Consider the following 72,089-nt stretch of genomic DNA (forward strand, 5'->3'; position numbering starts at 1 on the left):
TAATTTTGTGTTTTTGTTTTTAAAGATGTTATTGTAAGGGATCTTTAGTTTCACATTGTATCTTTGAGAACTGTCTATGTTACTAGTGCAGATCTCTTTATCCATTTTCATTGCTGTACCCTTTTCTTGGCAAAGATATACAATATTTTCCCCCATATGACTCTTCATTTGAAATTTGGGTTAACTATACCTTGGATTTTATAAATAATCTTAAGACCATTTTTTTACATGTCTTAGTAGATGGGAGGAGCACATTTAAGCATTGAGCAATCTAATGACTGAACTTTGCTATGTTACAGAAGGAAATATTTTTTCATCCAAAATATATTGTTGTTTTTCAGCCATTTTTGCCTTTCCTAAATCCCACATCTGTTAAATTTTCCCATTCAATTACTCCCCTGTAAGGATAATATTTAGTTTGTTTAGTTTCCTTTGAATATATCTTGTAGAATTATTGCAGTCATTGGTAATATAGTCGATAATTTATATCAAAATGATATTTACATTGTGAGGAAAATGAAGTCGTTTTTATTTTCTTTAGATTCAAGTAGATACTCTTAATTCCCAGCTCTGAGAAAGAGCCACATAGCATCCCATAATGCATGAGTGACACCAGGGAATGTCAGAGGAGGGAACATTACTTTCTGACCTTCAAACAAATTCTCCCGCGCCCCACTGCTAGAGGGCTGGGAGCCCTTTAAACTTTGTGACCTACTTAGCATGGCTGGAAATGTCATTCTTATTCATAGCAACATTTAATGCTTTCCTGGATTTTGCTAAACTATTTACCACAATGATATATTGCAGAATTGAATTCCACAGCTCGGTTGTGTTCTGCATACAGAGTTGCCCTGTTCATCAGTCTAAAGTGGACCGCGATTCATTCTCCTGGAGAGGCAGCTAGTTTCCATGGGATGCGAACGGGAGGAGAAAACACCTTATGTTTCCAGTCAAACATTCATTACTTTCATAGCTGTTTCTCCTTATCAGAGTTTACTTCTCTCCATTACTAAGTAAATCATACTAGAATGCCTCTCAGACATAATTCTTATATTTATTTTGGCCTTTTTACCTGGCATTAACATTTGGCCGGATTTTAACCTGTCGCATTTTACATAATCTTCATTATAAATTGACTACTGAGTGAAAGTGATGCTCAAAAGAAATCTACAAACACTGCAAGCAAAAGACATCAGCACTATACAGTTAGGAATAAATCAGAATTGAAAATACGGAATTATTAAGTTCAGTTCGTATGAATGCTTCATTGGCTTTTCTTCTGTCTGCTAGAAAAGTAGACAATGCTTTCTTATACCAGTTTAATTACATTCAAAAATGTATCTCATTAAAAATATTTATATGTAATCAACACTGAAAAATATTCTTAGATAATTATTTTTTACATATGTGAAAATCGATGCAGATTTGTCCATGTTAAATCTGTCTAAATGGCCTCATAGTGAGTGTTCTTTGCAAAGGTGTTTAGAGTTAGCATTTCTGCCCATGAAAGTGTTTCAAGAGTGCTTTTACAATACCAACAGGAAAGGAATATAATTATTTTAGCTACTCAGAAAAATTGTTGGCAACAGTATTATTCTTTGAATACTGATTGTCAAACCATTGGTTTATGCACATCCTAAAATACTTTCTACATATAATGCCAACAGAAAACAATTTTCCAAAAGGGTTGAAAATAAGAGACAAAATATAATTGATGAACAGTATCCATAATCATATTGATACTCAAAGGAACAAAATGACTATAAGATTTTTATGAAAATTAACTTGAATAATCAATTTTTGCACAGAAGTTTAAATGATATTGAGAGTTTATTACTTTGTATATAATTGTTTCTTGTGAGAGTCTTTTCATATATTAGTTCAGACATGCTTGCCTTAATCTTTCTTCTTATAGACAATTCTATGGCTGTTAAATCTAGAAGGCTGCTAGGTGAACTTTTCATAGCAAATATATTGCTTTTCATCCATTAAACAATGTAATTGCTTAAACAAATCAAATGTGAGTATATTAATAATCATATCAAGATCTCTAACCCCTCCAGACTACAGTGATATAGTAATTTAACATGAATTGCTTTGTTCCTCTACAAGCCTGTCAGATCTAGGTTTTAATTATCTTCCTAGCACCTCTAGGCCTTTTCATATTCAGACGGTATGTAAATTAATGTAGTCTCTCATTTTGAAAGAGTTAAGGGATAAGAATATTTCTAGAATATTTCTCCCTTACCTCTATTAACCACATCTCTGCCGAATGTACTTCAAAGAGAAAATATAGAATTTTAATTATGGAAAGTAAGAAAAGTAGGAAAAGACCCTGGCTGTCAACAAAATAAACACTAACAATCCTTAGGGTCATCAAAGTATAATTGAAAGAAAATTGGTTTAAAATTTTATTTTACAAATTTCCAAAACAAATCAAATTTCTGTCCTTATGAAAATATATTTCTGTCTTCAACATACATTTTTAAAGCACCATATATGTTAGGTACTGTTCTAAACGGGGCTCTAACACTGAACTAAAAATACAAAGTTCCTGTTTTTGCCTGATTACATTTTACATGCTAAGGAGGACAGAAAATAAATATTTAACAATATGATGTGTAATATATCAGATAGTTGGAAGTGCTATGAAGAAAAAGAAGTGGGGTAATGGGAAGAAGTGCATGAGGAAGAAAATCTAGGGAAATCAGGAAATGCTTCTCTTTTTACATGAAAGTTGAGCAGTGATCCATAGTAATGAAACTGGACGCAATGGGTCCTGGTGGCCTGTCGCTACTTCCGCCAATTAAGTAGAGACAAGGTTGAATCATATTTGAGCATTTATTCCATTATTGCCTGCAAAATGGGAGAGCAGAGGGTTCTGTCTACATAAAATCTTCTCTAACCTGCCCCCCATAGGCCAGTTCCTTATATTGGGTAGAAAGACAAAGATTACATGGGGAAGTGGGCAAAAGGAATAAGAAAAGGTACAATGGTTTACAGATTATAGGAAATGCAAATACGGGCTGAGGGTTGCAGAAGGGTAGGGTGCCTTCAGGTGGAGGGAATGCTGGGCTGGGGTTTGCAAGTCAGTGGAGCGCCTAGGGGACTCCTTTGTTTCCACAGCAAGTTTGTTAATCTTTCCATGATGACAGGCAGTTAAGGAGAATGGGACCCATTCCAAGGTCAACTCCCATGTCCCAGGTCATACAACCCCCAGCCAGGTTAGAAAGTGCTATGGTTACTGATGCTATCCAAGGCTCACCCTTGCATTTGTGAACTGGCTCCTATGCTCTCTGGCCTACTCAGGTTTTCCTCTCTTGTGGATAGATCAAGATGAAAGTAGATTGGTAGATGTGATGGTAAGGGTGGACTTTTTATCAGTTATATTTTATTTCATTAGGAAATAAGAAAGGTCATGAACTGAAAATAAATAAGGAGAAGGAAATATTCATACTTTGTGAAGAGAAATGAAGGCATGAAATAGTTATCTGGTAGAGTAGGAAAACAAATGCATTAGGGAAATATGGTATAAATCCATTAGGACTCATGCATTTACAATGAGATCCTGTGTTTTTCCATTCAGCTTTAGCTGCTTAGATGCAGATATGAAATAGGCAGAGAATTATATTTAGCTATGGTTGGGGTTTTGTCAGGCAAGTAAAATGAAGAGAGAGGGGACAAGGAAATTGAAAGTGTATGTGAGGGTAGCTGGGCTGGATTAGGTTTAAAAGTAATTGAGGGGTTGAGAGAGGGAAAGCATGAAGAGCAACTGATTGGTGGTCCTATGCAGTTGAATAATATTAAAGGCCAGTTTACAAAGCAGAAGACATTGGAAAGAAAAGAGGCAGTGATCAGAGTGGATGCATGGGAATGAGATTATGGAGTGAGTACAGATATCAGTTATATCAGATAACAGAGAACAGGGGACATGTTAACATTTCAGTCAGATGCAGTCGAAAGGTCACTAATCTAAATGTTATAATCAAGACACCAGTTTCAACTTCACTACAGTATGATATTTAGAGAGCATGATACTTCTCTGTGCCTTAGTGGGTTTTGCTTTTTTAACGTATCAAAAGAGAAATATATGCTCTGCTTTCCTAATATAGATAATGCAATGATTGCATAAGATAATACATATAAAAGAACTTTTCTAGCTCTAAAATATCATGAAAAAAATGTTGTTTGGTTATTATGTTTCCAGTAGCAGTTTCTATAAAGAAAGGAAGATAGATGGAGATGGGGATGGGAATGGGGGTGGGGATGGAGATGATGGAGATGGAGATGGAGATGGAGATGGAGATGGAGATGGAGATGATGGAGATGGAGGTGATGGAGATGGAGGTGATGGAGATGGAGATGGAGATGATAGAGATTGGGAGAGGGAGGGAGATTGAGATAGAGAGAGATAGATAAAGGTGATAGAGATAGAGATAGAGACAGAGACAGAGATAGAGACAGAGATGATAGGGATAGAGATAGAGATAGAGATGGAGATAGAAGAAAAAGGGAAAGAGGAAGAGAAACAACTTATTCCTTTATTTTTATAATATTAGAGAGCATCATAATCCTCTAAATCACTACTCTATACCAGTCTCTTAAATGGAGAAAAGGTGGGTTAGGAGGAGGTTGAAAGATACAGTTTTTGATGGTCATAATATCTGGAAATTGCTACTGTGTTTATGAAGGTGGGTAGCTAGGAGCCTAAACTTTTTGCAGCCTGCAGGATAGCACCACACAGAGAATTTTCCTACTCAGAATACCAATAGCTATACCAAGAAAATATTTTTGAAAAATATTTTTTATATGTGAGATAAATAAGTTGAATTATATTCCAGTACCTATATTTTTAAATTCTGGATCCCAAATCAACATTTATAATAAACCAAGTATATTGCTACTCATATGCTTATGTGTTAAAATATTTTATGAAATCTAACATAACCTATTAGATTATATATGTATATAATGTAAAAGCTTTTATAAACATTTCTTGATTATTGATGGTTTTATATAGGCCTATTTTATCATTTGAATTATTTCTATTCCATGTTAATCTCTGGTATACTGTTGAAATATTTTAGCATCAGTACAATTGATACTTCTGGAACAAAATATACTTTATTAGAAATAAAGTTTGGTGCCTAAAAAGAGAAAAATAATTAAGATTTCTGATACTACTTTACCCTAAGCAATTGTAAAATTTTCTCTAAAACTAATAGACAAGACTATTTCTCCCCCAGTATTATTTGAGGCAACTTTAAAACATAGTGGAATGAATCCAGTGACTTATCTTCATAGTGGAAGGATGTCTTTGCATGCAGAAACTAATCCCTCCTTTCCCCAAATTAAAAAGTGCCTTCCCCTCTTTCCCGCCGGCACCAAGCCATGGGCATCTCTGGACAACTGGCACAAGCACCACAAGACCAGGGCAAGAGAGCGCCCTACCCCAAGAAGTGAAAAAATGAGCTGAGGCGCCCTCCTGCCGGCACTGGCTGGCCCCATGGCACGCAGCCCGGGCAGGGAGCGCCATGCCTTCGGGCTGGACGGAGGCAACCGCTCGGCGGGGCTCAGAGTACTGTGCGTGAGGAGCAGCGATCACTGATGCTGTCGCACCGCCTCCAACGACGAGCTGGTCCGCCCGAGAGCCTAGGAGGGGACCGCGCCGTGCTCACCGACAGTCACTGTGTGGGCAGCGGTACCCGCCCCACTAGGCACTGCCCGTGGGCCACAAGAAGGAGGCCAAGCTCACCCTTGAGGAGGAAGAGATTTAAACAAAAAGCGATCAAACGAGCCTGGCCGTCATGGCTCAGCGGCTGAGCGTCCACCTGTGATCCTCGAGGAGGTCCCAGTTTGATTCCCGGTCGGGGCACAGGCCCGGGCTGCGGGCTCCATCCCCAGAGCGGGGCGTGCGGGAGGCAGCCGGTCAATGACCCTCATCATTGATGTTTCTCTCCCTCTCCCTTCCTTTCTCTGAAATCAATAAAGACATTAAATAAATAAATACATAAATACATACATAAATAAATATAAAATTAAAAAATCAGAAGAAATTCAGAAGAAATAGATGAAAGGATTAAGAATGCCAAAACCAGCCGTCTTCTAGGGGAGCGGCTCCAGGGGGCAAGCTTCCTGCATGCGTCACTTCAAGACCAGGCCACTGTGGCCGTGCAGATGGTTATGTGCTAGAGGGCAAGGAGCTGGCACTCCATCTGAGGAAAATCAAGGCCCGGAATGGCAAATCAATCTTCCTCCCTCCTATCTTAGCCCATGTAGAAAATGTGTTTATTGTACTATAAATAAAAGAAGTGCCTTCCATAGCTAAGTGTTGAGATCAATGCATTTATTGTATATCATCAAATCATTCATCCTTCCTCTGGACAGTATAAGATGTCTTCCAACTAACTTTATGGAGATGGTTTTTTATCATTCTTCAGGTATAAATTATGTTTATCCCTCCTTCTTACCATTAATCTGAGTCCTCCCCATGCCATAAGCCAGTAAAAATCCATACACACCATTTTATTAAGCTTCCTATGCTCCGGAGACAATATATTTTGAAAATTTGTGACTGAAGTTGTAGCTTTCTAGTTTCATCCTAATAAAATTTCAATAACAGGGCCTTACAGTTTCCACTACTTTTAGGAGGGGAAAAAATTCACTAGATTAATTCATTTTCTTCTTGGATTTTAGTAATGCTTTAGGATTTGTTCTACCAGTTGCCTTAGAGACAGATATGATTTTTTATTTGTTTGCCTGATATTTAGAAATCTAAATCATTATCAGTTTGTGTAAATGAGAATCACTGGTTCCAGTTCTCCAGTAGCTGGTGGTAGGGTAGGATGGGGAGTGTATTCAATGAACTCCTCTTGCCCACTCTCACTCCCTCAGATCAATTTACATCGTTTCATATGTGAGTTGCTCCTTCAAGTGGTTTAAATAGTATTTCTCCTAATGTCTCTACAGGTAGTAAGCACTACTGAAGTCACTTTGGTAATGAGATAGTGTCTCTCAGGTTGTCCCAGCGCACATAAAGCCCTGATGGCTAGTTACGTAAAGAAGGGCACTGAGGCCATGCTGGATGAATGGGGAAAGGGAGAGACCCCGTATTGTCCAGATTCATTCACTGTCCTTAGCAGCATTTCGGGAAGGCAGGGGTTTCAAACTACTTCTTACTTTCATCTGTGGTTTTGACCACAGTGAAAAAGCAATACACTTCCGTCCCTTTGGGGCAGTTGCTTTGTCAGCCTATTAACTAGCCTCTTGTTATATATTCTGCATACTTCTGTTAGGGTTCGGCTGGGAAAGAATTCGCAACTAAAAGAAGAGATGCAGAGAGGAGGTTTCTTTTACTTTCCAAGGGAGGAAAGGGCCAAGGATTGCAAGTCGATACAGGGCAGGGTAGAAAGAGTGGCTTTCACTTTGAAAGAGCAATCGGTTGCTGTTGCTAGGTGACAAGGAAGGGGGGGGGTGTCCAAGTTGAGCAGATATTGGGGGGTTGTCTTGAAGTTATAGTTTGTTTGCTTTCCAGGAGACAGGCAGATGTCCTAGGGAGGTGTCTTATCAGTATTTTTCCAAAGCCTGTAAAACATGCTTAGAGCAAAAGTTATGGAGAGTTCAAAAGAGGCTTGTTTGAAGGGGAGGGGAGGAAAGGAACTTTCCATTAACTAGAGACTCCTTGGTGTGAATTATCCCTGAGCTGTGAAAACAGCAGGGGGGAGGGGGGTGCAAGAATGTAGCCTTGAAAGTAGCTTATCTTGTCCCAAAGTTTGAACAGGGGAACCAACAATCGTGGGGTTTAATTACCAGGTGCTTTTCATAAATTGTGGAAGGCCACGGCAAAGACAAAAAGAGGCCTTTTCTGTCGTTGTCAACTTCAGTTTTGGATTCCTGAGTGGAAGTTTTCCAACAATATTGTACACTCGAATAAAATGAAAATATTCTAAATCATTTATGTCTACGTTTTAAAAACTACAACATTTCACTTTATATTTGGTAGTGTACAGATAAACTGAATTGAACGTATAGAAGAGAAATACACCACCGAAAGTGGTATTAAATGTTTAGGATGGAGAGGGTATTGGAAACCACCCTACAGGCTTCCTAATTCTTTCCTTCAAAAGCTAACTCAAACAATCTCTTTATGATTTTATCTTTACTGTTGCTACACTACAAACCACAGCACCTTGCATTTCACCTCTTACATTTGCTCCAAAATAAAATCAATAAACTCAGTAAAACAGAACTTCTTGTGTGGTTCTTTTATTGACAGTTTTCCAAGAATTTTATTAAGTGCATATTGTCTATTTCTTTAAATATGACTATATATCTCAATATAAGAAAGACGTGGAAAATAGATTATTATTAAAAGTCTTTCATAAATATTTTGGTAACAGTATATTAAAAATGTTTTTGTTTTTTCTGTTGGAAAAAAACATTTTTAGAGGCATAATTCAGGATTTTATGGTGTGAAGATAAGTACATGCCGGTATCTATGTAATATAATTATGTTTTGGAAAATATAAATTAAAAAAAGTTAAATTCTTGAAAAGTAGGATTTTAAAAACATTGGGATAAAAATAACCTTTTTATAAGCTCTGAGAATATACAATGGCACTTTGAATGTTAAGGCCAGGAAAGAGCAATTAAAGGCCATCACTGTGTTAAGGTTTTTAATTATCTAAAAACAAACTCCCCACGATCTACAGAAATGTATTTGTTTCTGGTTATTAAATAACCAGATGTCTAAAACTTCATTTTTTTTTCAGTCTTCTCTCTTTAGAAGCAACAGAAGGGCTAGAGACTAAGAATGAAACCGCAAATAATACTAATACCCCACCCACCTTATGGGACAGACAATATGTGGAGACATACAGTCTAACAGTCACTTGGGCGGAGCATGGTCATGTGCAAGGAGGCAGCAGAGACCGAAGCTCGTCAGGGTGGGAGGGCGGGGTGTAGGGTCAGAGGAGCTAACCCTGGAGGAAGCACTGGGTAGGTCCTGGAGCCATGAGCAGGGTGGGAGGGCGGGGTGTAGGGTCAGAGGAGCTAACCCTGGAGGAGGCACTGGGTAGGTCCTGGAGCCATGAGCAGGGTGGGAGGGCGGGGTGTGAGGTCAGAGGAGCTAACCCTGGAGGAGGCACTGGGTGGGTAGGTGTTGGAGCCATGAGCAGGGTGGGAGGGCGGGGTGTAAGGTCAGAGGAGCTAACCCTGGAGGAGGCACTGGGTAGGTGTTGGAGCCATGAGCAGGGTGGCAGGGCGGGGTGTAGGGTCAGAGGAGCTAACCCTGGAGGAGGCACTGGGTGGGTAGGTCCTGGAGCCATGAGCAGGGTGGGAGGGCGGGGTGTAGGGTCAGAGGAGCTAACCCTGGAGGAGGCACTGGGTGGGTAGGTGTTGGAGCCATGAGCAGAGTGGGAGGGCGGGGTGTAGGGTCAGAGGAGCTAACCCTGGAGGAGGCACTGGGTAGGTGTTGGAGCCATGAGCAGGGTGGGAGGGCGGGGTGTAGGGTCAGAGGAGCTAACCCTGGAGGAGGCACTGGGTAGGTGTTGGAGCCATGAGCAGGGTGGGAGGGCGGGGTGTAGGGTCAGAGGAGCTAACCCTGGAGGAGGCACTGGGTAGGTCCTGGAGCCATGAGCAGGGTGGCAGGGCGGGGTGTAAGGTCAGAGGAGCTAACCCTGGAGGAGGCACTGGGTAGGTGTTGGAGCCATGAGCAGAGTGGCAGGGCGGGGTGTAGGGTCAGAGGAGCTAACCCTGGAGGAGGCACTGGGTAGGTGTTGGAGCCATGAGCAGGGTGGGAGGGCGGGGTGTAGGGTCAGAGGAGCTAACCCTGGAGGAGGCACTGGGTGGGTAGGTGTTGGAGCCATGAGCAGGGTGGGAGGGCGGGGTGTAAGGTCAGAGGAGCTAACCCTGGAGGAGGCACTGGGTGGGTAGGTCCTGGAGCCATGAGCAGGGTGGGAGGGCGGGGTGTAAGGTCAGAGGAGCTAACCCTGGAGGAGGCACTGGGTGGGTAGGTGTTGGAGCCATGAGCAGGGTGGGAGGGCGGGGTGTAGGGTCAGAGGAGCTAACCCTGGAGGAGGCACTGGGTGGGTAGGTGTTGGAGCCATGAGCAGACTGTACTGCTGTGAACCTTCTTCTTCCCTCTGACTGATTGATGCTGGGTTTATATATATATAGGAGCAGAGCAGCCGGGTCACAGGTATGCATGTGTTCAGCCTTAGGTGAGACTGCCTAACAGGTTCCGACGTTTGTCCCACTTTCCACTTGCATCGGCAGTATATGAGAATGTCACTTGTTCTACAAATTTGTCACCGCTTGGAAGGTAAAAGGAAAGTAGGGGCTGTTGGAGGTGGCATTTGGAGGAAAACAGAGTGTTCCAGGCCGAGGGATGGCATATACAGAGGCAAAGGAGAAGGGGAAACATGGCTTACTTGGGCAGTTGAAGATACCATGATGGTGTCTGTCTGTGGATGAGGACTGACAGAAAATGAGCCCAGTGCCCTGGCTGGTGTGGCTCAGTTGGCTGAGTGTTATCCAGTGTACCCGAAGGTTACTGGTTCAGTTCCCGGTCAGGGCACATGCCTATTGGGGCTCAGTTCCTAGTAGGGGGTGTGCAGGAAGCAGCCAATAGATGCCGATCGATGTTCCTCTCTCTCCCTCCCTCTCTTTTCCTCTCTCTAAAAATCAATGGAAAGTCTTTTGAAAAAAAGAACAGAAAGACAGTGAGGCTAGTGGCAAGCAAGCATGAGATCATGAGGCTTCACATGCCAAATAAAGAAGTTTAAAATTTATCTTTAAGGTAACAGGAAACCAATAAATATGTACAGCTTCTTTGTGTTAACTAAACTTAACAAAATGGTGTAAAGTAGAAAAAGAAACAGTAGATTATTGAAAGAACACAGTAGTCAACCTTAAGGAACCTGGGTATGTGCCCTGACCAGGAGACCCACAAACATCATCCTTTTGTTCTTGGCCGTCTGGCGATGTCTGGATAAGATGACACCGTGACTCCTGGTTGGGTGGCCTGACCACGCCTGTTCACAGATACATTGTCACAGCTGCGCCACCTCAACTGCTTTGTCCTGGATCAAGGAGAGTGTAGGGGCGCAAAGGCCTAGGAGAAAGAAACTAAAGGAAAAAGACACTTAAACCCCTCCTCACACAAGTGTGCATTCTATAATTTACAAGTAATATGATTATATTTCAGATTAATTCAGGTGCTCAATCTATGGAAATTATTAGTGCCCCTATCACTATCAGTAAAATTCTAACGTTTCTTTTTAATATTTATTCTTACATTAAATTTCCACTGGCACCACCTTTTCACTTCAGAACTGAAATATTCATCAACTATTTAGTAAGCCCTTAATTCCAAGACATGGTGCTCCGAAGGAACATGATGGAGCCGTTGCTGAAGTGTCTGATTCTGCAGCCTGGCACTCCTTCAGGACATGGGGGACCTGGCTTCTAGAGATGGACCTCATGAGAAATTTTGTTGAGGTTTAGAGAAATTTTTCTTTATCAAAATGTATATAGCTAGTCCATGGGCGAACCATTTCTAACCCACAATTTCATATACAAACTTAGCAAAGACATCGTCTTTATTTGACCGCCCCTCTCCATTTACATCAGGCTTGTTCTAAATTGCTGCCCAGTTTTCTCCATTTACAATAAGGTAGAGATTCGCCTATAGAATTTATTTCAACCTATCGCTAAACTCAAAAGTAGTTGGCCCAACGTAAGCTAATCACAGCCAACAAGTGTACACTCTCTTATTCCTCAAGACCAGGGAGGGGTTAGAAGGTTCAAACACACTGGACGCATTTCATATTCAGCTGGATAAAAGTGGTCTTCTACATGGACTCCTCCGTGTATTTGTAGGAAAGCAAGTCTGTTCATTATTAATCTTGTGATACAGAAAGTAGTTCATTTGCCTGGGAATAGCTGAATTGGGATGACGTGTGCCTTGTTCAAAATGAAACACAGATTTCTGATTAAAAGCCAAATGGACCTATGAAAAGGTTGAAAATGATGGCTTAAAATGAAATTATTTTAGCTCTATTTTATGTGGGTCACTGATGAAAGGCCCTGCCAAATATGATCTGGTTCTCTGGTGTTTTATGAGTGCAAATTAAGAAAATCCCTTTCCACTTAAAAGCTTAAAAGTAGATATACATTGAATGCTTCAATGCATTTGGAATATGCATATTTTGTGTTTTATAAATACATGTATATACAATTAATATGGATAAAATAATAAAAGAATAAACTACATTGCATATTGTGATTACAAACTATCAGCACTATAGGCTAAGGGACTGTGTAAATCAGGTCTTGATGGCATTATGCGTTGTCTAGTAAATCTGAACATGGTACTTTACGATCCAACATTCCTTCTCAGAGCATATAAATGCATATCTACAAAGTTGTTATATATACCCTAAAAACATGTACACAAATGTGTAGGGAAACAATATTCATAACTAAGAACTGGAATCATCCAAATGATGAGGCAATTTTTAATTTATCTCTTTCAGTGTCCAGCATCTCTCTCTCAGTGTCTCTTAAAAGATTCCATCACTTTTGCTAGACTCTCCTAGTTTCTGGGACTATAGGACTAAAGGGACACATGGAATAAAAGAACTTTATTCCTCTTTGTGCTTTATGCTCCACCTTCCTTTCTGCTCTGAAATCTTAATGAGACAGAGAGCATACCCATAGCAAGCCCTCTCTTTTTTTTTCCTCCATTGAAATCCAGACCACACACAGTCCTGATTCACCAACTACCTTTTCTGCTTTTCACTTGACACTGCTCAGCCCTTCCATGACAAGGGCATTATAAGTAAAAGAGATTTAAACTTAACAATTCATATGTAACACATCTCCTTTGAGTTCTATATAAATTATTATCAAACTCTTTGGTCTCATGGCCCCTGTACTCTGATGAAAATCACTGATGACCCAAAAGAGCTTTTATTAAAATGGGTTTTAACTATCTATAGTTAACACATTAGAAATTAAAATTGAGAATTTTTTAAATTAACAATTCATTTAAAATGACAATAATAACAAATTTATTAGGTATGTTTATAACATTTTAACAGAAAATGATAACTATATTTTTAAACAAAAATTTGTGAGAAGAATGCCATTGCTTTACATTTTTGAAAATCTCCAAGTCTGGCTTAACAGCAGACCACTGGAATGTCATACCTGCTACTACATTTAAGCTAGTGCAGTATAGAGTTTTGGCTGATGTATATGAGTCTGGCCTTACACAGGTATTGAATCTGAAAATGGAGGAGTAGTTCAACAGTCTTTATAGTTTCATATATACTTTTCAACACCCAAATGGGCAAGCGGCAGTTTCTCAAAGGTTAGTTGTAATGTAGAATTTAAAACCAATGTCAATGATCTTTTTGTTTTTTGTTACAGCATAAGCTCACATGCAGATCTTTTGACCTCACAGACTCCCTTTAAAGAGTTATCATGGACTCCGTGGACTACACTTAGAGAGCTGTTGTCCCAGACAAAAATGTAGGCCTAAATAACCTCCTTGGTTTCTTTCTCCTTGAGTGACACCATTTTTATGTCTGGGTTTTCAATGTAAAAAACATTTCCCTCAGTCTAGACATAGGCTAGAAAGATCTTGGTCAAAAGCAGAGTAGGTCTCCTAGAGACTTTTTTTTTTTAAAAGTTATTTGTGTCAGAGAATCATTATGACATAGATCAAGGAGTACAGTAAACTGTCAAGATTATAACTATTAGTACAAGTGGTCAGTAAATAATTACTAAATATGTAAATGTGATTTCACACATTTGTAGTTTTTACTAAATTAATTCCCTATCTCTTGATTATAAATGTTAGAAAGTAAAAAATATTGCCTTAATCAGGTTTAGTAGTATGAAAAATGAGTTAAAAATCTAGACATTCACAAGAGAATTTTACTTACTGATGATGAATTTTAATAAATTAAGATGACCATATCTTATTTACTTATGAGTCCCTTTCCACATCTAGAACTTTGTTTTATAGGCAGCCTTCTATCAAATGAACTCCTTTAATGACATCGTGAGTCTCTAATGTGTGACTTTACTCATTACCCTCCCTCAATTCCTATTGCTTGTCTTTTTCATTGACATATAAATTTCGCTGTTAATTATTTTACTATTTTATATTATGCAGTGATTCTAAAATTTAAGTTAGCCTTCCTTCTCCACATTTTCTAGGAGATGGAAAAGTGCAGACCCAACACTTGCTTCTAGCTGGTCACTGTGCCAGGCACAGCTCTCAGTGGATTTTTCCTTTGAGTCAGCAGGTTTGGGCAAGGCCCCCTCTGAGCCTGCTCCGGGCCGGCCAGACCCAGAGACATAGCTGCTTTGGGGTATCGTATTTGAGTCAGTCAGCTAACTCCCTCCCCAGGCTTTTCTAATTGCAGTTGACTTTCTTTGGCGTTTTTCCACAAAGACAGAATGTGCTGGTCTGGCTGGCCTGACTTTCCAATCAAGTTGACAGTTGTGTTTCTCATTGTAAATTACTAGATTGGCATTCCGTTTTACTCTGAAATATCCTGGGAGTTGCTTAGCCTGGGCCAGCATCCCTAAATTTGATCAACACTAAAGCACTGAAAATATTGAGTTTCTAGACCTGGATCATGATAAATGCATTAAGGAACTTCCACTGGGTAAGAGTCCTTAGCAGCCAGTTTTTCTGTGTTAATACACTTCTATGTAAGAATGCCATTTGCTGTTTTTCACGTATCTTTAAGATATTATCCATAGTTGAGATACAAGAGATGGCTTGAGTTCAATCTTACGTAGAAAAATCACTATTTCCTTATAACGGGCAGTGTTTTACTTTAGGTAAAGCCACGTTGAATAGGCTTAATGTATCTTCAATAAAGCTAGGAAGCAGGCTTAGCTGTTAATTCCCCAAGAATTTCAAAAAAACCCATACTCGCATTACAAATTTTTCAGTTTTGTTTTTCTTTCGGTATTTTTGCACTGGCTGATTGGTTTTGAGAAATAAAGCTGCAGTAATTATTTGTGCCGAGACCGAGCACAGTCAGGTTTTCCAGCAGTGGGGATAATTCAGGAGGGAAAGAGAATGAGGTGATGTTTTCCGCTTCAAACCATCACCGCTCAGGGCTCACTATGAACACAGTGCAGCGCACAAATACTTTGCATAAACATTGGGCCAGATTTCCCTTAATGCAGCCTAAGGCTAAGGCAAGCAAATGTTGTTTCCATTCTAGAGGTAAGGAAACAGGCCCAGAGTGGCCCCCCCAGTTGCCCGAGTTCACACGAGCTGGTAGGATCCAGGTTGAACCGTGTCTATGCGGAGGAAGGGGCCACAGGCCAGCAGTTCAAGTGCACTACAAATTGCTGCTACGCTGTAGTGTGTTCAACTCATACGTAATAAAATTATTCTTACCGCATGTCCATGTTTTGATGTATTGCTGAAGAAGGGGTATCGTCACTAGAATACTTGTTTCCATCTTTGCGTTTTGCCGAAAGTGTGGCGAGTTTGTGTACTATTTTATCTAGATCTCCCAGGGTCTGTTCCCACAAAGCGGGGACGCTTTGTTGCTCCATGAGAATAAATGCCTTAAGGCACAGCCCAATGCTTTGGGTGCACAAAGCATGCAACTTCCCAAACATCACTAGATGCTGGTAGTAAGAGGACAGGTCTTCCCCTCCCCTCACACACACCAATGGGAATTCACTTTAACTCCTTTTTACAGGACTCCCATCAAAACAGGAAAAAATATGGTGCATTTATAACAGCATACACTGTGGTAGCAAGCATATTTCTAACTGGAAAGAATGTCTGCTTTGACAAGCATCAAAGAAAAACAAAGCTTCCCATTGCGATATGACTGATGAGTGAAAGAATTTCCCACAGACCGACTCCTGGCTTCATGCATTTCAAACCTTGTTACTCCTCCCCTAAGCTCAAACCTTCAGCGCAGAACTCCTTAGGGTGCATTCTTGCCATAGCAATACCTCTGGGCCCGCGTACCCATCACAACACTGGCTCAGACAGAATGGTGAACGAGAGAAGTTTTCCTGGAAGCCACTGCTGCCTGGATGGCTAAAAATAAATTTTTTGGAGACTTCGCTGAAAGCCACATAAATATACCCCAGTAAATCTAAAGTAAGTATTTCCCAACTAGCCTTCACCTTAGTCAAATCCCAAATGTTTCTTTGTCACACTCGTGGCACCTGACAGAAGGCAAATGCGACAGAAGGCATGGCACAATGGAAAGAAACAGTGAAGTACAAAAAGTAATCTTGATTTGTAGATTTTATGAAACACAATCATGTGAACACATTGCTCGAGGCCCTTGGAAAAGTCACTAGCAAGTACAGGGCCTTGAAACTAGAGCTTCCTTACCTTTGTGGAGCGTCTGCTTCTGCCCGATGCCCATGTACAGGGTGTCTCCCCAAAAATGTATACACACGTTGAGTAATTATTAATTCCAATGGGTTAGATCTGAAAAGAAAAAACATCAATTGAGCTATCAGCTGTTAAAGTGTGTATACATTTTTGGGGGACACCCTGGATATGTGTTCTTCCTGTACTGTTGAAGTGTAATACGACCATGACTGTATTTTTCAGATTCTGTCTTATATTGTCCCTTGACCTAAAAGTTTCTTTATACCAACCTATTGCTTCCTCAAGTCCAAAGAATCCAATAATTAGGTAATCACAAGCTTTAAAGTACATGCACGCAGGTGACCTAAGCTTCAGAGAACCCTGCCAGGCTAAGGCTATCTCAGCCATTCCTGATTCCTGAAATGAAGTCATTTGTTTCCCTCAGTCCAATGTATCTCCTGCATGTTGCATTTTAAAAGTTCAAGGGTTGGTCAAAATCTATTCTTCTAGTTCAGAAAACTCCAAAGGTTGTCTAAATGTCAACCAGCCTCTGAACTCTGTCCCCAACATTTCAACTGGACTGTCCTTGCTGACTTTTCTGGTTACCAGATCTGCAGATTCCCCAAGGGTTTAAGTTTAACACATTGTCTATGTCTGTGTCTTTGTCCTGCCTTTCTGGGTTGGCTTACTTTGGCGCCTCTGTGAGAGAGTGGCTTCAATGTGTTCCTTAGCCAGGGCATATCGTTCCCATTATACCTGAAATACCGCTGAGTAGCCAGAGGCCAGCATAGGAGAGTGGACTGAACCACTGACAAATTCACACCAACTGCCCCAGCCCAACTAGCTGCTGGCGTGTGTAGGTGTGTTTTTGTGTGTATACGTATGTGTGTGATTTCTTAAATACCTATCATTTTCACACCTTAAGAAATGGGGAAAGAGTGCAGATATCAACTATATTTTTGGCAGTTAAAGTGAAAATAATCTTGCATTGGTAACTGCTGAGAGTGTAAGTGTGTCAGTAGCTATAATGACATACCTTGAAATGACTTGTAAAATAGTTGGATCCATGTGAACTAAGTCTTTTGGTTCCTTGACCTTAGGCAAGCGAGCCAATAGGAAATAGCCTCTACTTCTGATGCAGTAACAGTGAGGGAGATATGCCTGTGAAAATCAATCCTTGTGGAAGAAGGATCATTCTAGGAGGATTGAGTCCTGTATATCAATTAGAAATAATGCGGCACCTAATCAGCTTGTTCAGATCATGCTTTGAGAGGTGCAAAAGATTTTCGAAAATGCAACCAAAGCAGGACTCTAGGTAGACGAGCCATGAGGAGAGACGATAACATGTTCACAGCACCTCCAATAAATAGATACGTTTCAAGATCCTGAGATTTAAGAATCAGTATTCAAGACCCGTATGGACAGACTAAGGAATATTAGGGTACACTGACGTTCTGCCTCTCTCCCTCCTACACATGTATATCTAGCCAAATTCTCCGTCATACCACTGTAGCTTTATTCCTGTGACAAAACTAAATCAGGAATCATTCTTCCATGGGGAATGAGACACAACACTTACCTTTTGACTTGGAACTGGTTGCAGTGGAGCTTGTATCTACCCTCTGATGATGGCTAAGTTACATTTTATCTCCACGTGATCTCTGCAGTGGCGGCCATACCTCTCCCACGGAAGCTCAGGGCTCCAGATGAAATAATCAGAAACTGCCATAAAGAGATCAAATTGCCTATTTAGTATTTTGGTCTTTCCCAGTGTCCCTGGATGAGTTAACTGTGGTAACCAAGAAGTATGAAAATCGAAGTCCTTGGAGAAATACTTGGAGTTGTTTATATGATAATAAACCCTCTATATTAACCCCAGAGGGCACGGCCACAACCACAGCCACTTAGCCAGAGTACTCAACATTTACAGGTTAAGGGAATATTGAGAGGCATGGAGAAAAGGTAATAATATTAAGAGAGGGAATTTTGTTTCTTTCTTGTTCTGGTTATCTATTGTTATATAACAAATCATTTCTAAACTAGTGCCTTGCTGAAACGGCTTATCTCTTACAATATCTTAGGTCAATAATTTAAGCAGGGGCTTGGCGAGACTATTTTTCTGCTCCATGTGGAACTGACCTGGTCAATCCATGGTATTTAGTTGGTGGTTGGACTGGACTAGAGGATCCAAGATAGCTTCATTCACATGGCTATCAACTTGGCAGGGATGACTGGAAGGCTAGGCTCAGCTGTGTCTCTTTCCCTATCTACGTTGTCTCTGCACGAGTTCTCTCCAACAGAACAGTTGGATTTCTTACTTGGCAACTCTGGGTTCCAAAAGGATAGAAGTGGTAACTGTTAGTCCTCTAAAAGTTTAAGCTTGTGCTATGGACTGAATGTTTGTGTTTCTCAAAATTCCCATGTTGAAGTCCCAGTCCCCAGCGTAATGGTATTTGGAAGTGGGGCCATGGGGAGGTAATTAAGATTAGGTTAAGTCATAAAATTAATTCCTTATGATGGAATTAATACCCTTAAAAAGGAGGAAGAGTTCTTTCTCTCTCTACCATGTGAAAATACAGTGAAACGATGGCTGTCTACAAGCCAAGAAGAAAGTCCACCCCAAGAACTGAATCTGAACTGAAAGTCCACCCCAACATCTTAATCTTAGACTTCCCTGAATTCAGAACTGTGAGAAATAAATGTTGTTCTCTTGTGATTTTCTTAACATTTTCTTTTCTCTAGCTTACCTTATTGTAAGAATACAGTATATAATACACATTACATACAAACTATATGTTAATCTACTGTTTATGTTATACCTAAGGCTTCCGGTCAACAGAAGGCTATTAATAGTTAAGTTTTGGGGGAGCCAAAAGTTATACCTGGAATTCTGACTGCGTGGGATAGGGAGAGGGTTGGCTCCCCTATCTCCCTGCTGTTCAAGAGCCAACTTATACCTATAAACAGTGGCTTTGTTCTAGTTGTTCTGAGGGGACTTGAACTTTGATAGGGGGAAGTGATTAATTATGCAGCTTTTTCCTAGGAATCTTTGGAGGCAAAGTTTAAATCTTCTCATTTGTAAAAATATATGGGAGAAACTGGAAAGGATTCAGAAAAGGTGAACTGAAAAGATTAAAGGATAAGAAATTATATCTCTGAACAAAAATGAAGGAGTTCAGGCTATTGAGCCACAAAAAAGAAAGCTATCCAAGTTTAATAGGTGTCTTCAAGTGTATGAAAGGATGTCTTCAGAAGGAAATTAAGCAGTTGCTTCACTTAGAAAGTGCCGAAGCAAGAGAAAATGACATATCAAAACATAAAACAGGGGAAGGATCTTTCTGTCTATTAGAGAATTAAAAAGCTTGAAACCAGCATCAACCTATGATCCAGGAGATAGCGGTTCAATTCCCGGTCAGGGCACATGCCGGGATTGTGGACTCGATCCCCAGCAGGGGGTGTGCAGGAGGCAGCCGATCAATGACTCTCTCATCATTGATGTTTCTCTCTCTCTCTCTCTCCATTCCTCTCTCTGAAATCAATGAAAATATAAAAATTAAAAAGAAAAAGAAAGAAACCAGATATTTTAAAAGTAAAAGAGGCTTGACTGAGTTTTGGAGTTCATGTATTACTACTGAACTCTGCTGCTTTAAATTTCTGAGAAAAATAAACTAAGGAACAGGATGAAAGAGGAGAGAGGAAAATACACACAAATGTGATGTGCTCCCCGGAAATTAGGCTGTTGACAGTCTATCCGAGAAGACAATAAATGCGTGTGAAATGAATAAAGGTAACAGAAAATCTGTAAACATACCTGAGCCCCAACCTAGGAAGAGCTGCGGTGAATGGGCTGCCCCAGGCCCAGGTTTATTCCCCCCCATGGAATATTCATTCGCCTGCCTTTTGGCTGCTTTAGATGCTGCTCTTTCCTTTAGCTGTGGGAAGTGTCACGGAAGGGAGCGAAGAGCAGGGGGTTTCTCTCCAATTCTTCACAAATGCTCTTCATTACTGGGCAGCAGAGCACTCCTGGCAGGACAGGAGTTGCAGGGGAGAGTGGCTGCGGGGCATTAAAGCGGTTACGGAGAGAATCAGCAGGAAGGAACCAGGTAGAAATCGCCAACAGGCATTGCTCCCGCCAACCTGCTGACCTGGCTGCACCTTCACAGAAGCAGCGGCCCCAGGCCTCCCCTCACTCAGCGCCGGGCTCCTCGCTCTTCACACACCCCGGCTGGAACCCTAAGCTCCGAAATCACAGAAGTGTCAGCCCGCTTTCCCCCTTGCTTCTCCCGAAGCCCCTGCCCTGCAGGACAGCCTTGACCCACCAGCAAAAACTTGTGCTGCGGAAATCCGAACTTTTTCGGGGTGGGGAAGACAACAAAGCCCTTCTCTACCTCTAAGTTCTGTTTCGGCTGCCAGGTTTTGGGGGTGCAGCGGGAAGCGTGGTGGAAGGGGAGATTCTGAACACACCCCTTGCCCGCACAAACAGCAAGCACCTCAAGCTGTTCAGGAGTTTCTGTGCACAAAGTGTTTTATGTACAGCGTGGGGCCAAAGTAGGTTTACAGTTGTTTGTATAGAAAGTAATACAACAATTAATAAATAATAATATGAGAGTAAACTCTGTGTTTCATGTACTCACAATTATAAACTTACTTTGGCCCCACCCTGTATATTATGAATTGTGAACCATAAGAAAATTGTCAGTTACTTTTTAAGTTCCAAAAAGTTGAATAGTGGCAATTTCCATATGGTTCAATCTAAAAATATGCTTTAATCTTTATACTAAAGCTGAGAAGAGGATTATTATTTACTTTGTATGCATAACACATTTAACAAAACCAAGGCCCTGAGGCCTGGCCAGTGTGGCTCAGCGGTTGAGCATTGACCCAGGATCCAGGAGATCGCGGTTTGATTCCCGGTCAAGGCACAGGCCCGGGTTGCGGGTTCCATCCCCAGTCAGGGGCGTGCAAGAGGCAGCCGATCAATGACTCTCATCATTGATGTTTCTCTCTCTCTCCCTCTCCCTTCCTCTCTCTGAAATCAATAAAAACACATTTTAAAAAAACCAAGGCCCTGAGAGTTTAGATAACCTGCTGAATATCAATCACACAGGTTGGAAGAAAAGGAGCCAGTATATTAACATAGTTTTATTCTATTCCAAAACCTCATCTAGTATCCATTATACTTCTACATTGTGTCCTGTTGATACCCACTGGTATTTTACATCAAATATGTTTTACTTTGCATACTTTTAGAAGGACTTCCTCTCATCTTCAGCATAATTTCTACACTATTTTTAATTAGAGACTGTTACCCGAGTTAAACATTTACATTCTAAACAGTCTCTGTGAATGTAACCTCCTGAAGTTAGACACTCCCTCGTAAAAGGAAATATAATTATCCTGCCAAATGAATCCAAACAATAATGAAGTCAATGAAACTTAGGAAAAATATTGGCCAAAAGTATTGAAAACTTGGATTTCTGTCTGACCTGGGACATATGATTAGATAATAGATATGCGCCCTGTCTGCTGGGACTTGGAGCAAGGTAGTTCATTTGGTGAAAACGGTGTCTGTAGGTAGCTGGGCCTGGCATTCAGAAGGAGTGGAGAGAGGCCCAAGCTACGGGCAACAGGGAACGGCTTCGAGGAGAGCTGAGCGCAGGCGGCAGCAGCAGGACCAGGGACCCACACAAATGTCTAGTTCCTAATGTTGAAGCACACGGTTGGGGTTGGGGGCGGCGAGGGAGACTTTCGAACTGTAAGCAGCAAGCGGAAGTCCAGTTAAATATAATTTCCTTACAATAGGGCAATGTCCTTTCATTTTTGAATCTCTAACATAATGGGTTATTCATAATGGGTGCTTAATACTTGGACGATGAATTGAATTGGTTTCCAGGCAGCAAACTGTTCATGACAGCAGAGGCTAAAAATTAACTACCCTGTACATACATTTTAAGTTCCAGAGGCGAGGTGAGATATGGAGAGAAGAGAGAAAAATTAGGAACTGAGTGCCAACTAATTCATGTATCTGGTCCTTGCTCCACATGACTCTTGACTAAAAATGTCATGAGGACAAAGACATAGAAAATCCAGCTTCTCGCTGTTATTACTGAGTTTAAATTATAGTACTGGCTAAAGAGAAAGATAGATTTGTAGTGTCAGCACTCACAGAAAATGACTTATGTATTTAGATAATTTAGTATTTAAAATTATTTCTTTAAATACAAGACTTGGATTCATGTCATGCTTTAAGGCCAAGTTATAGGCCTTAAAAAATATTGCTATGGGCAGAGGTAAACCAGTTCTGCTAAAAGCTTTGAAGGTTGATTCGAAGAAATGAGTTATGGAAAGAAAATCTTCTGTATCTGAAAAAACTCCAAGCAAGATTATTAGATTACTTTAGGGAGCTTTCTGCCCCTTCTGATGACATAAACCATAGTTTCAAAGAAAGCCTTCTAAGTTATATCTGGTTTCATACATACATGCCTACCATATATAGTTGTTTATGAGAATAAACACGATTTGGTGAGTGAAAGCAGGGTTTTTTCCATAACCAAATATATATTCCCTAGTTTCCTAGATGTCCTGTTGATAGGAGAGACATAAGCCACTAGTTTCTACTACCAAGTAGAATTTGTTCTTGTAGTGCTAGAACAAACTCAGACATGACAACAGAGGGGAAGAATGCAGGGCCGATAATTTGATACTATCTCAATAGTTCATACAATGCAGATCCAATTTATTTCTGTGCTTATTTTCTTAAGAGAGTAATTCTTCCCATTTAAGTTGTGCCCCACCCTTTATCTCAACATAAAGGTGGAAGAAAGACTAGGAAGCCGTAAGATTTCACTGAACAGAACTCGCCTCTCTACAGGATTTTGCCAAGTGTGAAAAGGCTTTTAAAGGAAGCGTGTCCCAAAATTACGAGTTGTGTGGACATTTGTGTTCCTACAGAGGAAATGTTACCATTCTGTTCCTTAGCAAGGACTTTGATCCAGCCTTTTAGGGTGAAAAGTAACCTCGTTATTGTGGTAGCTGAGATGGGCTCATTGACCCATTTCCAGCCTCTCCCTTACCCGCTGTGATAAATTCTGTGCAGGACAAGAAAAGTCAAGTAAACTCCCAGGTATCTTGATGTGGCACAGAAGCCCGTGGGGTGTGTGCCTGTGTCTGCGTCTGTGTCTGTGCTTCCACTGTGGAAAGGACTTACCCTTCTTTCTCATACTTAAAATTCACTTTCATTTGCCTTTCATTTCAACTCACTGGAAACTAAAAATTTTCAGACAGTGTATAGATATATTGAAATTAAAGTGTTGAAAGCACAGACCAGTTTAAATTACTTAGAATAAGGGACAGCCACTGGACCCTCTTTAGCTACATAAATATACAAGCTATTAAAATATAGCAGCCATTAGAGCAAATCAAAGGCAATGTCTACTTGTTGAGAAAAAATAAAATACTTGCTGCATGAGAAAGGCATTGCCTGGAAAGCAATACATAAAGGTACAGTGAAAGGATTTCTTGGTGTTATTCAGCCCTGCCCAAGCATATTTGAAACTACTTTGTATTAAGTTTAAATTGGCAGTGGACCTGCCACTTAAGACAGGAATTCCAATACGATTTGCCTTTTATAAGTAAATTTCTTTCTCTGTGGCAAAATTGCCTAAATTGATTTAGGTTCTTCAAAGTGTAATTGTGTTACATTTTATTTCAGTCAATTCTACACCAAAGAGTGAATGTCCAAGACATGAAAGATCAGTGCATTTACAATATAAGAATTGAGTATTGAGAGTCGTGTCCTAATATCAAAATGTCAAATTACAGAAAAGGCTGGAAAAATGTGAGAAATGTATCTACGGTTCTCTCTCAAGGCCAGGGGAACTCTGGGTGAAATTTTACCTTTCATTTCATAATAAACTTCTTTGGTATAAAATTAAGTAAATTAAGTGTCTGCTGGAGGTAAGAGTTTTTAAATGAGACAAAAACATTTTGAGCAATATCTAAATTTAAGAATGTTAAGTAATAAAAACTACCAGAGTAGTATATACATATATATATATATATATTCATACATACATATATTTTTTTTTTCCCTCCAAAAATGTATACATATACTTTGAATAATTATAAAGGCAATGTTTATTAAAATACATTTCATTTTCAAAATTGAGCTTTTGGCTGTTAAAGTGTGTATACATTTTTTTGGGACACCCTGTATATATATGTATATGGAACTTTATGGGAAGAGCTATTATTACTGGAAAGCAAACACAGAATAGTGTATATATATATTATATATATATATATATATATATATATAATATATGTAATATATATTTTATATATATAGAGAGAGAGAGAGAGAGAGAGAGAGATTTTTTATTCAAAACCAGGTAAATCTCTCACGCTATACAATTTTATGTGTTTCACCAGGAGAAACCAGTTTGTACTTCTATTTCTACAGAATGATAAATAGGCAGTAAAACATAAATATATACAAATAAGTAAATAACTAAAAAGAGGAAATTAACCCCTGCATATGTTATCTGTCAGCACTTCATATTCATCCCTTAATTATTTAGTGTTTGGAGATGATTCAACATGACCAAAAACTACTTAATAAAATACAACAATTATTAGGAAGGTCTCTAAATTGCATCCAAGTTAGCGTATGTTGTAGACATGATGCTGTGATACCCAGATTGCTCTGGAAGGAAAAGATGTAATGCCAGGCTTCTGGGAAGGAAGTCACCAGACAGCCTCCAATTGTCAGCTTCTTCTGGTTTGGTCTCATCCGAAGAGAAAGGCCTTACTTGAGCTACACCTTTTTGAGGGCAGCCCTCATCTGGTGGATGGGTCAGGCAAGGACACAAAGACCTGACCCCTTTGACCCCAAACAGGACACTAGGATGAGCAAGTTTGTTCCAGAGCTCTCCACCAGCTTAGCCCATCTCAGTCTGACTTCTTACTCTGCCCAATCCTCCTCCTTCTATCTCCCTCAAAAGATTGGATTCCGAATAAATATCTTGCACCATAAACTCTGTCTCACATCTGCTTCTGGAAACCTCAATCAGCAATAGCTGGCACCAGGAGTGATCTGAGAAAATGGGCAATAAGATAGTGTTCTGGAGCTAGATCGCTTCCCATCCAACTTGCTATGAAGATTCCTGGCAAGTGGAGCACGGTAAGCTCTTGGCACAAAGTGGCTGTTAAATTGTTAAAACTCTCACAGGTGATGCATTAGGAGAATGTACCAGTGGAAGGAAACACCCTAGACAATGCAATTTACTAGGTATGTGATGATTATGGAAAAAGTATTAGATAAAAGGAGCACAGGAAATGTGTTCAACATCATTAGTCATTAGGGAAATGAAAGTCAAAACCACAATGAGATACTACTTCACATCAAGTAGGATAGCTATAATGAAACAGACAGAAAATAATAATTGTTGACAGGTATGTGGAAAAACTAGACACTGCTGGTGGAAATGTATAATGGCCCAGTGTCTCTGGAAAACTGTTCCTCAAAAATTTAGTCATAGAGTTAGTATCTGACCCTGCAATTCCTCTCCTTGGTATACACCTAAGAGCAATGAAACAATATGTCTACATAAAAACTAGTATGGAAATGTTCATAGCAGCATTATTCACACAGCTGAAAGTACCACCAACTGAAATGTCCAACAACTGATGAATGGATAAACAAAAAGTCATGTGTCCATACAACTGAATATTATTCGAGAATGAACAGGAATGAAGTACTGATACATGCCATTATATAAGTGAACCTTGAAAAATGTATGTTAAATGAAAGAAGCCAGTCACAAAACTCTGCATATTGTATTTATCCACTTATATCAAAGTCCAGAATAGGCAAATCTATAGAAATACAAAGTTAATTAATGGTTGCTTAGGGCTGAGGGTAGAAGGTAGGGAGGCGGTTGGAGTGACTGCAATCAATACGGGTTTCTTTCCGGGAGACAAAAACATTGTTAGATCATGGTGATAGTTGCACAACACTATCTACTAAACAATATTAAATACAGACTTAAAATTGGTGAATTTTATGGTATGTTAATTATATCTCAATAAAGTTGGTGAAAGATTAAATCTACCTCGACCTGGAGATGCAGGGGTGTCCCTCATGAAAAAAATATAATGGGATCGAGAGGCTATAGCTAAATGCAACGATTGCGCTACAAAACAATATCAAGCAGTTGAGAAAGGGTAGCAGACACTTGAAAGCCAGGTGTGAAAGCCCATAAACTTCTTAGGTAGCATCTAAAGAAGCGAGGGATGGCTAGCACACAGAGGCCTTGGAAAGGCACATAAGCTCCAGAGGTGGGAGATAAACCTTACAAATATTCAGAGCCAGCCACATCTTTAAAATTTTAGGAGTCCTCTAGTCAGGGCACGCTAGGACACATGGGTCTCTTCGGGTTCTAAAAGAAGGATATTCCACACTTTGGAATACTGCTCCCACACGAAGAGTTTGTGACATGAAAGGCTGCCAGCTTTAAACAGGAACCAGAGAACAAGAGGGCTCTGCATCAGTTCCAGGATGCAGTTCCAGCAGCCTTTCCGCTTAGGCCATAGGACCTGGCAGGCATTATCATGTTGGAAATATCAGTCTTGGAAAAAGATACTGCATGGATATTGTGGCAAGCCCTAGTAAGAGAATCACTGTGCATCCTCCTGGGGTTCTGGAACAAAACCTTGCCATCGGTAATAAATAACTATATTCCTTTGAAAAACAGCTTCTGGTATGCTACCGGCCTTGATGGAGATGGAATGATTGCCCACAGGGCACCAAGTGACCTTATGGCTGGAAATGTTCATCATGCGTTAGAGCCTGTGAAAGTTACCAAATCGTAAGTCTGTATACATCTAGCAAAAATGCAATATGAGGTGGTCTGGCACAACCAGGATTGAGCGTGGACAGAAGTAGTGGCCACAAGTAAGCTGCATGACAGGTAGCATAGCCCCCCACCACAGCCATCACTGTCAGCACCACGATCTCAGCTCACTCCCATGGCTACATGGAATGCTATACTACAGCTGAAGGAGGAAAAGAAATCCAAGGCTGGTTTCCCCGGGGATTGGCTGAGCATGTGGGTGCAAGTTGAGAAGTGGATGGTGGCTGAATTATAAGCCTCACACAGCAATGACCCTGACAGACAGTGGTAAAGAACGATCTTCCCAATGGGCGCAGCTTAAAGACAGTTCACTTGGTTATCTTTTTTGTGTGCAAAGTGAAATATTCCAAGTTTAAATTATATACAGACTCATGGATGATGGCAAATAGTCTGGCCAACTCATTAGGGACCTGGAAGCAGAAAGATTGGAAGGTTAGGAAAAGGACGTCCTGGGGTAGAGGCACATGGGTGTGTATACAACAGTGGGCAAGAAGTGTGCATAGAAGGTCTTTGTATCAGACGTGAACACTCAACAGTAATCATCTGCCATGAGAGGCAGTGAACAGCAAAGTAGACAATGACCTATTCAGTCAGTGATGTCAGCCAGCCCTTGTCATCAGCCATCCCAGTACTGAAAAAAATGTAACCATGGTGACAGAGGTAGAGGTTATGCATTTTTCTAACAATGTGGACCCCCACAGCCCCAAAATGATCTTGTTACTGTAAGCAATGATTGTTCAATTTGGTGGCAACGAAAAGACAGTTATTATCCTTAATATGATTTCATTCTTCAAGGAGCACAGCTGACTACTTGGTGGCATGTTGAATACACTGGGCTGCTTCTAACCTACAATGGCAACAGCCTGTTTTCTTAGAAACAGACGCTTATTCTGGGTATGAGTTTGCTTTTACTGCCTATAGGGCCTCAGCCAGCACCACTGCCCAAGGGTTCATACACTGTGTGATCTCCTGGTATGTGAGTCCACATAACACACTGACACACTAGTGGTCTCTTTACAGCAAAGGTGATGTGGGAAGGGGCCATGATCATGGGATCCACTGATCATATCACATATTTTTTTACACAGATTCTGGGGGCCCAATAGTGTCGGTACAACTTGCTGACTGAATACTTGAAGCGCCAGCTCAGAAATGTCAGGGGGCGGGGAATTTTCCTCTTCCCTTCAAGGTTCTTCCGGCTGGACTAATAATTAGATTGACATGAGACAGATTAGCAGGAGAAAAACACTAAAGTTTAATAACACGTATACCCCCTGTATACATGGGAGAGACCCAGGAAAACTGAGTACCTGGCCCAGATGGCAAAGTCATCACCTTAAATACCATTTCAGCTTAAAGAAAAGATGTTGGGATAGGGAGGTTATCAGAAAAGTCCAGTAAACAAGGGTAAGATTGTTATGCAGATTTAAATCCTTGCCTTCCCCTTTGAAAACAGTTTTTAGAGATTCAGAGTCCTCCTCTTCCTGGCATAGAGAAGGAGGCACCCTTACAAACGGAGATTTCCCTTACAAACCTTAATGTCTTTTACAAAGGGTAACTTCTACTTGGTTTTCAGAGCTTCTCCCATGTCTGCTGTTTCTTAAAAATAACCAGCCTAAAATGATCAATATCCACAAGCAGGCCTAATTTGGGGTGGGAAACTTTGCTCCCCTTCAGAAGCAATACTCCATGCCCCAGGATGTTGTATACAATGAACAATCTTTATATGATGTGGTGTCCCCAGTAGTTAGAATACCTGGGAACAAGAAGTGGAATCAGGAGTGTCCACTCACTATTATTCCCAATGACCAGCTGGGGTCTTTTGTGCTCCCCGTTTCTGCAAATCCAGGCACTGCATGGTAAGCCATTCTTTTCTCAGAGGGGACAATATCCCCGACACAGTAGAGTCCTATTGAATTATAAGCTACAGGAGAAAAGGGGGTGTCTTGGCAGGACCAATTGACTCTGATCAGGAGGAGAAAGTAGGGCTGCTTACACAGTGGGAGTGTGGATGAAAAGGGGCCTCATACTAAACCTGACAAGCTCAGGGCAGGCCTAAGTGGCGGCCTTGCAAACTCAGGGACCTAAAATAACCACAAAGGATGGTCTGAAATTAAAACTTTTTAAACATATGCAGTTTATGGTTGGTAGCCATGTCCTAAGGCAGCATTTTTCCTTCACAAAGGTTAATTTTCACCTTAACTAAGCCTGTCGCTTGTCTTTTGCATCTGAGATAACACACCTGATTAACATACTTTTGCAAAACAAAGTAATTTCCCCCCCCCCCCCACCCTCAGTGCACCAGGGCAGAAACCAGGAATCCTCTCATTGTTCTCGATATCTTGTTAACTGTTGACTGTTAACTGTCCTGCACCCGCCTATGTAACAGAAGCATGTGGCTATCATTTTCCTTTCTATCCAATCCCAGAGGTCTCCCCACTTTGCTTTCTCCCGCCTCCTTGATCTCTCACCAATGGATTTCATGTCTCCTCCTTTGATTGTAACGTATAAAACAAGGCGCAAATCTGCCATTCTCTGGAGCATTATCTCAATCTGTAGAGATTCTGCTTCCTGCACCGTGTCCATAGTTTGGCTCAAATAAACTCACAAAAATTCTTCACAGGTTTGAACGTTTCTTACCTTAACAGGAGCACAGAGAAATGTGTGTAGAATCCAAGTGATCCACTTGAGTGTTCCTTGCTCTCTGCTTTCCCAATCATGACCGTAAAGAGACACTTATGGTCACCTTGTTATAAGAAGGGCAGAGTGACCAGGCACTCAGGGACTCAAGGGTGAGGATCCGGGTCACGTCAACAGGTAACCCACTAAGGCCAACATTCGTGGTAGCTAATGGTGGGATTGTCTAGAATGAAAGTGGAAATGGGCAATGAATAGCAACTGTGGTCCGGTGCCCAAGTACAACACCAGGGACTGTAGTTTCTTTCACTAACTTCCTCCTTCTATAGTTCTCCTCAGAAAGAGACGCGAGCTGGAATTTTGTAGGGGCTATACTATATCCCGAACATGCACAAAGGTGCAGATCTATGTGGCATAGCGTGTGGACTATGGAAGGAAGACATGGAGACGCAACATGAAGATAGACATGGAGATGCAACACCCAGATGTGCCTTCAGGGAAAGACTTGCTGCTCAGCTGTGGGGAGTATCACAGGGTGGCCTCCAGCTGTCAGCCTCCTGCAGGTCTCTCTCACCTGGAGAGGGCATCCTCGTCAGAAGTCACATTCTCCCCAGAATAGCCCTCATCTCTCACTAAGCAAAACAGGACTATAAAGGCCCAGCCATTACAAAACAACATGAGACGTTCTGAAAGGCATTACTCCAGAGCTTCCTACATCATAGTTCATTTGCTGCCTCTTCTCTTCTCTCCTCTCTCCTCTCCTCTCCTCTCCTCTCCTCTCCTCTCCTCTCCTCTCCTCTCCTCTCCTCTCCTCTCCTCTCCTCTCCTCTCCTCTCCTCTCCTCTCCTCTCCTCTCCTCTCCTCTCCTCTCCTCTCCTCTTCCTCTTCCTCTTCCTCTTCCTCTTCCTCTTCCTCTTCTCCCCTCCCCTCCCCTCCCCTCCTCTCCCCTTCCCTTCTCCCCCTCCCCCCCTCCCCTCCTCTCCTCTTTCTTTTTTTAAAAAAATATATTTTTATTGATTTCAGAGAGAGGAAGGGAGAGGGAGAGAGAGAAAGAAACATCAATGAATGACGAGAGTCATTGATCAGCTGCCTCCTGCACGCCCCTGCTGGGGATGGAGCCCGCAACCCAGGCCTGTGCCCTGACCAGGAATCGAACCTTGATCTCCTGGATCCCAGGTCGATGCTCAACCTCTGAGCCATGCCAGGCCTGGAGCTTCTTCTCTTTTCTAATAAACATCTTGTCCCCAAACTCTGTCTTCTGCAACTGTTCCTGGAGAATTCAACCTGGGGCAACAAATTTAATAGCAATTTTTATTCAGATTCAGACATACTTGTAGAAGTAATGCATGCCATTATATTCCTTTTGGTTGGTGGTACACTCTCCTAAAATATAAAAATGTCATTATTGCTTGGCCTAAATTAAGCTTTAGTGGGAAATTTTAATAATTATAATACCACCAAACTAAACCTTTCAGTTTTCACATTTTTACTGTCTTTGAGGTACCAGGATAGACATTGAAAACAACAAGAACACTGAAAGTTTTAAATAACAAGAGAATCTTACCTAAAAAACCTAAAATATTTTGACCATTCAAGTTGATAGAAACAGCTTTGGTACAGAAGAATTGATGTTTGAGTTTTCGGACTTTTACTGTTTTCTACACCTTTGAATTGAATAATTAAAAATATTTCAAAATCACTTGCACAATTCAAAGTTTTACATTTCAGTCTGTTGACTTTATTTTTTTCTATACTACGGATCTGAATACTTGAAAATATTTCAAAGCCATTTACCAAGTGAAAAACCACCCTAAGTTAATATAGTTAGGTGTTAAGTAGGTCTGAGTATTTTCAGAGGTAAGATAAAGTTAATATTCCTTTTCTCAGCAAAGTTTATCATGCACTCCCTTTAAAGGATGCCTTGACAAATGAAAGGCACAGATGACCTGTTCCACAGCACATGCCTAATAGCTGCATCTGGAGCTGATGTTATTTTCCTGGATGCATTAGCATTTGGCTGTGTGATAAATATCAACTGCCTGGGATTTCGAAGCTTTATAAACTTGCTTGGGTGATTTTGCACTTCCAGGCTTCGGCTCTTTATCATATTCTTATGGCACTTCAGTCAGAATTCTTCCTCTAAGTAAAATTTTATGATAGAGAAGGGGATGCTTCATCGTATCACAGCTTGCATTTTCAACTTTTCTGCATGAGTGAGAATGGTAATTTGGAAATAATCCACAAACAACTAGACCATTTTTCAGAATCAGGAATGGTGGTGGCATAATAATCAAACATTTGTATTAATAATCAGATATTAAATTTTCAAAGTCAGTCATTTACCATTATTAATACAAAAATAAAATAGCTTGCATTTATATTGCACATTACAGATAACAAAATGCTTATACATACGTCATATCAGTTGATCCTCAAAAATGACATGTGATCATGTTTGGGCAGTTTTTAGTATCTGTTTTATAGAAGATACTGGGACCCAGAGAAACTAAACAAGGGAAGTTTAACGCAAATAAGTATTAAGCTATGATAAAAGAATAATTATAAGATGTAAGAAAACTTTATATGGTAACCTAGGGCTGGGGAGAGTACTCAAGGAGGTCCATACTTGGAAGAGGGCCTCCTTTCCAAGGCAGAGAGGATCTTAAAAGCAGCAAGAGAAAAACAGTTAGTTCCCTACAAGGGAGCCCCCATACGACTGTCAACTGAGATCTCAACAGAAACCTTGCAGGCCAGAAGGGAGTGGCAAGAAATATTCAAAGTAATGAAAAGCAAGAACCTACAACCAAGATTACTCTACCCAGCAAAGCTATCGTTTAGAATTGAAGGTCAGATAAAGAACTTCTCCGGCAAGGAAAAGCTGAAGGAGTTCATCACTACCCAACCAGCACTACAGGAAATCATGAAAGGTCTTCTTTAAAAAGAAGAAGAAGAAAAGATAAAAATATGAACAATAAAATGGCAATAAATGCATATCTATCAACCATTGAATCTATAAATCAAAATAAATGAACAAGGTATCTAATGAACAAAATAAACTGATGAATAAAATAGAACCAGAGGCATGGAAACATGGAACAGACTAATGAATCTCAGAGAGAAGGGGGGAGGGGGGCCAGGAAAAGATTATTCAAAGAACTTATATGCATATATGCATTATCTATGGGCCAATTGCCTATATTTAAAAATTCAAATTCAAGATGTTAACTCACACATAAATTAGAAAGTCTCTGACTATTTACCTTCATGACAACAATAGATAGGTGTCTCCTGATTCGCCATAGTCCTGGTTACTCATTATTGGCTTACATCCAACCCACTTATCTTTTAGTTGCTGGACTGCTTTAGGTACTTTGATTTGGAATCTCTAAGAGGTACTTAGGGGCACATAGGCAGGTGTCATATTCAATCCATTTCTGAATCTCTAGCACTTAGTATCTGCCAAAATAGGTGTTCTGTAAATGTTTATTAAATATACTGTCTAAAGGGGAGAGGAAATATCTTTTGGGGGAAAATCTGCTATTCAACCCAAAGTAAGAGTCCTATAAAATATTCTTACTGCAGCAGTAAAAAAAATAACAGTAAAAGGAGAGGAGTAATTGAGAGATGTGACAGAGGAGGGGTACTTGCTTTCCAGTGGCAGTGGCAGTTCCAATATCATACAGATGAATGCAACAGCAATTAGGAAAAGAAGTAGTAACAGTGATTGACCCGGTAGTCCAGTTGATTAATTCTGTATCCAGGAAGAGAGATTTAAAGACTGAAATGAAAGCAACTGAAAGCAGAGGGACACTGATAAATTACCGCAATTAACATTTCTGATAGCCTAAAGCAACTAGCACAGCATGAAAAAGTATGGAACATAGAGGTTACAACAGTTGAAAGATACAGACCTCAATTGAAGATTGAGACCTCAATCTAGATGAAGACTCTCTAAAGCCTTCTGGATAAGGCAGCACCAGCATCCTGTTAAGAAACAAACAAACAAAAAAGGAGTTAGTTCAAGCTTTACACCAGAGATTGATTGTATAATTTCCTGCACTTATGGCCAACTTTACTAGCTAACTATATACCTCTGCATACACACAGATAGACAGACGTATACACACAAAATGTGGATTCTCTCAGCAAAACTTTTTAATAACCTCATTTTCAAATACAGTGGTACCTTGGTTTTCCAACGTCTCTGTTGTCGAACATTTCGGGTCACGAACGCCATAAACCTGGACGTAAATGCTTCGGTTTTCGAACCCACCTCGGAAGTCGAACATGCTCCTGGCTTCTGCTGAGGGCAAGGTCCTAAGGCCCAGCTGTCAGTTGTGGATCCCTCGGTTTTCGAACGTTTCCGAACTCGAACGGTCTTCCGGAACGGATCACATTCGAAAACCGAGGTCCTACTGTAAATATTGAAAGGATCACCTTCAGGCATTGCTAGGGACATACAGTTTAAACAGATGAACCCAAGTATATATAGCATTCAATGTCTGGTGTTAAATGGAATAAACTAGGAAGTACATATTGTCAAAAAGGCATCCTACAGTTACAATGACTGTCTCCCCCTCTAGTTTAGTTTCTTGTTTTATGTTCCCTCTGCTTGTACTGGATTCTTTTTCTGCTGTTCAGTCACCATCTGCCATAGGTCAATCTGACTGCTTTTAAAGTCATAGCCAAGGAAGGCCAAGTCAATTGTTTAGTTACCTATTGAGTTCTGAAGCTCTTCTTTCAAAAAGAAAACCATGGGGTTCTTCTTAATCACACACATACAAAAAAGTGGAATTAATTAAATATACTTGTAATTAAGGAGGAAGTTCATCAGTAGGAAGGATAGGCATGGGTAGTGTAGAAGTCATTAGTGTAGTTTGCTAAGTGTTTCTATACTTTCAGGTACATGTTAGGATTACATTTCCCTGACACTGGTTAAGTTTGGCATAGATACATGGACTTGTCTGGCCAATAAAATGTGAAATGGAAATAAAATATGCCTCTTCTGTGGCTGATTTAAGAGGCCAATGAGTGACTTTCTAAATTACTTCTCTATCAAGGCTATCATGGAGGAAGTTGTTGAGAAGGCACATCAGTCTGGGTTCCTGAGTGTTTACAATGAGCAGAGCCTTCAGTTCCCTGTGTCTTAGAGCATGAGTAAAAAATAAATCGTTGTGTTTAAGCTACTGAGGCCTGGGATTTCTTTGTTACAACAACATAACTTCACCCATTCTGCCTGATACAGCTAGTTAAACTTCAAATAGCTGTGGTAGGGAAACTCTGCTGTGATGTACAGGGAATTTAAAACAAATTGATGTCTCAGCTTAGAATTTGACAAACATGTAAACTAGAGGGAAATTTGCATACAAATAATATTGGACTAGATCACCTAGGGCAATGAATATCAAATTGTGCTGGGTTGCTCTCCAGGGATTTCTCTGAATCTCATCAGAGATCACCTGAGAGGATTGAGAGGGGACAGTTCTCTGTAGGCCCTAATCAAACATCTGTTTCTGAGATTATCTGAGATAATTTGTTTACAAATGGGGTTTCCAAATATTATTGCATTTGAGCAAAGGACCATATGGTAAAATAATATTGGAAAAGCATTCTTTTGAGAATAGATAACATAAAACGTTGATAATGTATATCTAATTTCTCACCAGTTGCTAACTATACTATGCTCATTCATACCTCAGTGTCTTTGCATGAGCTGAAATACATTTCGCCTTCTTGTCAATCTGTATCTTGCAAACTGCTCTGCACTCTTTAGCATGTACGTAAAATGCTGCCTTCTCTGTGAAACCCCACCACCACCACCGAGCACATTTGGAAATGCATGCACGTTCACGCACACACTAATATATGTGATTCTTCCTAATCCCTTATCATGTTCCTCCATCAGTGAATCTACCACATTACAGTGTAATCAGTTTGTAAATCACTTTTCTTGACTAGATTATGAGTGGCTGACAGTCTTGAATGATAAAAGTAGTTAGGAGTGGCTAAAATAATATTTAAACAATAAAACAATTTGGCTTACTTAATTCACTTTGCTATATTGTTTTAAGCAAATTATCTATCTTTTACTAAAACTTCCAGGTCTTTGTCATATTTTCTCTTAAGCATTTAACATAAATTCCCCATAAGCTATATAATTAAATGTTGCCCAAATGATTTACTACCACAATTTCATAGCTGAGTAATTTTTTTGCCATTTCTGTGCTTAAACTATAATTAACAAAGAGAATAAACAACCTGGAATAACAGAACCAAGCCTTTGTTCTTTATTATTTCAGATATTCCCTACCCTTCCCTGCTGACAGAAAGACCTCTAACCAATCGGCTATAAATTTCTGTTTTGACTCTTATAAGTTATTGCTCTTACTTTAAAAATCTTCTCTTTGCACATTCAGCAAAAACACACTCAATTCTCAAAATATACCAACTACACAAGCTGTCGCTCTGGATTCCATTTACAGAATGCCTTTACGTGTGAATAAAATGTTTAGATTTTGCAAATAATATTTTTTAAAGAACGATTATTCCAGAAAGGGTGCAACAAATAACACTAATTTTAATATACATCTGTAAAATGAGAAAGGCAAAAAAAAGTTTCATTTTTTATTCCCAAGTACAGACATACTTAGGGGATATTGCAGGTTCCAGTCCAGACCACAGCAATAAAGTGAATATTATCACAATACAGCGAGTCACCCAAACTTTTTGGTTTCTCAGTACATACAAAAGTTATGCTTACACTAGTCTGTAGTCTATTAAGTGTGCAATTAATAGCATTGTGTCTAAAAAAATGTACTTACCTTAATTTAAAAATCTTTTATTGCTAAAAAATGCTAACCGTCCTATGAACCTGTTGGAAAATGGTGTTGATAGATGCTCAATGCAGGGCTGCCCCACAAACCTCCATTTTGTAAAAAACAAAAAAAAAATAGTATCTGCGAAGCGCAATAAAACGAGGCATGCCTGTACATATGGAAAGGGAAGACGTGAAAGGAGTCTTGCCATTTTATTTTCATTTCAAAATCTGGCAAAGAAAGATACTATGGTCTATACTCTTCTCCTTACTGTAGGTGTGATGCCATCAGTGGGGTTTTAATATTCTACTATGTACAGAAAGAACTGAGGAGTGTTAAGGCACTGTATGCTAACTCTTAGTTTCAAACAGTCAATAGCCATTCCAAGAAAACACCAGCAACCTACCTCACCTTCAAAACCACTTTGGCTCGGGACCAAGCTTGAAGTACATGGTCAAAGCAGAGAGTTTAAAAACACAACTAATTAATATATTGATTTTTGTATTCATTTGGTTTGGTTTTTTCTTGTAGAAATGAATAGAATGTGAAATTAGGAAGAATTTGAGAGCTGAATAAAACTGCATTTTTGCAGAAGGTGATACTCTATTTGGGATGTTGTATTTATGGAGGAAGTGCTTTTGCAGATTTTCAATAAATATGTTTAAGTTATGAGGACATCGTATATCAGTAATTATATATGTCCATCAGGACAATATAATTATTACCAATAACAACTTGCAATGACTAAATTCTAAAAATTCAGAATGCGTTTTGTTTGTTCTATACTTTATGGGATAATACATAACTGCACTTTTATTTAATCATTTCAATAAATATTTCTGGACACCAACTATGCACCAAGTATGGTAAGTGTTGGGAACTTAAAAATCAGTATGTCTTTCCTACCTTCAGGAGCTCAGTAAAGAAAGATATAAGTAAGAATCTGCAATTGGGTATCACTGGCATTACAGAAGGGTGCAGCGGGTCCAGTGGTGTCTCAGTGGAGTGGGAAAGAGTAAAGCACTCTGGCAAAATCAAGTTATTCAACATGGCTCCAGAAAAACATGAGGAAAGTGGGGGGAGAGAGAGTAGGACAAACAAGCAAAAGGAACCTTTGGGTAAGTAGAAGCCTGGGTACAAAGTATTGTGAAGCCTTGTCAAGGCGTGTGGAGGTTGGCCTATGGCCAGTGGACGGCTACTAAAGAATTTTAAGCAGAGAAGTAGTAATGCTATGATGAGAATTCCATTTTAAAGTGATCACACTGGTGGCAATAGATATCATAATGTATAATGGCAATGGATAGATGATAGAATTTTCCTTTTTTCCCTTTATTTTCCAGATTTTCTACACTGAATCTGTATGCTACTTGGTAATACAAATTTCTTTAGGTGCTTAAGAGAACATATTTAATCGTCTTCTTTTCACAATAGAAAGTAAGCCTCATCAAAACTGAGCTACACACATCTTGTTCACTGCTCTGAATACATAGAAAATAAATATTTGTTGAATGAATAAGTGTCAGTTTGAATGGAGACAAGAAAGATTAAGGATGCCCAGCCGGGTGTGGCTCAGGGGTTGAGCACTGACCTAGGATCCAGGAGATCACAGTTCAATTCCATCAGGGCACAGGCCGGGGTTGCGGGCTCCACCCCCAGCAGGGGGCGTGCAGGAGTCAGCTGATCAATGACTCTCATCATTGATGTTTCTCTCTCTCTCCCTCTCCCTTCCTCTCTCTGAAATCAATAAAGATAGATTTTTTAAAAAAAGATTAAGGAATTTTCAGTATAGAACTTGGTGAATATCATTTAACATGCAATAACGTTTCTGATTGGGGCGACAGGTGCGATGAATAAGTCTAAAAACACAGAAGCAGCAATTGGTTTTCAGGAGAAAAATAATATACAGCTTTGAACATTTTCCGAATAACCTGCCTATGGGAAATGAAGGTGAAGGCATTCAGTAAGAAATGGTTACAGAAGCGGAGAACACAAGGCAAAGCCTGGGCCTGAAATACAAGTGTAGGCCGCCTTAGCTCCCACGGTGGTAGTGTAACACCCAGAACGAGATGCCATTAGTTAGGGGGTGCACAGCTCGCAAAGACCAGAAGCTCTAGGAAAAGCAGTGTTTTCAGAACAGCTAGAAGAGCGTCTAACGTCACAGAACTCAGTGCCCTGCAATTCAGGGGATAAGAGTTTTCAAGAGGAGAGTGGAGCAATGTCAGATGTGAAAGAGCCATCAAGAAAATGAGGGTGTGAAAAAACGCTTTGACCTTGGCTTTTTTTTTTTCTGTCGGATAACTTCAGGCTTAGAGCAAAAACAGACTAAAGTTTTCCCAACTGTTAAGTTTTTATAACATTGGCTTGGTTATTCTCTGCTTTTCTGTAAGCGTGTACCTACATGTGTGTGCGTGTGTGTATCTATGTCTTTTTCTGAAACATTTGAAAGTTGCAGTTATAATGCTTCTAAATACTTAGGGAAGGTGTTTTCAGATAAACAAGAACATTCTCTTAAATAACCACAGTACATTTAACACAGTCAATATATTAATATTAATGTAAAAAAGAGAAAAAACCACATTTTTTTGAAATTATGCCAATTAACCCTAATATCCATTATAGAATATCAAATCTGGCCCAGGACCCACCCAGGGTTACAATTTGAATTTAACTGGGAGCTTCCTGGGTAAAATCTGAAACCGGTCCCCCATACAAAGAAGGCTAGGAAAGACTGAAGAGAGGGGCAGGTCACTCCAGATTGGTGGGTGGCAGGTTTAATAAGCAAAGGAACTTACATATGAGGCTTGTCTTTGGCAACCACAAGATGAGTTGATTTCCATCCAACCCCAGAATCTTAAAAGTTTATATATGGAGAGACCTTAACTGGTTTAGTCACGTAATACTGTCCAGACAGTCTCAAAAAGAGCTTGCTCGCTCAAGGCTGTGTCCTTGAAATGGCTCGGGCTGTGGGAAAGGTGGGTGGGACACATTCCACGGACAAGGGAGGAAGTGAGGAGCCTCTAATTGACTAGGTGCAGTTTGCGGGTCAACTAGCAGTCACATCCTCTCAATGACCTCTTCCAACAGACTCATGAGTCTCCTTTACTCTGGAATAGTTGCTCAAGTTTTCTTTAAGTATGTTGACATTTTTGAGGAGTATAAACCATGTATTTTATAGAATGTCCCCTCAATTTGGGTTTTCTCTTGTTTAGATATATATATACACATATATTCATACATATACACATGACCACACACATGTACATATTTACATACACATATATTTAAGACAACATTTAATGAGAAACCTTAAGAGGAAGAATGTTGTTAAAATAAGTGTATTAAAAAATTTAAATACCACCATGTTTACTACTATCACAAAAAAATAATAATTTAAGAAAAGTACATTCTGCCATACATGAGAGCATGGTAAACAAAGAATACTCTAAGGTGAAAAATGGGGATGAGCAATGGTCTCGATTACTTCCCAGTCTAGATATTGTTTGTTTCCTGTTGTAATAAAGTTCCACTCTTCATTGTTTACTCAGAAAGAACAGTGACACTTCTGAACCGCAAATATTTAATAATATTAAACACTGTAATATTTAATGATCAAGCTTGTAAAATATATCTGTTATAGTGAATTATATTGCTTTAGTTACTCTAGACTCTATATTTTAGAAACTGTGTTTATTAAGGGAAATTGATTCTTTTCAATATTCTTTAAACAAATCATTAGCCTTTGGATAATAAACCCACTGCTATACACACACTCATAGGTAGATAGATAGAACATATGTATATATTATATATGAAATTCTAATTTTATAAATCTTATAATCATTTAATTTAGAGCCTCTTAAAGGCTGCTTTGTGATGCAACATTTATTAGGATTTAAGAGCACAAACTTTGGGACAAAATGGCCTCAGCTGAACTCTGATGCCACCATGTCTAGCTGTGTGGTTATGCTCCTTGGGCTTCAATTCCTTGTATTATAATCATCCTTCACTTAGTTTGTGTAAGAAGCAATTGGGTCAATAGAATAAAGCACTTAGAACAATAACTACATCACAAGAAGCACTCAATATCTGTTAGTTAATATCAATATTTTTATGCAAATGCTACAGGCAGTTTGTGTCTACTTTTGTCTTTAAACACTCTTTAAAATAACAAATGTCTGTAGCAAATTCAATGCAAATGTGGTGCAAACCTTGTTCCTCTACATTGTGCACTTGATAAGGTCGATGAGTACATGTACAAGCTAGTAAGTGCCATCGGTCATGGATCTGTTGCTTATTTTATCATTGTTCATGTTCACGTTAAGCTTATCTGCTTGCCAGATGTCAATGTTCAGTGGATTCTGCTAAAAGAAGAAATAAAATGGAAAATGCTAGACTACTCAGGCACATGGGCTAAATCCCTAGGTGGAAAAGGATCTGTGCAACTTCAAAACTGTGGCTCTTCAAAACTTCTGACTAGATAGATAGTTCTATATAATTGTGAAATAAAATATACATAAAATTGTAGCATATATGTACCATAAATAATTACATCATATGCATATTATATATATGAAGTACAAGAACAATATGTTTTAAATCATCCAGTTTTATAGAGTATATAGCTCTCAAAGATACAGCCTTTAAAATTTTTGTATACTTGGTACAAAATCAGAAAATTATCTGCCATTTCCATACTTTCCTATCTACATATGTATTACAGTAAAAAGCATTGTGGCAAAGTTGAAGGAAAACCAAAGATACCTAAAAAAAATTTTTGCCCTGATTATGTAAGATACAAGACTTATGTAATCAGATATTTCATTCATCATCTACACCACTTCAAGTGGCCTAATAATTTGAACCATGCATAATCAATGAGGTGCTCTCATATGATAACATCAATTCAAACATAACTTCAAAAGAACAAAATTTTGTGACTCATCTTTGCTTTTTAACTACTTGAATCATAATCAGATGAAGTGATTTTGTCTTTTTGTCCCTCAAATATAAGAAAATATGAACATACATATAACTAGAAAGGAGATTGAATCACTAACCAAAAATTTCCCAACAACAACAAAAAGACCAGATGGCTTCACTGGTGATTTCTACCAAATATTTAAATAAGAATTACTATCAATCCTTCTCAAATTCTTCCAAAAATTGAAGAGGAAGGAACACTTCCAAAGTCATTTTATGAGGCCAGCATTACCCTGACACCAAAGCCAGAAAAAGACACTAAAATAAAAGAAAATTACAGGACAATATTCCTGATGAATATAGATGTAAAAATCTTCAACAAAATACCAGCAAACTAAATTAAAGAGGTTATTTAAAGAATCATACACCATAATGTGGTAAAATTTATCCCTCAGATGCAAGGATGGTTCAACATGTCAAAATCAGTCAATGTGATACTACACATTAACAGAATGAAGGAAAAAGATCACATGATTATTCCAATAGGTTCAGAAAAAGCATCTGACATAATTCAACACCCTTTCATGACAAAAACACTCAACAAACTAGAAATAGAAATAACCTCAAGTAATAAAGGTCATATATGAGAAGCCCACAGCTAACATCACACTCAATGGTGAAAAATTCAGTTTTTCCTCTAAGATCACCACTTCTAGTCAGCATAGTACTAGAAATACTAACCAGAACAATTAGGCAAGAAAGAAAAATAAAAAGCATCCAAGTCAGAAAGGAAAAAGTAAAGTTATCTCTACTCAGAGCTGACATGATCTTATATATAGAAAACCCTAATGATTTCACACAAAAATCTGTTAGAACTAATAAACAAATTCAGTATATTTGCAGGATAGAAAATGAACATTTAAAAAAGCAATTGCTTTTCTATAGACAGCATGACTATTAATAAACAATAAAAAAAAAGAAGTTAGTAAACAATCCCATTTTCAGTAGCATCAAAAATAATAAAATATTTAAGAAGAAAGTTAACCTGGGAGGCAAAAGACTTGTGCATTGAAACTACAAAACATTGCTGAAATAAATTTTAAAAGACACAAATAGATGGAAAGACATCCTGTGTTCATGGAGTGAAAGACTTAATATTGTTAAAATGTCCATACTACCCAAAGTAACCTACTGATTCAATGTACTTGAAATCCCAATTGCATTTTTTACAGAAACAGAAAAAACAATCCTAAAATTCATATAAAACCACAAAAGACCTTGAATATCTAAAACAATGTTGAGAAAAAACAAAGCTGGAGGTATCACAGTTCCTGATTTCAAAATATATTACAAAGCTATTGTAATCAAAACAGTACAGTTCTGGCATAAAATAGACATATAGTGGAATGGAATGAAATAGCACAGAAATAGACCCATGCATATATGTTCAATTGATCTTCTACAAGGGTGCTAAAAACACATGATGGAAAAAGGAAAGTCTTCACAAAATAGTCTTGGCAAAACTGGATATCCACATGCAAAAGAATAAATTTGGACCCTTATATCACAACATACACAAAATAGACTTAAAATGGATTAAAGAGTTAATTAAGACCTGAAATTGCAAAATTCCTAGGAGAAGAAATAGGGGGAAAGCTTCAGGATATTGGTTTAAGCAATGATTTCTTGGAAATGATACCAAAAGCACAAGCAACAAAAGCAAAATTCGGTAAGTGGGACTACCTCAAACTAAAAAGGCACCGTACAGCAAAGAAAATAACCAACAGAGTAAACACCAAACTACAGAGAAAATATCTGCAAACCATGACTCTCCTAAGGAGTTAATATCCAAAATTTATAAGGAACTCCTACTATTCAACAGCAAAAAACACGAACAACCCAATTTTAGAGATGGGCAAAAGATGTGAGTAGACATTTCTCCACTGAAGACATATAAATGGCTAATCGGTATATTAAAAGGTGCTCAATATCAGCGATCATATGGAAAATGTAAATGAAAACAATTTATCACCTCACAGATGTTAAGATAGATATTTTTTTAAAGTGTTGGCAAGCAGTCAGAGAAAGACAAATATCACATGATCTCACTCATATGTGGAATCTAAAGAACATAATAAACTGATGAATGAAATAGAGACACAGAAGCATGGAACAGACTGAGGGATCTCAGAGGGAAGGCAGGGGTGGAGGTGGGGGGTGGAGAGAGGTTAATGAAAGAACTTAAATGCATAAGTGCATAACCCATGGACACAGACATTGGTATGGGGAAGGCCTGGGGGCGGGGTGGATGCAGGATGGAGGGGATCAATGAGGAGGAAAAGGGGGGATATCTGCAATATTTTCAACAATAAAGATTTAAAAAAAATAATAAAAATTTTAAAAATAAAAGCGTTAGCAAAAGATATAAAGAAATTAGAACCCTTGCACACTGTTGGCTGGAATGTAAAATATTGCAACTGTAATGGAAAACAGTATGGAAGCTGCTAAAAACAAATCAAAATAGAACTACCATATGACCCAGCAATTGCATTTCTGGATATTTATCCAAAATAATTGAAATCAGGATCTTGAAAAAGTACGCGCATTTCGTGTTCACTGCAGCATTTTTTCACACTACCCACAAGGTGGAAACAACCTAAATGTCCACCAACCGATGAACAGGTCAAGAAAATAAGGCATAAACACACAATGCAATATTATTCAGCCATAAAATGAAGACACCCCTGTTACATGCTACCACTTGGGTGAGCCTTGAGGACATTATGCTTAGTGAATTAAGCCTGTCACAGAAGGACTAACACTGCATGATCCCACTTACATAAGGAATCTAAAACAGTCAGACTCACAGAAGCAGAGAGCAGAATGGAGGCTGTCAGGGGTTGGGGGGATCTGCAAACAGAGCACTGCTGTTCAGCGGGTATAAAGTTTCAGTCACGCAAGGTGAGAAATTTCTAGAGAGCTGCTGTCCAATATCGCGCTTATAGTCAACACCGCTGTACCGTGCGCTTAAAAATTTCACATGGTAGATATATTATGTGGTTTTTACCACAATAAAATGTATAACAGTCCCTGAAAGAGCACTGAAATATTACAAAGCGAAACAAGAGTAATAACAACACACACACACGTGTGCACACGCATACACGCAAATACTTTATAGGTTGAAAGCAGTAATACTTCTGAAGTATTTATTAAGAGAGGAAAAGCATCATCTGGCAAATTTGCACAAAAATATCCCAAAGATATGGCACCCTTTTAGCACAGCAAGTCTTTTCAAAGAGATGTCCTGAAATTTGTTATCCTGTATGTATCAGTAGCAACACCATTCCATGTCATTTAGAAAAAAAAGGCAAACGTTTAATTTGTCTGGGCTTTGTTTTCATTCCAATAAATATAGATGTATTTTCCAATTCTAAAATTTTACTCTTATGACAGATTTCCCCTATGACAAGGATTTTGAAAAGTAGGAAACATATGTCTAGCAATATGTCAAAAAGGAGAAAAGTTTTTCATTTCCTATAATTGTGAGATGATAATTTTGGATTATACATAATTTCATAGTTTAGCCTGTGAATAAATTTATAAAACTTCACCAAAAATCTCTCAATAATGAAATCATGCCTTTCTATATTCCACTGTGTTCTCCAAAGTTTTCTTTACGACTTTGAAAGTGTTCCTTCTTTTATCTTCTGTTGAAGTGTTTTATGGAGATTAAAGCTTAACTTCAGGACTTCAGGTTAAGCAGCAGAGAATGAAAAAGCTTGGAAGAGACAGCGATAGGCGAAAACATAAGCTATTTCTGCAGAAGTATGGCAAAGCAAGAGGATTGAAAACTGAAGTTGAATGTGGCTTCTTAACTGACACAGTAGACTTTTGCTTCATACACCCAAATCTCTTTTAGAAGATGTTTTTTGAAAGAATTCTGGTGTCAGAGAAATTATTTGAAACTTGAAGTAAGGCAAAACTATAGACAGCTCATCTGCTCAGCGTCACACGGTGGTGAAAGCCATCTGAGGATTATGTGAGGAGATGTATGATTTCACTTTCAGTCTTTTTAAAAATAACTTTATGGGAACGTATGGGAATAAATGAGTTGAAGAAAATTAAGTTTATTATTAGATTTTCATGAAAGACTTGAATTTATGTGTCAGAGCTTTATACTTATACTGGCACTCATTAGGATATATTGTGAAAATAGTCATATAAAAAGAAACATTTTTCTTTCCCCCCAGGGAATTAATAGCTTTATATTTCTCCTAAAACACTCTATATATTCTTAAAAATACACAGATTAGAAAGTAATCATGCTTTGAGACTAAAACCTAATTGGATTAAAGTCTTAGGAAGGTGGTTTTTAATTCTTGTCATCTCTGGCTCTTGGTTTAGATTTTTAGAGAGAGAGATATATTCAGTTATTGACAGGATTTCTCACCATTTGACTTTATCAAAACAAGAGGTACTTATCTAATAGATATGTTATTGTTATATGCAACCAATCACACATTAATAAGAGAAGAAATGTGCCTTTCTATTTGACTAATATTTTGGGCTCATTTTTATTTGAAGACAGAATAAATGATTCATTCTTTCAAATTAAAAGGCATTTTACACAGCAGTACTAATTGAAAACAACAGACATTTGATAAAAGATTTTAAAAATTCATACCTAAATATAAGCCTTCTGAAACTTCCAAAATGCACTAATAAATGAATTCTTGTCAGTTAAACAAGAATCATTTCATTCTGCACTTGCCATTGATTACATTAATGTTCTCTCCATCTTTTTAAATCTCTCAATGTAATTCTAAATATAAATCTACTAAATATCAAATATTTGGATTTAATAGTCATGTTCTGTGTCTTTCATTTCCTCCCAAAATTAGGCCTTAAAATAGGCCCTGGCTGGTGTGGCTCAGTGGGTTAGAGTGTCATCCCATACACCAAAAGGTGGCAGGTTCTATTCCCAGTCAGGGCACATACCTAGGTTGTGGGTCTGAGCGAGTATGGGCTCTCGAGGTTTCTCTCTCACATGGATGTTTCACTCACAATCTCTCTCTCTCCCCTCCTCTTCCCCTCTCTAAAATCAATAAACATCCTCGAGTGAGGATTAAAAATATTTTTTTTTAAATCAAGTTGTCTCCTTTAAAATATATATTTAAGAAGGCAAAACAATGATTATACAGGGGTAAGCAAAAGTAGGTCTACAGTTGCATATAGAAAATAATGCGATAATTAATAAATAATAATACAAGCCCAGCCGGGCGTGGCTCAGTGGTTGAGGATCCAGAAGATCATGATTCGATTCCCGGTCAGGGCAAATGCTCTGGGTTTCCGACTCGATCCCCGGTGGGGGGTGTGCAGGAGGCAGCCAATCAATGACTCTCTCATCATTGATGCTTCCATTTCTTTCTCCCTCTCCCTTCCTCTCCCTGAAATCAATAAAGATATATTTAAAAAATAATAAAATAATAATAATAATACAGGAGTAAACAGTTCCCCATACTCACAACTGTAAACCTTCTTTTGCCCACCCTTGTATTAAATAAGTTAATTTTTCTTTTGGAGAATACAATGGTTAAGTTGCTTGAAAACTACATTTAAATAGTTGTGCTATTATCTTATAATGATAGAATTTTCCAAGGGAATATAACAAAACACATAAAATAAAAATATATAAACTACAAGGAAAAATGGTTTATTTTTTGTGTGTTCTATAAACTTTATTTAAATTTATAACATTTTGATGTCAATGAAATATTCTTCTATTATTTTTGTCAAATATTTAAAAATATAAAAAGTTAAATAAATAATAATTTAAAATGTAAAATTCTTAGCTCATGTGCTATACAAGAAATAAGTATTTTTTACAAAACAAATTTTATATAAATATAGGAACTTAATATTTTTCTAATTTATCAATATGTCAATACGCTCTATAGTTGACAATTTGATTTTTAAAAGTTTAATATGCTAATGAAGGTAACTAAAACATCACAATAAAGATATTTATTCACAAATCTTTTTTAAGCCTTACTCTGGTGCTCACCTCACAGTTGTCAAACTGCTTTTGCACTCAATGTCTCTCTAATTTTTATCCCCACAAGCTGTCCATTAGACAAATTGGACAGGTAAAATTATCACCATTTTTCCATTTTGAATATATAAGCTTAGGTACAAAATTTGAAAGTGGCTTGCCCCAAGATTACTAGGCAATCAAGTGGCAGAGCCAGAACTTATCCTCCGGTTCAGATCTTGTATAAAGGGGTCTAGAGCACAGAGTGCAGGTTAGGCATGTTTTATCATCAGACCTCATTACCTTCATTAAAGGATTGGTACTGGTCTTCCCCGCACACATCCGAGCATGCGGTTCTTCTATTTCATTCAATTTACTAAAAATATTTCATAAGTGATAACTAAGATTTTATACAGAGTTGAACTTCTATTCCACTTATGCTTGGAAATATGAACAGCTGTTTGAATGCACAAGTGAAAAATTTCAATCTGTGTATAAGACAGAATTCTGGTGGTTCTAAGGATAAGAGAATTAAGTCAATTTACCTTTGCAAAGGGAAACTGCTCTGGGGATTATTTAAGGTGGTTAAATTACATAGCTTTCCACCCACAGGCTGTCAACAATAAAGAGATTAAGTCTTCATTTGCAAGCTTTGTCTTTAATGTAAAATGACAGTAATTGACATTTAAAAACTGTATTGTACAATACTCTACATGACACATGCAGAAACTTGTACTAGCTCCTGCACGTATTTGCTTCACGCGTCGATGACAAGATCCAGAGTATTTTTAGTAGTTGAATCTTTTAAATATTATCTATGAGGACATGAAAACATTGTTTGAGATAATACCACAGAAAATCAAATTAAGGACACGGCACAGTTGTCCACAGGGATTGGTTCCAGGACCCCCCGAGGATACCCAAATCCGAAGATGTTTAAGTCCCTTATATAAAGTGGCCTAGTATTCGCATATAACTGACACCAGCGATTTTCAACCGGTGCGCCACAAGAATTTTTAAAACATGCCATACTGACTATTTAGTCAAGGGCACTGACCTCTTTTCCCTTAGATTGTCAAATAAAAAAATGACAACAGCCAACACAATAGCCACCCGGTGTGAATGAATCAAAAGTATACCTATTTTTTTGTCAGATGGGCAAAAAATATATTTTTTGGTGTGCCGCGGAATTTTTAGCAATTAGTTTATGTGCCAGGAGATGAAAAAAGTTGAAAATTGCTGACCTACAGACAACCTCCTTTATACTTTAAATCATCTCTAGATTACATAAAATACTTAATGCAACATGGATGCTATGTAAATCATGGTTCTATTGTATTGTTTAGGGGAAAATGATAAAAAAGTAAGTCTGTACTTATTCCACTCAGACACAACCATTATAGGCTTAACTACATAATACACGTCAGCAGCATTTTTTTCCTGAATGCTTTTGATCCACAGTTGGTTGAATTCACGGGCTGACTGTTACTTTGACTTCTGGTCCTCCTTTAAAATTAAGAGTTAGTACTCCCAAAGTGTCACATTATATGAATCAGTTACCCTATTTGCATAATTTGCTTTTCAGTGCAAAGTAAGAGGTCCTGACCCAGATTATCTCAAAGTGAATCGTCAGCAGGCCAATAAAAATTGAGCAGATGGATGTCATTTTTCAACATTAGGCTTTCTTTGACAATAATCATTCCTGATGTTCTAAGAGAATAAGAATCAGTAGGAAGAATTCATCAGGCATTTTCTTATGAAAGTGTGTTTACAGTTTACATAGAAGTAGAGAATGATGGACCAACGGAAAGGAAAAGCCTTCCTAACTTCATGAAAGGAGTTCGAGTATAAATACACACACACACACACACACACACACACACACACACACTTACCAGTTGTTTGAAGTCCAAGAATATATGTTTCTCTTTGCTAAGTATGTTGGAATATCTCTCATTTTTCACCTGTGTATAAGTTTGGACAATTTTCATGTCCACTCCCAGCTTCTATATATTGTATTTTTTAAGGCAAAAAAATAAAAGAGAGAATCATATTTTATAAAGAACAATCTGTCTCTTCAATTAATGCCCCATGCTAATTTTGAAATTTACATCCTACACACCAGTCTAGTTACAAAATCATTAATTTGATTCAGATGTTTAATTAAGCATGACAAGGAGGCTTTAGTTTTAAGTGAAGAGGGGGAAAAAATGAAAGAGTCGCCTTGGAAAAGCCTGGAGCACATTTTGCAGAGCATCTTGGAACAAACAGTTTTAACTAAAGACTTAGCCTATTCCTTTGATGACTTCATTAACAAGTCAAAGTCTTCAGACCCACAAGGCCTAAGACAGTAGCTAGATGTCGGACACAGAATTTGAATTTTTTGATCAAGTTTTAATAAATATCTTTAATTAAGCAGGCTTTTCCTGAGGAATTAAGGGAAAGAAAAAAAGAGTGCCTCATTTATTTTTTAACTATCACATCCTCATTCGATGGTAACTAAAGGATCTTTTATTTATAGATATTATGACTTCCGTAGTCAATACATACACTGTGTACATACCCACTTTGTTCGTGCTCTATCATGTTGCACAAACTCTCTTCGCTGATGTTATAATTAAAGCCAAGTCGTAATGCCTAACACACTTTGCTGTAAGTAAAAGAACAAAACAGTTAAGCTTATCATGGTGATTTATTTGATTTTCATTTCATTTACAAATTTACATCTGTCCTCACACAGAATGGGGAGAAATCAGTGAACATTCACAGAAATGGCATAAAATAAACCTTAAATTTTCTAAAACACAATAATTTTTAGACAACTTGTAATTGCTTTTCTTTTTAAATTTTCACTTACAAGAATACTTTGTATACAATTATAGTCTCTGTTAAGAAGTCAGGAAATGTCAAATTGGCTGACAAATGTTCTCATATCCCAGATTTACGGCAATATCTATGCTCAGAGTTGAAACGAGTTTTTAAAACAAGCAGCAGCTTTATAGAAATCCTTACAAATTAATCACTGATACCAAGTCAAAGACTGAATCTCATTCAATAATATTCAACTAAGGGAAGGGAGGCGAAAGCCATGAGGGAGGTGGAGGGGTATGACATGGTGTTAAAATCTCAGGACTAAGGGAGATGTTTCAAATGTCAGTTTCTGAGTTTCTTACATGCTCTCTGTGTCCAACCTGGCCCCCTAAAAGCCAGTGAAAAGCCACTGTAGCTAAAGTGAGAATGTTGTACCTACCATATGATACCTAACAGGAAAAACTTATGAATTATTGTTCTATTGGAACAGCTCTTCCTGACATAGCAGTGGGTTTTGTGGCCATCCTATCTTCAAAACTGCCTGAGGATTTGAACCTACTCTAATCTTCCTTGCAACACTAACTCCAGGAATTTATGGGTATATATGAGATCCAAGAACGTCCTCCTGAGCACTATCAATCAGACCAAGTACCTTCATTGTCAAGGTGGTTTATCAAGTGATGTGTAACTAATAGTGATGAGATGCGGTTGCACCGGAGAATGGAGCTACTTTTTTACCCTGAAGGAGCTACATGGCTAGCAAGGTACAAAAGTTGAGGAGCTCTCAGAGCCACTGAATTTCCTAAACTGGAGCAGTCTGTGCCAGTCCAGTCTCATCTAGTGTGATCTTGCCTGTTCTAAGGGTGGTGTGAAGGGGGCACTGAAAATTGTGTCATGAATCGCCAGATCACCACAACGTTGTGGGGCACGCTCTGTTGCTGCCTGTCCAGCATCCCTAACTTAAAACAGGGTAAACTTGATGTTGGGTAAAGCGTGCTATGTCTCATGAGTTTGACACTCCCTCTGGTTTGACACTATACACGTCTACTTCATTGAGCTTTCATTTCATGTTCAGAGTGTGCCTTTGGCTTTCCTGTTAGAGTGTGATTCTAGTTGTCCTCTGTTTCTCTGACTGTATTTTTGGTTCTAATTCAAAAGCCCAGCCCTTTCTTCTGTCCCCTAAGTGTGTACATTTGGCACTGAAGTGGGTGGATCAAAACTGTTAGACTTACACACATTTGGATTTGCATGCTAGCTTTGAAACTCAAGGGCTATTTTTTTTTTAATCATCTTTATTGATTTCAGAGAGAGGGAGAGAGAGAGATAGAAACATCAATGATGAGAGTCACTGATGGGCGGCCTCCTGCAAGCCCCCTGCTGGGGATCGAGCCCACAACCCGGGCCTGTGCCCTGACCGGGAATCGAACCTGGATCATAGGTGGATGTTCAACCCCTGAGCCACACTGGCCGGGCCTCAAGGGTTATTTTATCCTGAGAAAATCAGTTAACTATTTGGAGCCTTAATTTCTTATCAGTATTCCAAGTCTTCTATATCTCATAATGTTATTTAAATTATATGACATATATAAAGTTATTTTGAATATGCAAATGAAGCAGTGAATGAGAATAAATCTGGTAAACATATGAACTTATTCTTAAAAAACTTAAGAATAACTGTCACCAATCTTTGTATCTTACAATACCTGTGGTAGGGGAGCCCAATATGTATTAAGGGCATATACTGTGCCATGTATTTATATAGGTATCACACAAATCATCAATGTGGACACTATATTCATTTTACATAGGAAAATCAGAAGCTTTGAGTGGTTTTTTGGGGGGCGGTATCTGAATTTTATTAAATATAATTGCCAGGAATCAAGGACATTTTATCAACTTTATCAAGAGCATTGTATTAATAACATAGTATTTAATCTTCAAAACAAGTCTTTAAGTCCTATGATCCCATTTCATAGATGAAAGAAATGAATGTTTAGAAGAATTACTAGCATGTGATAGAGCAAGAGTTGAAATCCAAATTTGTCTGACTCTGAAGTCTAAATCTTTTTTTTAAGATTTATTTTTATTTATTTTTATTTTTATCTTTATTGTTGAAGGTATAATCTTTCAATTAACAATGCTACTTCTAATTAATTCAGTGACTAGAACACAATGTGTAAGTAGAGACTACTTTTATAGTTTGCTCCTTTGGGGTAATATAATTTTATTCTCCCAATCTCAAGAAGGGGTGCAATATCAATTCACTTGTGGATGACAGGAAAGTATCTGGCTGATATTCCAACTACATTATATTAACATAATCTGTGATAGAGAATTTCACAGCACATGGAACCCCTAAAACTAGAATAAATTTTAGAATGTTAATTGCAGATATAACAAAGGAAATAATATTCTCACTTAACAGGTAAGATTTTTAAATGCTCCATTGAGATAGAGATGCTCTTTTAAAAAAAAAAGTCTTTATTGATTTCAGAGAGAGGAAAGGAGAGGGAGAGAGAGAGAGAAACATCAATGATGAGAGTCATTGATCTACTGCCTCCTGCACGCCCCCCACTGGGGATGGAGCCCGCAACCCGGGCATGTGCCCTGACCAGGTATCGAACCACAATCTCCTGGATCCTAGGTCGATGCTCAGCTGCTGAGCCATGCCAGCCAGGCTAGAGATGCTCTTTTACTAAATTGTGTAAAGAAAACTCTGCTATAACATTGACCATAATCTCTTGAAGGGTACAACAATCAAAATATTGCAGGGAAAATGGTATAGTGGACAATTACATTACAGAAAAGTGTGGAATGATAAAAGAAATAATTTATTTGATCAGCATAGAAGTTGAATGATGTAACAAAGCCAAGGACAGATGTTAAAAAGACTGCAAGACAAAGGAAAGGAATACTACTTGTCACGGGTTGAATTGTGTCCACCAAAAAGATATGTTGAAATCCTAAGCCCAGGAACCTTGAATGTGACCTTATTTGGAAACAAGGTTTTTGCAGACGTAATCAAGTTAAGATGAGGCTATTGGATTGAGTCTTAATCCAATATGACTGGTGTACTTATAAGAGGAAAATTTCAGACACTCACAGACAGAAGAATGCCCTCTGAAAACAGACTCACAAAAAAGCCATTTATGTGAAGATGGAGGCACAAATAGAAGTCATGCTGCCACAAGCCAGGGGACACCTGGGGCTACCAGAAGCTGGGAAGAGAAAAGGAAGGATCCTCCCCCAGGGACTTCACTGGGAAAAAGGCCCTGCCAAGATATTGATTTTACACTTCTAGCCTCCAGAACTTAGAATAACTTTCTATTGTTTTAAGTCACCAAGATTATGGTACTTCCTTACAGCAGTCCTAGGAATCTAACACTCTATTTTTAAAATCTTCATTGCATAAATAAATAAATAAATAAATAAATAAATAAATAAATCAAGCAAAAAACCCTCTACACTTATCTTTTAATAGGCCATAGAGTACACCAAATTTTTTGGAGTAGAGAGTTGTGTGAAACTCTCAATTTTCACTCTGTAAATATCTTAACATGGGTATGTTCTCATTCTTGACAAAAATTTGAAGTGAGAATGAAAGCATTTTCACTGTTTCATAAAATCTGTGAAAACATGATTTTTCTTTGTCTTCGGTCATGAACATGATTTTTTTCTCTCCTTGCTCTGCTTGCTCAAATCTTGACAAACTAAAACTTAGCAAAGAAAAGTGGAATCAACCTATCTTTTCCTCTGAATTACTAAGATTAGAAGCTTCAGCATTAGTTTTTGGGTAAGTGCTTCAAGGTCACATTTCACTTTGATACAGGGTCCTAGCCAGAGCATACCACCAGAATACAGCAGTCTTAAAAAGTATGAATAACTTATTTGTAGGAGTCATTGATTGCTGTGTCACAAATTTCCCCAAAACTTAATGGCTTAAGCCAACATTCATTATCTCATAATTACTGTGAGTCAGGAATCCCAACACAATTTAACTGGGTCCCCTGGCTTCAGGTTTCTCTCAAGGCTGCATTCATCTAGCAGAAGTGAGGAACGTCCAGCCCACGAAATCTTTTGGTTTGGCTCTGCCAAGGCAACTGCAGGCAGAACTCGAAATTCAATAAATCTAGGAGGTTTTTTCACAGCTAATTTTTAAGTTGGTGATTTTGTATGGCCCGCAAATGATGTTATAAATATCTAAATGGCCCTTGGCAGAAAAAAGGTTCCCCACCCCTGACAGGCTCAACTGGGAAGAATCTGCTTCCTACTTTTTTCATGTGGTTGTTGGCAGCACTGAGTTCCCTGTGGGCTGTTGTATTAACACCTTAGGCCCTCCTGAGCTAAGGCTGGAGGTTTCCCTTGGTTTCTTGCAATGTGGGCCTACCTCATAGAGCATCTCACAACATAACAGATTGCTCTATCATCAAGTAAGAGGGCAAGAGAGAATACCAACAAAAAAGAGAGTTCCAGCACAGGAGAAGGCACACGCTTTTGTCATCTAATCACACAAGCGATATCCCATCACTTTCACCATATTCTATTCATTAGAATAAAGCATTCTAATAATTCTACTCATTAAAAACAAGTCACTAGGTCCAACCTATACTCAAGGGAAGAAGGATTACACAAGGGCATGATTATCGGGAAACTAGGATTGTTGGGATCCACACTAGGAGCTGCCTACCATATTATTTGTGAGGTCATATGATAAATATGCCCACTACCACTGAATGATGATATATCTATTTACTGCAACAACATATAAACAATAATAGCTTTCCATAATCTGAAATCAATAAGTAGGTATAATCATCTTATAAAAAATGACTTTGCAATCCACAATAGAGAAATTGCATGCATTGTAATGAAAAGTAAAAGACAGTGATAGAGAATTGCAAGTTAGTATTTTGGCAAATTAATGTAACAAAGCTAAATATTTAACTAACAGTTTTAAATATTCTGTACTGGATGAGAGCAAAAGCTTTGAAGTCATACATACATGGGTTTAAACTTAGGCAAGTTATTTAAAACTTCTGAGTGTATATTTCTTCACCTATGAAGTGCGAGTACTAATGTCTATATATCAGATATTTAAATCTGATCCCAAATATATGGTGTTCAACCCGAATAAATAGTAGCCATTTTTATTTTATGGGCTTCAATATTTTAGGATGATTATTTGCTCTGCACTGACAGAGGGAGTTATAATTAGAACAGAAGAAAGAGTGTTTAAATATCAGTTAGAATATAATTACTAATGCCAGGAGTAACACTGGGTAGAGGTATCAGCTCCATTTATGGCAAACAAAGATACGAAAAATCAAGAAACAAGTAAAAAATTCTGCCCATAAACTGAAACAAAATGAGGCTTAAGCTAATTATAAAAAACAAAGTTGAGGAATAAATAGTATAATCAAGTATAAAGAAATAGGATCATAAATTTGTTAGTGATCCCTGACAAAGTATCCTTCCAGCCCAGGGACTGGTTTTATTGATATTCACACATATATGACAGTTTTTGACCTATTTTCTCCTAAAGATTCAGCTTGAAATTTGTGGCATATTTGTTGCCTCCATGAGAAGATACAGGTTCTTCCCTGTATCCACTCTACTGGCAGTTTCTTTCGCTAATAAGCAGTGGGACATAAGGGATGCTGTAAAACATTCTGGGTGATAATACAATGCCAGAGAAAGAAGTCTATCCACTTCCCCCTCACATGTGCCCTTCATTTAGTTTCCATGGACATACAGCTCCTCAAAATAAGAAAAATAAGTACATATGTCCTACAGTTTGCCAGGTATTTTCATGAACAACATACATGTGTGCATATGTACACTCCCACACACATGTTATTTCTGACTTTATGAGTTAGAGGTTATATCATTTGTATAGAAGAGAAATCTGAATTTGAGAAGATTTAAGAGATGTATCTGAAATCATAGAGGAGTAAGTGGCATATATTCGGTTTAAACATAGGTCTTCTGACTCCAAGGTAAGTGAACTTCCACTATAATCCTTGGGCTAATAACACGCAAGAATTAGGGGCAGATTAGATTGATTTAAAAAGTAATGAAATCATTTAGGTTAACAAACTTTTGAAATGACTTTGTGTTCATTTGCATTTGATTTATGTGTTTCCATGTTGCAAAAAATTTTTTTTCTCACAACACAATGTACTAGATGCTGCACACTAATTATTGCAGCTCACATAATGAAGCTAGAAAATTCAGGTTCATAAACACAATCACTAGGTCTATGTTTCCTCATTTTTAACATGATGAGCCAGAAAATTCAACCATAACATTCTATTTTGTTTTTGAATTTCTGAAACTACAAAGAAAATAAAATTCTAATTTTTCCATTTTTTTAATATGTTTAGTGTGTTCTTTTAGGTAAAGCTAGGAATGAGTAGTCTATACATGTATATAATGCTATGTAATGGTAACGTAGAAAACCCACAAACACATTTATTGGGGCTGAATAAATAAGCTAATGTGAACTACAATAGCTCAAACAAATTTTTAAAAAGAATCATAGGATTTGATTGTAAGAATTGTTATACAGCTACAGTGTGATGTTGACAGAGACACATAGATCAATGGAACAGAAGAAAGAAGCAAAAAATAGACCCACACAAATTGATTTTCCCCCCCAAGGTATAAAAACAATTCAATGGAAGAAGGATAGTCTTTTCAACAAACAGTGCTTAAATAATTAGACATCCTTAAGGCAAAAAAAAAAAAATGAAACCCAAACTAGACATCACAACTTATACAAAAATTAACTCAAAATAGACTACAGACTTCAATGTAAAATGTAAAACTATCAACATTTTAGAACAGATCACAGTTAAAAACATTCACGACCTCGGGTTAAGCAAAGAGTGTTTAAACAGGACACCAAATCTCAATCTACAAAAAAAAAAAAATTAATTTGAGCATCACCAAAATAATTTTTTTTTGCCTTGTGAAATACACTGCTAAGAGGATTAAAAGGCAAGCCACAGACTGGGAAGAATATTTGGAAATCACATATCTGACAAAGGACTCATCAAATTGATATATAAATGTATCAAACCAACATGTACACCTCCACCTTACACAACATTATTTGTCAATTATATCTCAATTAAAAAAGAATATATACTCTCCAAACTCAACACTAAAAAAATTAATCCAGTTAGAAAATGGGCTAAGGCTTGAATAGACACTCCAAGAAGATGTCCAGCAGGGACCTTTCTGACCAATGGAGCAGATGAAAATGTTTTGGAAAATATTTGCTTCACCAATAAGGGTACCAATCTTTTCTTTCTCCCCTTTCTTCACAGACAAGCATGTAATATTTGGAAATACAATAGTCATCTTGAAATGAGAAAGACAAAACTCACTTGATCAGGATGGCGATGCAAGAAGCTATAACAGCCAGTAGACTGAAGGGTCCCGGGTTCGATTTTGGCCTAAGGGCACATACCTTGGTTGCAGGCTTCATCCCCGGCCCTGGTGGGGAAGCAACCAATCGATGTGTCTCTCTCACGTCAGTGTTTCTCTCTCTCCCCCCCTCCCTTCCACTCTCTCTGAAAAAAAGCAATGACAAAAATATCCTCAGGTGAGGGTTAAAAAAAAAAAAGCTATAAGAAAACTGATACCTTAATGACACTGAGTTACTGTATCAGCCTTTTCCCTTATTTTTATAGTTAAATTACCACTTTCTCCCTTGAACATTTTCCCATGGGAAAAAAAAAAATGTAGAAAATAAATACATTGGCAAAGTCAGTTTTCTGTACTGAGAACATTCAATACTGCTATAGAGGGCAAGGAAACAAGTGGAATAGATGAAACTCATGCAAAGCGTTAAGCATAGGGAATAAGTTAAGCATAGGTAATATAGGTGAAGCTCACAGGATTTGTTAAGAATCAATAATAAGTAAAGCAAGTGTCTTGTAAGCCGTAGGCAAACTTCATAAGATGGGTTAAATTTAGAGAGCAAGTGAGTAATTGGTTGAAGAGTCCAACTCCTAGTTAAAAACCTATGCGGGATATTTCAGGCCTGACCACAGGCAATTACAATGGCTTTATCGGACAGGCCTCGTGGGGGAAAGCAGCCCTCTCCACACCAGACTCGGTGAGGTCACTACATCTCAGTCTCTGAAGAGCTGCAGCCGAGGCCTCAGGCCCTGGCTGGTCATGCTGTTTCGCATATTTCTATTCCTAGCCTTCATTCCTAGCTCTTCCCTCTCGCCTCTCCTCACCCCATTGCCCCCTGGAGGTTCCATAAAACTGCCAGAGCCCTTTCTTTATGACTCCCTCAACAGCAAGACAGCCTCCACCTCTATGCAGATCCCCCTGACCCTTGACCTGTATGCCTTAGTGCTCATAACTTGTTGTTTAATGGGTAGAGTTTCAGTTTTGCAAGATGTAAAGTTCTGGAGATTGGGTGCACAACAATGTGAATATACTTAACACCACTGAAATGTACACAGAAGTGGTAAATATGGTAAATTCTGTTATGTGGTTTTTAGTACACGTGTGCGCACGCTCACGTGCACACACACAAACTATAGTACAATACCACCACCAAGATATTAAAATATTGACACTGTTTTAATCCATAGTCTTACTTGTATTCTTGTGTGAGTTTATTTAGCTGTATACAATTTTATTACATGTGTAAGTTCATACACCTGCCAACGAAGTCAAGATACAGAATGAAACCATCACCACAAGGATCACTCATTTAGCATTTTCATAACCACATCCATCTCCTTCCAGAAGCTTTCCCCATCCTGCCAAACCCTTAGAAACCACTCATCTATTCTTCATGTCTAACACACTGTCTTCTCAAAATTTTAGAAATGGAATCTTATACAATATAATTTTTTGGCATTGACTGTTTTCACTTTACACAATGCTCTAGATTTGCATCCAAGTTTTTGTGTATATCAACAGCTCACTCCTTTTTATCAATGGGAACTCTCAAGCCTTTCTACTGTGAATAAAAACAGTTGTAGCCACTTTGACAAGCAGTTTGTCAGTACCTTAGGCTGTTAAACACTGACTTACCACAATATTTGGCAATTGAACAACTAAGTTTCTACAGAATAAAAGTGAAACATAGGTCCCTGCAGACTGGTAAGTGAAGGTGTTAGGAGCATCATACATATAAGCAAAAAGTGGGAAAATGGATGTTCTTCAGTTAGTGAATAAAGGAAAGGTTTTGCATACATACAAAGGGATATGATTCTATACTAGGAAGAAACAACATTGTGGTAACTGCTACAAGGCTAATGATCCTCAAACACATCATGGTATGTGCAAGAAGCCAGCAACAAAAGACCACGCATGGCATGATTTCCATTTATACGAACGATGTTGGAATCATGCCACATCATCATGGCAAGGATGATTAAAGAACCATAGTTTAACCCCCTCCCAAAAAACAATTAATGAATAATAGATAATAAACTTACAAGTAAAGGTGAAAACTTTAAAACCATTAGAAGAAATTGAACTAGTACATCTCTGTGGCCCAGAAATATGCAACAATATCTCAGGCACAACACAGAAGTCATACACACAAAAAAGAAATGAATCTACATTTCAAAACTAAAACATTTTGGACAATGAATACCAATATAAGAAAGAGCAATAGTGAGTCACTGACCCAGAACACTCTTTGGAAATCATATAATGGTTATAAAATGTCTAGAGAAGGAAAATATATAGTTGATTAGTGCTTGCCTGAGGTTGTCAATGGGAAAGAAGTGACTGGAAACAGGTCCAAGATTTCTCTTTGCTATGCTAGTAGATTTTTAATATTATACAACTTATTTACTAAAATTTATATAACTTTATACTTAACAGTGAATCTTATGCTATATGAATTATATTTCAATAAAATTCATAAAATATCAATTCCATTTCTCTTTACCAACAATGTAAAATCAGAAATAAAAGCTGAGGCACTGGTCCGGGTAGCTCAGTTGAGCATTGTCCTGATACACCAAGGCTGCGGGTTCAACCCCCGGTCAGGGCACATACAAGAAGCAACCAATGAGTGCATAAATAAGTGGAACAAAAAAATCGATGTTTCTCTCTCTCTCTCCCCTACCTCCCTCTTTCTAAAAATCAATCAATAAATAAAAGTTTAAAAATAAAAATTGAGAAGCCATTATCATGTCATTAGCATAGATCAGAAGAGAATGACTGATACAAAATAAAAATAAGTATGGCAAAACTTGTACACTGAAAACTACAAAATGTTACTGAAAGAAACTAAAGATAATCTAAACAATTAGAAAGACATTCCATGTTAATAGATTCAAAGATTCATTATTGTTTAGATGTCAATAATCTTAACAGATCTAAAGATTCAACCACATTGTTACCAAAATACCACTTGCCTGCTTTGCAGAAAACAACAAATAAATTTCATATGGCAATCTAAAGGACCCATCACAGCCAAAATAATCTTGAAAATTAGAAGGAATTTAGGGAATTTATTCTGACTACGAAACTCACTACAAGTCTACAGTTATCTAGATAGTGTAGTACTGGCCATAAGATAGGCATATAGATTAATGGAACAGAATTGAGAGTCACAAATAAGTCACAGCCTGGGGAAAATAGCTGCTAATCTTATATGGGTAAGGGAATTGTATCCAGAATACATAAAGTACTCTTTCAACTCTAGAAGAATGCAACCCAATTAAATACGGGGAAAAGATCAGATAGAAATTTCATCTAAGAAGATATACAAATAAATAAACAGTACATGAAAAAAAGTAATGATGGATATATTAAAAAGTTAGATTTTGGTGAAACTTTCACAACTTAGTATATTTATGAAAAGTCATTGAACGAACTACACACATTTAAAATTGGAGAATTTATGGTATATAAATTATAACTTGATAAAGCTATAAGATAATTACATTTCTATACACTAGCAATGACGAAGCTGAAAATGAAATTGAGAAAACATCAAAATTTAGAGATAGAAATTGCTTTGTTACAAAACTCATTCATATCTGCTACTTTTATTTCCAATATTAGAATCATATTGACTCTCTCTCCTTCATTCATTTATTATTAAGAAGAAAACTACAGTGAAGATAATACAATATTATTATAACAGCCTAGATTGTTATTAAAGATGACTTTCTACATTGAATGAAGATAATGGAGGTTTTACATCAGTGTTAACACATGTATCTTAATAGAATATATTATTTTTTTTAAAAACATGTTCAGGTTTTATAATTCGGTACGTACCCTATAGTGACTTCAAATATTAGGATATGAGATAATGCTTTTTGATTAAGGACTTTTTATGTCACATAATTATCATTTCACATTGCACAGAATTGTACATCTTGACAGATTAAGCTAAATTTAGTATAACTCAAAGATTAACCTATAAAATGCTTTATTGATTTAAACAGTTTTATCAACTTGTTCATTTATATTCTTAATCATACTACAGAATAATAAATATTTTTATTATTTTTACTTTATTCTTCAGATCCCAAATGGTGATAAAACCACAACAGATGGCTCTAATACAGAAAGATACTGAACTTCAACCCCAATCAACTTTTATATCAACTACCCAGGAATTAAACAAGTTAGCTAAAGAAATCAGGCCCATAGTATGCCCTTTCTGTGACTGTGTTTTTCTATACTAGCCCTCCTTCACTATAGCTCGCCAATGGCCAAAAGCCATAAAATCAATTTTATTAAAATATGTGGAACTTTTGATTATAACAACATGCATGAAGATGATTTAATGCATTCACATATTAGCTCAAGAGTTTTATTTAGTAAAGCTCTTGACATAACTTTATCTTTCCAGTTCTAACCTCAAGATTGAGACTAGCTTATGTCTATGTAATCTCATGAACACACACACACACAAACTATATACTGTATCACTAACAGGCTTGGTTCTTAAGGAAATTGCATACTGTCTGGTCATTTCCATTGTAGGTTCTGCATAGCCATTTTAATTATTTTCTCAAATCATGAAAATCCTTAGTGCTCATAACTTAAAACCCTTGAAGTAAACTCTCTCTACTCAAAACCAAGCTATATCTGCATTTCAGTTCTTTTTATAAAGAGATGACTCAAACTCTTCCTGATTTCCTTTGTACAGGGGATTATTTTTTTCACTGTTTTTGCATTTGTGCCTTTCTGATCATTTTGCCTTTGTTTATACTTGGTGCCTCGTTCGAGTCTCTGTTGTTCTTTTAATCCTTTCAAGACATAGCTCACAACAACTTACCATTTTTTAGAACTGCTTTTCTATATAATGCACACCCAGTAGCCTAAGTGTCTAATATAACACTCTTTTTTCCACAAAAGAAAAGGGACTTGTTTAAAATACACAAACAATTGGAAATGCTTTATGCAAATAAAATATAACTTATTTATTGTCATTCAATTAGGTACTCATTGTTTGCAAATAAGACTGAGCTGATTCTAACTCGTTATCAATATCTAGAAAGCATACCCAGCATACTTTATGTAGCTTAAGCACAACATGACAAGTGTTTTGTTTTTGTTTTTATAGTTATCATTATTATTGTAATTTGGATATATTATTCATTTGCTGTCGCCTAGGGGATAGGGAATTCCTATACTTCTGGGGTCACACTTTATGATCTTTGCAAGTTAGTACAATAAAATTTTACAAGTTTTAAATAGAAAAGAATTTGTGAAGCTCTGGAGAACTTGAATTTAATCTGAAAATCACTATGAGAACAAAACTAATTTTGAAAGGTTTGATTTTCCCTGATTACTAGTTATGACATAAGTATTTTTGTTTGTTTTGCTGCCCCTGAACAGATGAGTAATGTTTATTAAGCCTCCAACTTTATCTGAAATTGTTAATACTTGCTAATCAGCAATGCTAAAATACTCAAATCCTTTGATATCACTGTCAAAAACAATACTTAAAAGAATTTACCCAGATGCCAACGATAAGTCTTTATCCTTGAAATGACATCAGTTAGAAATACCAAACACCAGAAATATCTGCCTGAATTTCTTATACAGTGACTTACATTCTAACTCATTCGCACTAACTTTCCTCATTCTGGAGTATTCAACAACAGAGTGTGTAAATCCTGGTGGCCACAGATCACTTCCTCCACGACTCCTCTGCTTTTTCCTGCTTGACTTAGATCAATTCATTCAAAGCAGAGAATTGCTCTTTAGTAGAGGTTTTCTAAAGAGACAGCAGCTCAAACCTTTGAAAACAGTATACTAATAGGAGTGGGAAACCGAGGGAGAAGGAAGTTATTCCTTGTAGCTAGCCATACTTTCCATTCCAACACCCAAATCATGACTGGGTACAATAACATTCTCTCTCATACGTTAAACCTAAGAAAGTCAAGTAGACAAGAGTAAAGTGGGAATAAATCTATTCAAATCTGGATAAAGGACCTGATTTTTAAATGACATAATTTAATGTACTATAATTTAATGCCAAAGTATTTCTTAAATGGTTTTATTATAATCTTGCAAATTAAGCCATTTGATTAATCTGGTTTTCTTTCCCATCGCCAATTACTCAATATTTAGCAAAAAGTTAAATAACCTTTATGCATTTACTACTTGAAAAATTACCTTTTCATCATGTCTTATATTACGAAATGGTTAACATTCCAAGTCCAGGTTCCATGTCTTGGTTTGTGAAGAAATGCATACGCACAGAGATAGTTTATTCTCTTCTGTTTGAGTTAGAACACTCTCTTATTGATATGACTTTGCATTACTCATATAAATTTTTACCAAAATTGATATGTTAAACTGATATAAAATGTTCAATGTAAACATTTAAGTAAAGAGGTCTGGGTCAATACAATGTTGTTTTAAATTATCTTTGAAAAAACTGCTTCCAGGTAAGAGATGATAGCTACTTGGAATTCTATGTTATCACTGAATTAATAAAACCACACAGAGAATGAAGATACCAAAACACACGCACTCAGACAAACAAATTAAAAAAAAAAAATTTAGAATTGCCCTTTCAGGTGCAGGGGGCTTGCTTGAAACATAAATGAAACACTATTATAAAGGTAGAGTGCTAATCTCAAAATAGCAGATTATGTATGTGATTTTGACAGATGTGTTTCTTGACATAAAGAAAAGAGTTTAAAATGTTAATGAAGTGAAACCGACATGTGAATTAATCTAATCACTTACAGTCAAGGGAAGCTGTCCTCCACATTTTCTCCGCAGGTTCTTTCTACTAACATTCTCCAAAACCCTAAAATAAGATAGCTCATTTAAAATACTTACAGATTTTTTTTAAAGGGCATTCTCAAAGTGCCATGTATACCCACACTGAAAAATCAGATTTTTTCTCCTGGTATTGTTGAAGTTGTTGAATGTCTCTAATGATTTGACTCAAATAGATGTATACATTTTCATTCCATATACTTTGAAAACTATTGCAATATCATATCTAAAGATGAGTTATGAAGAAAGAATACAGAGAAACTATGCCAAGAAATTTGCATGAGTAGAGGCAATTAGCTCTTTTTTTATGGAACCCAAAGTAATTTATATTTTCAGAGCACCGAAGTTTGGAATTAGCATTATTTCAATTGACTTACCTCTGAAATGTAGAAAGTATTTGGCATTCTGTTTTTATCTCACATCCAAATTTTCAGATCGGTCCATGCTTGTCACAGCAAACTAAGAGTTGTTGCATTTCTAAAACTCATGCAATTAACGATGATAGTCAGGAAAGGGGGAAAAAAAGTAGGTGTCATTTAGAAAAACAAAATTTGATTCAAATTTCCAAAACTTTATTAAGCATCTAGTATATGTCAAGGGATGTGGGAAACAGAAGCACTGAAATGAATAACATGCTTATAGAAAACTAAACTTTCCAGGCTAAGTTATTTAAAATATTTTTAATAAAAATGCTTATCTACCAAGATAACAATTAACAGTCATCTAATCACAATCACAGATTACATATCTATAATATGTGTAGATCAACTCTTTGCTAACTGACCACCCAACAGAGCAAAAGAAAGTAAATAAATCCAGTTAAGGGGATTATTAGTGATAAGTCCAAAATTACCCATCCTAACAAATAAACGTTTCTATCATTTTTCCAAAGACATTCAAATTCAACATATCTGAAATGAACTTATCTTTCTTCCCAAAATCATTCTTTTTCTCATTTTTCTAGCCCAGTCAATGGCATCATCATTCACATTTTTGCCAAAGAGAATCAATTATGCCACCTCCCTTATCTCATCTGATTCACCCCCTTATCACTAAGTACTTTGAAGAGCTTTAGGATTTTATTCAACATTGCCCAAACTAGCATCACCTTTTTATTATAATAATCTTTTACCTGTTGTCCTATCATCTCCCTATACTCCTTCCGAATGTATTATCCACATATTAAACCTTTAAATACACATTTAGAAAACACACAAATTTAAAAACACACATTTGAAAATGTCACCTCATTGCTCAAAGCCACTTGTTAAAAGCCCATGAAAGGCTTCCTATCTCTGTTATGTTAAAGACCAAAATACTTAAAATTGATTAAAGCACTGCAAAATTTAGTATTTTATATACTTTATCTCATACCGTGATTCCACGTTGCTCTCCAAACTTCAACAACACTGACTTTCAAGTTTTGGAAAATTAGAAGCATATACTCTTCCTGGAATGTTCTCCCGTTTGAATTTCCCCATTTTGACTTAGTTAATACATATTCATATTTCATACTTCAGCTCAAATTTAACGTCTTCAAGGAAAGACTCCCTGACACATTTCCCTAACCAGGTTTGGTGCCCTAGTATAGCAATGAGGGACTGGTTAGAAAATAGAACCCATATCGGGTAGGTCAATAGAAGAAATTTTATATAGGATACAAGTCATGAAAGTGTTATTTAGATGAGTTGAAAGAGCAAACAAAAGACGAGCTACCCATGGATTCACAACTGCAGGAAGCTGTCAACATGACTAGAGCTGGAGTAAAGTCTAGGGAAGAAATAGTGTTACCAGGTGTCAGGAGTTGTAGCCACCAAATGGATATCTGAAGCACAGAGGTAGAAGCTGCCCAGTTGGAGCTACAGCCAAGGGGGAAACAGAGCCAGTGCCGAGAGACCAGCCTAAAGCAAAGAGAGAGAGAAGTATCCTGGCCTCTCTGATTTGGAGCCTCCAGATTTCTGCCTATGCCCACCATTAGTCAAACCCATCAAGACACCAGATGGTAGAAGAGCCTACACAATGTTGTTTGCAGGATTAGTCCTTGTAATATAAAACAGAACAAGGAAGGGAAGAGAGTGGGTCTGAGAGCAAACAGGCAAATAACTGGCACACCTAGTTATATGCCTCTAAACATTTTCTAATTTGTCTTCCCAGAACTCTTCATGATTAATATCTACTTTCCCACTAAAGTGTAAGCTTCTTAGGAGAGGAATCACTCATGTCTTTTTAGTGTTGTAACTCTAATGTCTAGCATGGTCCTCGGTAATTGTGTTGAATAAATATAAAAATGATTTAATTAATCAACTAACTCTTGTGATATTTAAAACAATCTTTCAACCACCATAACAAAATTAATCTGGTGGTGTCTTCCATATATTCTAAACATATCTGAAAACCATGAGCCTTTTTTAGTATCTCAAAGTAATGAACCCTTTCACCAGAAAAATGCATATAAGCACACACTATTTTACATTGTTTTGGTGGGGAGGGGGCTCATAGACAAACTGAAGCTTATCCAGGAATTTCTTGTACTTCTAATCTAGAAACAATATGACACTCTCCAGGTGTATGTGGAATTGTTTGGGTGTATTTTTGTTTTCCCAATATCTAGGACCTGCTACTATCATTTAATTAGTGGGAACCAGGTAATAAAAACTTCTTGCATAAAAAAATTTCTCACTCAAAATGTCTCTATTGATTCATCATGAATCTCAGGACCACAGATTAAAATTATACAGGAGAGAAAAATTACTTGTCCATCAAATTCAAAATAATGTTTTCTCTTTCTTTGGTGACAAAGAAGTTCACCATGAAAACAGCTCAATTTTAAAATGGTTTCTAGGCCTTGCCGGGGTGGCTCAGCTGTTGAGTGTCAACCTATGATCCAGGAGATCTCGGTTAGATTCCTTGTCAGGGCACATGCCTAGGTTTCGGGCTCGGTCCCCAGCAGGGGGCGTGCAAGAGGCAGCTGATCAATGACTCTCTCTTATCATTGACGTTTCTATCTCTCTCTCCCTCTACCTTCCTCTCTCTGGAATCAATAAAGACATATATATATTTTTTAAATGGCTTCTGGGATTATATACATGTTCCATATTTATAAATGCTCAATTTACTTAACAGATGTCACCAAGCTTTCATAAATTTACACACAATAGAAATGTAAATATATAAAATGCAGTATAACAGTGCATATTTATTTGAGATTTTTCTTAGTTATCTATTTCTCCATAGCAAATTATTTCAAAAATTACTGCCTTAAATCAACACACATTTATTAGCTCACCAGACCTGTGGGTCAGGAATCCAGGTGCAGTTTACATGTGTCCTCTGGCTCAGGGACCACTAAGTTTAATGGAGGCACTGGACAGGGCTGTGATCTCATGTGAAAGCTATATTGGGGAAGGATCTGCTTTCAAGCTTACTTACATGGCTGTATCAGAATGCAGTTCCTTGAGGGTTGTTGGCCAGAGGGCTTCCGTTTCTGCTGGCCGATGGTCAGAGGTTACCTTTAGCTCCTTGCAACAAAGGCCTGTTCAGATGACATCTTATTTCATCAGAGCAAGCAAGAGAGGAAAGACAGAGATCCAGAATGAGAGAGTAAGCAAGACAGAAGTCACAGTCTTTTGTAACTTCATCTTGGAAGTGATGTTCCCTCACTTTTCCCATATTCTGTTCTTCAGAGGCAAGTCACTAAGTTAAGCCTGTATACAAATAAAGGGGTTACACCAAAAAAGTGTCAATACCAGGAGGCGGGATCACTGGGAGTCATTAGAGAAGGTTCTGTACCATAAGGATGAAGCCATAAAGGTAAAAGGAAATAAGCTTCTTGAAAAAAATTATCTAATGGTAGGTATATTTTAGCTGCTAAATAGTCAGTACTTTTATTCCTAATTTTTTAACAATTGAATTTTCTCTTCATCAAAAGAAAAATATATAAATACTATCTAAGATTTCGCTCCATTTTCCCTCTAGTGGCTCCTTCCTTCTCTCTATCTGGGCATTCTTTTAATGGCATATTTAAAAAGAAGGGATTATGTTTCATAAGTTAAGGTAAAATAAACTTGAATGAGTTATTATAGAACAGTTTGACTATCTTACTCCTGGGAGTGATAATATAATTTTACTTGTGAGAAGACCTTTACAACTCATTAGCTTATAAATTATGTATCTTTCACACATAGGAAGCAAATGTAATCCTAACTCTCTTTGGGTGAGACACCCTATATTTATTTCTCTTAAAACTAAATAGTGATGCCTTCAGATATTTCATTACTCTTAAAGAATTAAATTGCTCTAGCAAAAGTCAACTTTCTCTTCTCAGCAGGCAAAGAAAAATTCACTTATTAATGCATGAATCCACTCTCCAGCTTGTATATAATTTAATAACAGAAGGAAATTTACATTTTCAAAATGATCTTTAATTTTGTACCTCCCTTATAATTACAACTACTACTGTTCAAAGAAAGGGGGGGAGTGCTAGTACTTTTAGTTTGAAATTTTTGCCTTACCTGGAGGGACAGTGTTAATAATAGTTAAACCTCTGTATATAACTGAGAAAGACACTGCCTTCCTGGCTATCAAGTCTAGAAATATCCATCCCCAAATAAAATAAAGACAAAGCAGAATTGGACACGGGACTAAAGATTGGTCGAAAATCATAGTTGAGAGTGAATTCAAATCAGTGGGGCCACTGCAACCAGGCCACTTATGTAATAATCCACATTTTAGGCATGTTCATTCTAAAAAGAACTGATAGATTTATTGTAGAAAGCTTACTAAGTTAAAAATGTGGAGCATTTTTAGGCTTGTTAGTTGTCTTTGAATAACTGCACACAGGTTCATTTAACTTTGCTGATTATTAAAAACCCATTGACACGCTCCCTTCTATACTCTAAAATGTAGTGTCTGGAGGTTTCAATGCTAAATAATGGTTCAAAGAGAACACTGGGTCAGCAGTAGTGCACTGGGCAAATACTTGCACAGGAAAAGGTCAAAATAAAGTCCAGGGAGGCAGCTAAAATACACAAACAAAAGCACTGAAAAGAAACTTATCGTTTCCCCATTTTACCTGGAATCATTTCTGTTCACTCCTTGTTAGAATAAGGAAGTGCGAATTCCAGACACCTCTAGACCAATAACCATGCTACTTTAAATCTACTCAAAGAAAGCAGCTTATGTCCTACATATTGCTCTTACAACTTTTCAGGAAAGAAAAGGTATAAGAGCTGGGAAAATAATTATAGCTCTGGCTCATCATTACTTCCAGGAATTTGAGGCTGAGGAAAAAGCACAGAATGTATCCTCTGTCTCTCAATGAGCTGCTTACTTGCAACTTGTCTTAGGGTGTAACGGCGGAAGAGAGAGGAGGGCAGCGATTCTCAACTTGGCAGTTCACAGCTTACGAAACACAGCTTTCTCTCTTGATATACTGATAGAGTTTGGCTGGAATTAAACAAAGGCAAACCTAAAAAGGAAGAAAAACAATGCTGTAAGGAGAAAAGAGAGGCACAAAAGGTAAATGTAATTTCACTTGCTAATTTTGCAGAGATTCTTTAGGACCATGCACTGACACTTCTCTCTTTAGCCTTGAGAGCTACCTTGAACTTTTCTGATGGAACAGCTCTCTGGCCTGCAAATATTTCGTTCAGTTCATCATTTCTAGAGCCCCTCCAAATGCTCTCTGCAGAATATCACTGTGTCACATCCACATAAATAGAATGAAAAGATTAAATAATTATTATATCATATCACAGCCCTATTACTGTGATATTCTGTCTAATAAGTACCTCAACCTCAATTTGTCAAAACTAAACTAATCTTTCTCCCTAAACCTACTCATCTTTCTAATTGAGATACATCACCAAGTTGGTAATTATTTTTTTATTGTGTCTCCACTGGCCCTGATCTCCCTTATTCTAATCAATCAGGAAGTTCTGTTAATTAAAACCTTTAAATGTCTCTTGAATAAGGGAGACATTCCTTACCCTCTGCTAAAACTGTAGTCCCAATCAAAACCATCTCTCACTAAGATTTCTGCAACATTCTTTATTAATATTTCTGATTTCTTTCCTTCTCCATCTCCACATAATTGTAATACAGACAGGAACTGCCAGGCTCATCCATTCAAGTTGAATTAGTTTACATGATTTTCATAACCTAGTACCCACATTTCTTTTTATTTGTGGTCCGTTCTCTTGCACACACACACATCTGTAATCCTGATTATATTTCAAAATACAACTTAATTGTTACTTTCTCTTGGAAGGCTTCCCTAATATGTCCTGGTTGTCTTGTGTGCCTCTATAATGTGCTTACATTACAGGTGTTTAATTGTCTCCCTTTCAAGATTTAAAATTAAAACTAAGGGTAAACATTCATCTTAGCATTCACCTTTGAGTCACCAGCAAATTTCCTGGTTCATAGAAGGCACACAATAAATACTCATTGGGTACTTGAAATAACTTCATTTAACTTTCATAAATATGAGTTTCAGTTTTAAATGTCTAATCATTGACAGTATGTTGGTTTGCAATTAAACATTACAGCAATTTATTTTGTTTGTTGAGCATGAATTCGTTCTCTGATATTTTCAGCATTTATATAGCAAAATTTTGTAGCAAAAATATTTCAAACTTCATTTACCGGGTCGAGTCTCAGAAGAGAAGTATTATTATTCCAATCACCTCATAAAGGAAACTGGGGCAAAAAGTAGAGTTAGGTGACTTACCCAAGTGAAAGACTGACAATCTAAAATAAAGCCAGAATTAATCTTCTGAATATTCTTAATCTGATATGATTGCTTAGCTTTTAAGCTGTGCTCTTCAACATTCATGAGGAAAAAATGTATTTTTCAAAAGTGTTAGACCCTTGAAGATGAATGTTTCCTTTATAACAGATGTACAAATATCTTCAAATATAAATATAAGTTGACTGAAGAAATCTAGTAAAATTTAGAAATTTTGAAAAGTGAATTGGTAACTGAAGAAACTATACTATTGGTAACTGGGAAGCTTGACTTTGATGTCTAAAATGTTATTGTAGGAAATTTCACTACTCAGGGTAGAATACTTACCCTTAAGGGAAGTAGGTGTCATGATCTTGGTGTACTCAGCAATCTGAAGTCCTTTTGTTTAAGTAGTAACCCTTGAAAAGGTTGAGACTACACAGACTGACTCTGCTTTGGAATCAAGCTGTAAGTGAAACTGGACAACTTGACCTATCCTCACAAGAAAACTGTTAAGTCAATGCCAAGAGGAACCAAGTCGAGCAGCACTGTGAGAGGCTTTAGAAAATCTTATTGAGGCATCCCCTCACAGTGGGCTGAGGCCCACAGA

This window comes from Miniopterus natalensis, chromosome X (assembly GCF_054644295.1).
Source record: "Miniopterus natalensis isolate mMinNat1 chromosome X, mMinNat1.hap1, whole genome shotgun sequence".
Classification (NCBI taxonomy): domain Eukaryota; kingdom Metazoa; phylum Chordata; class Mammalia; order Chiroptera; family Miniopteridae; genus Miniopterus; species Miniopterus natalensis.